Source organism: Phoca vitulina, unplaced genomic scaffold (genome assembly GCF_004348235.1).
Source record: "Phoca vitulina isolate PV1807 unplaced genomic scaffold, GSC_HSeal_1.0 scaffold17, whole genome shotgun sequence".
Classification (NCBI taxonomy): domain Eukaryota; kingdom Metazoa; phylum Chordata; class Mammalia; order Carnivora; family Phocidae; genus Phoca; species Phoca vitulina.
This window is the reverse complement of record NW_022589720.1, coordinates 7,525,066-7,597,154: the sequence shown is the minus strand read 5'-3', so window position 1 is coordinate 7,597,154 and position 72,089 is coordinate 7,525,066. Positions and strand designations below refer to the sequence as shown.

The 72,089-nt window shown below is 42.5% G+C and overlaps 1 pseudogene; it reads left to right on the top strand.

Moving 5' to 3' along the window:
• Window positions 1-25,179: 25,179 nt before the first annotated feature.
• LOC116639051 lies at window positions 25,180-46,981 on the top strand (annotated as a pseudogene).
• Window positions 46,982-72,089: the final 25,108 nt, after the last annotated feature.

Below are 72,089 nucleotides of genomic sequence, written 5' to 3'. Positions count from 1 at the left end.
CTGCGGGGAGCACCTTGGCTAGGAGTAGATGTTGGCAGAAATGGCCAGCCTTCCACTTTCTCAAGAGTTTTGCTTTTTGCCTCAATTCATGATTCGTCCTTTGAGTAAAGTTGCTAACATCAATACATAGCTGTTTCCAATCATGAGTCTAAGACCATGTTTCGGGACAAGCACAGTTATCCTTCAGATGAGTCACCTCCTGGATTCTGCCAAACCTTGTCTCTGCTCCTCTCCAGTATGTGAATAAGGAAGGTGTGAGTCTGTCCAAAAAAATAGGAGGGAAATGGTGCTCATGATCTTATTGAGAACCAGTCGACTGCAATTTATGCATATTTTCTTTATCCTTATGTTTCATAAATACATGAATGATGAGCATGAGACTCAGTGTAGGCTGCAGATCAGAGAGAGAGAGGGCGAGCCCAGCATGGGTGCACTGAGCGTGCTAACGGGTCATGTAGGCAAGAGAGTGAGGAGAGAAGCTGGCCACAGTGCTCACTGGCTCTGGGAAAATGTGAAAGGCACTTTGTTTTTCTCAGCCTCAAATTTTTTTTTCATAAAAAAAAATGTCAGAGTTAAACGGAAATAACTGTAAGAACTTCCTAGCATCTTAGAGAGCCTCTGAGCTCTCTCATATTACGCCAGAATTTTCTTTGGAAATTTCTTAAAGAAGGACCTAGAGACCTTTTCAGAGAAGGGTACCGAATGTAATTAAACAGTTGATTTGGTAAGACTGGGAGGAAAAGGTTTGAGGAGCAAGAATTATTTTGCCTCGGCAGAGGAAAGACGAGAGGTTGATAGTAATTTTAAGATAATAACAGTAATCGAAAAAAAAAATGAATCTAGTAAGAAGCCTAGCTGTTCTTTAAAGTTAATGTGTTGTGATTTTAAAAAACAAATGCAATATGCTCATTAGAGAGAACTATAAATTGCCAAAGAATTCACACACAAAGATAAAAACATAATTGTATCCCTCAAAATCACCTTTTAATCTTTCATTGGATTTTCTCTTAGGATTATTCTCTAGTTTAAGAAAGTCTAAACAATGTTGCGTGTTATACAATTCAGTATCTTGTTATTTTAAATTTATACTAAGATAAGCATTTCTAAATGTTATCACTTTTTGTAAACATTTTTATAGCTTCTTATTATTCTTTTGTGAGATTATTCCATAGCTTATACTTATAATCTTTTATATAATCTTTTGCTTCTAGTCATAACCCTGTAGAAAACATCTTACATAACACTTTGCTCTATATTTTCACTATTTCTCCGTAACAGAATATGATTCCTGAGTTTCCTGGGTCAATGGAAATGCACATGTTTGAGTTTGCCAACAATATTGTCTGATTGCTTTTCGAAAGAATTCTGTCTAGTTGTATTCCCAATGGCAGTATGCTTCCTGTCTCACCCATGTACTCCACAGCAGTTATAATTATATAATTTTATATTTTAATTATGTAATTATGTTATAATTACAGGCTAATTGATAGAGAAAACTATTACTTGCTTCAATTCTTTCTCTCTCACACACACACACACATGAATACTATTTCATGTGCTTGTTAATAATGTTTGTTTCTTCTTTTTGTAAATGTCTCTTCATGATCTTGGTCCATTTATTTGTGAAGTCTTAGTGATTTTGACCAATTACCAGATGAACTTAGATTTTTCCAAGGACGTGCAAGCGTGGCATGATTTTTTAAAAATCCACACGCATTGGAATGTGTTGGAAAGACTTATACCTCTGAGTGAATGCAGCCTCAGGGAAAATGCCACAGCTTGAGTGAGTCACTTTGCTTTTCTACATCTGTGTTGAACTCTGTTAAATAGGCATCAAATGAGATTATCTTTATGACCATGAAAATATGCTCTTGGAGAAGAAGGAGGCAAGAGATCTCAGAGCTAGTGCCCTGTTGGTCAGAGACATCAGAGCAATGACCCTTACTACGGTGTCAGATAGGCACCTCCAGATCCCTTCCAGCAAGTTTTCTGCAAAGGAATTTTCCAGCAAAAATTCAACAGTTTGATACTTATATGTGTGTCTTGCCTACCTCTATCATCTATCTATCTGTTTGTCTGTCTATCTATCATCTATTTATCTGTCTATCTGTCTATCATCTATCTATCTATCTATCATCTATCTATCATCATCCATCATCTGTCATCATCTATCCAATCTTGTCTTTGCTCAAGAATTCTTGGAGCAGACCTAAGGTGCACTTACCAGGTACTTCCCTCCACAGCCAAAACTGTAGGTGGTCTACATAACAGCCCTTGTGCCCTCACACCTGTTGCTCAGGTAAGCTCCCCTATCTCTGTCTCCTCTTCTGAGCCCCCTTTTCCCTTCTGGTGTGCTGCCTCTGGTTTTGACTTACACTTCAATGACACCTCTCTGTCCTGATCTCTGAAGAACATCTTGCCTGAGGTAGTTGGGCAATTCTGGAGGGGAAGGGACAGTTCTCTGTCACTCCGGGGCCCATGGCTTGCCCCCTCTGCTGCGATTTAGCAGAACTAGGTTTCTGTCTTCTCAGCAGGGCACTGAAGCAGAAATTACTAGTGGTCATTGTTCTCCCTTGCAATTGAAAGCAGAAGAAAAAAATATATCTGGGTTCTAATTGCAACAATCAGTGAAATTAATTGTTCACCAAAAGGAGATTTTTATTTTGAATCACAGAAATGATTTTGGAGGATAAGAACTTTCTTTGTCTGTGATTGCAAAGATAGGATAGTCTTGACGTCCTGAGATGTTCTCAAAAGAACAACCAGGTGGTGTCTCTGGGTCTCTTCCCCATTCCATAATTTTTATCTCTCTCTTACCCACTTGCCATGGCATGGTGAAGGTCTGGTATTTTTTGTTTTCAGAAAGAATTATTAGACTTCTGGATTAATAAAACAAGAGCTAGTGAGGTTAAAATTTTAATGTTTTTGATTATTCAAAAATTTCTATTTCACAGCTTTTGCAGAAATTTTAGCCTCTAGCTAAACAATCATTACTTCACAGTAATTTTTTTCCCCTGAAGTATATAGCCTTATATTCGCTGGCTTACCTTCCAACATAAATCCATTTATTTCAAGCTCTTCACACAGCTGAGGTTCTTTATCAATTGCTAATTATCACTCACACTATGCAGAAACACATTTCCTCTGTATTCATGACATAGCACTTCTATAATCTCAGCCCCACAGTGAATGTTCCAACAGAGAAAGGTCTGTGTACCAGGTAAATGTGGTAAAATCATTCTCCACCAGCCTAAAGTAAAATAAAAGGCTATACCTTATTTGGGGGTCTTGTTGTTATTAAGAATGATGTTTCAAGGCTGATACATCATCTCTCTGATTTACAGCAGCTTGGGAATATGAACATATGATAAAACATAATTTATAGCATTTAATTAAGAATGGACAGCTGTTTACAATAGTCTGGAATCCAACCATATCATTCCGAATGAGTTACCCCCACTTATCTCTATATGACTCTGCAAGTCAGGAAATCACATGTGTTTTAGCTTCAAGCACACAAGAATGAGGATATGAATCAAATTAAATGAAAAGTAGTTGATTAATCAAATGCAAAATAATCGATCTTAAGGATAAATTTTGTTTGGAGAATACCTGGTTACCCATGAACTACCTAAATAATATTAATAGCTAACAGTTATTAAGAGCTTACCTCATGTCAGTCCATCAACTTGGTACTTTGGGGGCATTTAACATTGTACTAACAATGCATAATTCCCAGGCCCCAGTTGTAGTAATTAGAATGAGACCTAAAGAATGCGTATGAGCCAAGCATTTGAGAGTGGGGGTAGAGGAGAAAAATTATACTCTAGGTAGAAGCAAGAGCAAAAATATAAAAGCACTAGAAAATATTTAGAATTATAGAAATGAAAGTTTATCAAAGCTGAATTTAGTAGAGGGACTATAATAACAAGGTTTCTAAGTAGATAAATTAGTTTGGGGTGTAAACAGGTAAAGTTAGGACTTTATTGTAAGGATAAGTTATTGGATCTTAATCAGAGAAATGCTGAGATTTGATTGGTGTGTTAAAATGATGATTCTGAGTATAGCGTGGAGACTGAGTCAGAGAGGATGAGAACTGGAGCCTGGGAGTCCAGTGAGGAGGTTTGGGGGGTGGTCCCAGACAAGAACTGATGCCCACCTGTCCCAGCAGAGGGGCTGGGTCAGGACGAATGGATGGGTTGGGATGCTGTGCAGCACGTGGGGCTGAGAGCATTTGGGATTGGCATACCCAGGAAGTGGGTAAGAGAGGTGACGGCAGAAGGGAAGGCTGATGCCTGGGCCATTAGATTGGCACCAGGTCTGACACCAAGAAGACTAAGGGACAGAGAGAGGGGGCAGGAGGATGAACTCAAACTGGTACATGCTGGATGTCCAGTGCCTGTGGATGTGGAATGGAGACAGCCTGTGAGCAGTTAGATACATGTGTCTGGGGCCCAAAAGTTAGGTCATGGATAAAGTTATAGAATTTAGATTCACTAATACATAGGTGGAGATTGAAACCAGGGGAGTGGATTAAATTGTCCAGGGAGGGATTGTAGAGAGAGAAGCACGGGGGATTATGAAGAGCACTGGTATTTAAGAGATGGTGAAAAGAGAGACTTCAAAGGAACCTGAGTATCAGGGGGCAGGAAAGTCAGGGGGTGTGTTCCATGGAAATGAAAACAAAAGTGTTTCCAAAAAGAGGAAAAAGCCAAATGTTGCCTAGAGGACACGCTAGGTTAGGGCTAACATCTGTCTCTTAATAAAATGAAATTTTAAGTACGTTTTAAGGTCAAAAGTAGTACATGATCACTAAAAAAACAAAACAAAACCCAAACTGATGCATATCTATAAAATAAGATACCTTGTATAGGTTTTAAAGAGATGCTAACTTATCTTTAATATATATTCAATGAAAATTCTGCTAACTAGTAAAGTTAACTTTGCCAGAATAAGTAAGAGATACTCTTATGTCTTATGTACATATTCATCAAAATAAACAGTGGAAGAATAAACAAGAAAAAACCATGAAATAGTTACCTATTGAGACATTTCAGTGTGTTCCTTTAGCATTGTTTTAACTTTTGACTCATAGAGGTATTAGTAATCTTAAAGCAAATTGAAACAGATAAAACTGTATGTCAAATCAGCAACATGATAGAAAGTGGATTATTTCAAGTGACTTTAATATATAGTACTAAATGTAAATCTTTAATATGATTTATCTAAAGAAAAAGAATTATAAAAATCATAAACTTCAATTACTGGTTTTATTATTAATATTAGTATTATTTAAAAATAATTTTATAAATATTGTAGAATAAAGCTAAGAATACTGTAATGGTTACATTAAATAGAAAGTATCTCACATCTTCATTATTTTATTTTATTATTTTTAAATTTATTATTGCAGTATGTTGACATACGGTGTATATTAGTTTTGCATGTATAACATAGTGGTTCGACAAATCTATTCCTTACGCAGTGCTCATCCTGGTAAGTGTCATCACTATCTGTCACTATACAATAATATTACAATATAATTGACTAAATTCCCTGTCCTGTACTTTCCATCTCCATTTTTAAAGTACATTTTTCCACTTCTGACCACTGAAATGGCCTAGAACAGAATCACCTCAGCAGCAACGAGCACCCCTCCCAACCAGCTCTTGGCCTTTAACACCACTCACCTTTGTAAGTAATCGTGGCTCCTTAGAGAAATGACTTCTTTCAGGCCAAGCTGAGGCTGGAACTGTTTGTGACTCTGGAAAGCGAGGAAGGGTTCTCAGATTAGGGGACCAAAAGGGCAGAGGATTAAGCTCAAAAGTGCTCCCCCCATTGGCCAAAGTCCTAACAGCTTGAGCATGAAAATGATTTTAGCTCATTTCTGCAGAACGCCTACGTGAAAATCCGTGAGTGTCTGATAACACTTGTGTGGGAATGGGGTGGGAGAAGCCTTGCCTCCGTCTGGAGTCCCGCCACGTACACATGTACGGTACCTAACGGTACTCAGCACACCTGGAGTTCTCAATTTCATGAGGAGGGGAGATTAGGGAGAAAAAAATGTCTAAAATGTCTAAAACGGCTCCCTGTGGGGATGATGATGAAAACAAGAAGGGACACGTTGGGAGGCCCTGTGACATACTCCCAAACTGCCTCCTCCAGGGAAACGTATGAAATTCTGCGCTCCCACCAACAGAGGGAGACTCCTTTCCTTTCCATTGGGTCCTCTAATCCAGAAAGATGGAAAATCTGTCCTGTTCACTTTTTTTTCTTTTTCTTTTCCTTGTGATGTTTTATCGTTATTTTTAAAATGCGCAAGTCCTGTACTGTCCCTGTTCTGTGTTTCCAAGTTTGGATCTTTGAGGGGTGGAGGGGGTGCTTTTATTTTGAGGGAGGAGTCTGGTTTGGGCGGACTCATTGCTGTGTGATTAGGTAGATGGTGTTTCCCTGCCTTGCAGTTTTAACTTTGCATAGAACCCCGAATCTCCTGCAATCCTACTCAACCATCTCCCGTTTATTATCAGGCTCTTGTTTTCTCATCTCAGATCAGTTTTGCCCTCTGGATATTCTGCAGGTGTTTCAAAATAGCCAAGCCTTCTTTCATTCTATGGAAGAATAATAACGGCAAGGTTTGTCTGCCTAATGCAGAAGATTTGTCAAAGATCTGTTCCTGTATTGATCTTTCTAGATTTGAAGTGGTTTTTTCATTAATACTTGTGATCAAACAAGGAAGCACCTGTTCCAATTCAGTGCTTGTGAAGAGAGAAGGCAAGATGGGGGTGGGGGTGGGGGTGGGAGGGTGTGCCTGAGACTTCTCTGCCCCCTTGTGAGATGAATGGCTCCCACCTCCAATCCACAGATGTGCAGGGGTCCCACTAGGATTCCCAGGCTCTAAGTCTTTCACCTAATATACATCTGTTCTCCCAGGAGACACCCTCCCTTGTTGTTTTCTTGTAGTCAGACCCAATGAAGTACATGAAAAATACAGTTCTTGGCCTGTGCATCTGTCGGGACCCCTGTCTCCACCTATAAAGCTTTAACCCGGAGACATCATCAGCCAGGAAGCACCAAGATTCTGCTAGCATCCCCTCCTCCTTACTTCCTGCCCAGTTGTTCCCTGAATTTGTATTTCTGTGTAGACACATGTTGACAATGGCAGGAGGGTGTAGTGATGTTGGCGGGAAAGAAAATCCGTTCATCTCCCAGGCTTCCAGAATGGGCTGGGATTACGGGCCCGAATGCTAATTAGTTCAGTGTTTTGGGACAGATGTTTGAAGGATGGAAAATGACTTCTTGTTTTGCTCTTTTGTTTTTATTTTTAGGAGAAATTCATTTCATAAAGTAGAGTTTGAATTTGACATGAACTTCAGCTTAGATGGATTTCTCTTAATCATTCTTTGGGCCACCTATGGTTATTTCCTTCAAGATTGAGGAATTGGTCTGTCTCTCAGTCTAAGTTCTTAGTGCTTTGAGTTTTTGTGCTTTGTGGGTATTTAAGAGAGAAGGTGGAAGAGGCTAGACACTGTCTCGAACTGAAAATGATTATGTAGTCTCAGTAACCACCCTTTCTGATGACTGTATATTACTTTATTAAATTGATGAACCATAATGACTTTCCTAGTGTTAACCATTTAATGTTTTTCCAAATACTTACTATTAAGTGACCTTTGAACAACACAGGTTTGAAGTACAGGGGTTTACTTATATATATATATATTTTTTTTTTATAAATACAGGACATTATTGTAAATATATTTTGTCTTATTTTCTCTTCCCTCACGTTGTTCAAGGGTGAATTGTATTATCAACAGTTGTACAATAAACACCTTTGTACATAAAACTTTTTCTAGGCTGTAAACACAGGTTCTGGTTATGGCAGAGATTTCTTGTCCTACAATTTCTATTTCTCCTTTTTCTATAGAAATTCAGCTCCCATGTCAGTCTAGAATAGAGATTATATCTACCAATCTTGCTTTCTAGTGACTTTCTTTCCGTGTGATTACGTTCTGGCCAACGGAATGTGAGCAGAAGTGTAGTGTGTCAACTTCATGAGATTTCTTGCAAGGGTGGAGCTATCTGCTTTTTCTTTTCCATTCCCCCAGTTTCTGTCTGGGCTGTGATGGCTGGAGCTCTAGCTCTACCCTTACCCCATGAGGTTTCATAACGGCAAAGTGGTGAGGTGGGAGAAGTGGGGTCCCTTATGGTTCCATGGAGCTCATTTGTCATGACAGTGCTGGGCTGCTTACATGAGAAAAAAGAACTTTCTGTCTCATGTAAGTATTCTGTTTTGTGGTTTTTGCAGCTGTATGCAATCCTACAGTACACTTAGGCTAACACGAAGGTCCTAGATTTTAATAAGTGATCAATAAATGGCAAAAGACTCAAAGTAGAGATCCTGGAAATTAAGGTAGGAATGTGCCCAATATATGCTTGCCTACTTCTGGTTTTTCCCTCTGTGATTGGCTGGGCTCAGGGGATCTGCTTAAATGCACCTTAGACCAACATGCTACATCCATCCATGTCTCCTGGGACAATCCTTCAAGCCAGATGGAGCAGATACAATTATCCCCATTTCTTACTTAATAGAACCCAACTCCCTCAAACAAACTGGGACACTTGCTAAAATTATAGATTTTCCCACAAAACCCCTGAACTTACTGAATCATGATGTCTGAGAGTGGAGCCCAAGACGTAGTATTTGTAATTAGTTTACTGAATGATTCTGATGTGCAGAAACACCCGGCAATTGGTCTTCTTTATTTCGAGATTATCATTTTGTTTTCCCAGTTATTTGCCCTCCCTCTATAAAATTAAGCAACATGAAATGGACCTGAGAAAACATACGACCTGAGCCGGTAGTCTCATCTTTGAAGGACAGAGAATGCAAGCACATAAATCGTTCTTTGCATGAAGAGCCATAAACCCAGCACTTTCCCTGGACTTGAACTCAGTGAATGTCTTCAAGGGTCTATTGACCATCTCCAGACCTCTCTCTCTCTGCAACCCTCATCTAAGATCATATAAGGACAGTCCCCTTTCTGTTGGATCAAACTCCCTTCTATCCACCTGAAACAGGAACTGAGGCGCTCTAAAGAGAAGTGGATGACACAGTGGTAAGGGACACAGATGCATTTCTGCTCACGTGGGGATGTTTTCTCTAGTGAAAACACTCTCTGTCTGAATCATACATGGCCCGGAAGTCATTAAATCATCATGGTCCTCATGTCCCTCTGGGAAAATTAGCTCTGTGAGTTGAGAGCCCTCGAATATTTATTTCCTTATGTTCACAATTTTGGAGTCTCTGTTGCTAGAGCTGTGGAGTAGGTTGTTCTTGACAAGTGACCACCATTATTCCCCTCCCTGTAGCCGACATCTTTCAGTGTGACTCCACAATTCCTCCCATGAGAGGTGGAGCCTGTTTCCCCACCCCTTGGGTTTGGGTGGGCCTTGGAACTCAATTTGAACAGGAGAATGTGGATGAAGTTCTCTCTTGTTCTCTCAGAAGCCTGCCCTGTGTGAACAAGCCTGAGCTAGCCCACTGGATGAAAAAGGACATGTGGCCCACTCACCCTGTCAGCCCAGCTTACAGCCAGCTAACTTACCTGACTGGCCACTGAACGTGGACACTGAATAAGTGCAGCTGAGCCTCAGCCCAAATGGCTGACTGTGGAATCATGAGCTACAGAAATGATTGTTGTTTTAAGTCACTACATTTGAGGATGGTTAATTATTCAGCAAAAGCCAGCTGATACAAGGCATCAATATGCCTACAGAGAGTGATGAAAGGCTTGGGGTGACCGTGCCTCAGGGGTAATTTCACAAACGTCTCCAGCTCCAAGCCAGTGAGGATGTTTCTTGTCTTGGTGAGGTAAGAAAATGTCTTCCCTGAGAGTCTCCCCTGAGTATTGGCCAAACGTGTCTCCCTGTACAATGCAATTTGATTAAAAGAAAAGTCCTACTCATGGGTAAGATGGCCTTAGGAAAACAGTGGTCTCTGCTGGTTGTTTCTAGCATCCTGTGTCTGTCCCTCATCTTCCACTTTTGGGCTGGGAAGAGACACAGTGGTTATAGGGGAACAGTTCTTGACAATTCAGCCCTAAATCAATGCTCCTTCCTCAGTGCTTTCTGGTTTGGTTTTGTTTCTGTTTATTTTTTGAGATACAATTCACATAGGATAAAATTCATAGTATATTCACAAGGTTGTGCAACCATCACCACTCTCTAATTCTAGAACATTCCCATCACTCCAAAAAGAAACCCCAATTCATTACCTCAGTGACTTGTTAAACTTTTTTTCAGTTCGCAGAGTTTGGAAGATTAATTTTTTTTCTGCATCAGTTCCCATTGTGCAATCGGAAAATGTGTGCATTTGTGAATCAGGTAGGATTTTCATTAAAAAGTCAAACTTTTTTAAGGAAAACAAGAAGCTTTTTTTTTTTTTTTAATAGAAGAAATACAGAAATAAAAGCAATGCAGAAATAAAAAAAAATAGGTATGTGTAAAGGAGAAAGTAAAATCCACTCTCCCATCTCCAGGGAGACAACTGCTGTTTTCAGTTTGGGGGATATTTTTCTAGGAGAAGAGGATGTTTTTACAGATATTAAAGCTCATCCACAGTGAGTTTTAATAGGATATGTTCCTTTGGCTTGAGACCTGTGGGTTGAAAGTAATTTTCATGATGTTCTGCTTGCTTTTGTAGACCTCAGAATCTTATTGAAGACTTTGACTCACATAGATAAAGTGCCACATTTAGGGCAACACTTTTCAGATAGTGAAAATGTTAGTAAGTTTGGAAAAATTAAATATGATGTTGAAATTTTTATTATAAAAATATTAACTGTAGATTATAGAGAATTTGGAAGCTCTGGAGAAAAAAATAAAAATGACCCTTAATCAGACCCATCCTAAGTTAACAACTGTTATTATCTTGGTGTATTTCAAGTTAAGCATTTATTGTGCATATTTTAATTTAAACTTCAACTTCAAGGATTATGATCGGTTTAGTAGAAAATTATATTTAAAATGTAGAAATTATCAATTATATTATTATTAAAATCATGAACCGCTTTGCTGTTTCTTGGTTCTCATGCATACTTGTGGATACCTTTTACTAAAAACTTCTCAACAGACCAAGAGAACTCGATTAGAATGCCTCTAGTTATATTGCTTTTCATCACCCGATAATGAAACGTTTCTCCCTGAGATGAATTATTTCCGACTATTTCTGATAAGCATCTCTCATGAATGGTAGTATGACACTATCTTGAGATATGTCTACAGAGAAAAGCAATAGATTTTTCAATTTATGCTTATTCGTGACTCAAGGCTGTTTTTATTACAGGGGTTTTATATTGTGCTTTAATTCTGCTCCATTCCTGATCATTGTTTCATGCTTATTTTGGTTTTTAAAACCTTGTTTTAACAATAGAATGGTTCAGATTCTTACTGTCTTTGTTTGAAAGACAATGAGCAAAAAAACCAATTGTAATTGATTATCCTGCATAGTAATGTGTTATTTCATGGGCAGATTAACATGGTATACTATCTTTTCAAAACTAATGTGCTTGAGGAAGACAACATATTCATAATTGATCATGTTGAGAGAGAAGAAAGCAAATAATCAAAACAGGGTTGAGGTGACAACTGATAAATTATAGATTACAAAATATTCACTCTACAGAAACTTATTATTTTGTTTTACAATAAAGACATATAATCCTTAAGAGAGGAAATTTACACCCTGATCAGTTCATCTCCATTGACACATAAGAGTTAATTTCATGATCAACTTAAAGTAAGATTCCTCTACTTTGCTTAGTTGGAGAATACATATATATATATATGATAAAAATGCCAGTTTCTATGATGGATAGACTTTAAGAACATTAATGACCCTAAGAGGGTTGACCACTTCTCATATGTATAATTTCAAAGAAAGTGGAATTATTGAGTCCTGGGAAATAAATATTGGTTTCCTTGAGCTTGAGCTTCACGAAGAGGAAACAATTTTGGAACAAACACAAAACATGTTCATTTTGTGGAGTTTAGTAACTAGTTTGCTAATGTAACCTGACAATAAGTTAACAATATATGTGGGATGTTGAGTATTCATATTTATGATTCTCCTTGTTCTACTAAGGTTCTTTTGTTTGTTTTTAGCAGGGAGCAATGAACAATACAGACTTCATGAGACATTTTTAATTGCTGTGGATCTTCTGTTATCCTTGCTAGCAGGCATGTGTGGCAGAGGAAATCTTTCCCTAGGGGTCTGCAGATGTGCACAGCTTTCTCTCTCCTTTTTGTGTGTGTGTGTTTTTAAGATTTTATTTTATTTTATTAGAGAGAGAGAGAGAGTACATGAGCAGGGGGAGGAGCAGAGGGAGAGGGAGAAAGAGAATCTCAAGCAGACCCCCCACTGAGCACAGAGCCTGACTGGGGGCTCGATCTCACAACCCTGAGATCATGATCTGAGCTGAAACCAAGAGTCAGACGCTTAACAGACTAAGCCACCCAGGTGCCCCGCTTTTTGTGGTTTTAAACTGACATCTTGGCCTTTTACCATTAAACAAAAAATAAGCTGCATGTACATTTAATTGTATGTGTGTGGAGAAGAGAGAGAGAGGGAAAGAGAAAGAGAAGTCACTTGTACCAATTGTCATCATATCTCAAGGCTTTGGACATGGAGTTTGTTTCTTGGTTGTTGACAAACATCTTATCCATACTTCTGGTGCTTCTTCTCCATCCTATAATGTCTTTGGATTACATCGCATTAACTCTTTGGTGGAATCCCAATGTGCCATTTGTCTCTAGCATCAAGGAATGTGATATACTACTTTGATCAGTTATAACCTCCTTTTCTATTCCTTCTTTAAGGGAAGTTTATTTGGAAGGCTTTTAGGAAGCTTAATTACCTTTCCTTTTTTCCATTTCAAAATAAATTAAAGACTGTTTCATTTACATCGCCCATGTGTTCCCCATTCTGCCTCGCTTCCTCCAACATGCCACGTAAAAGGGAGAAGGAAAAACACTGCATTAAGTTGTATATTTCATGCAGAAATTTCAAAATGTCCTGACAGATTGCAGAAATAAATACTAAACAATAACAGTGTTACACTCAGTAATGAGATAATTTATTAGTAAATTATGGGACTTTGCTTTCCCTGTTTTGCAAATGAGGAAGCAAAGTCACAGATAGGATATTTTCTTTTCCCAAGGTCACATGTTCTTTCTTGGACCAAAGCCAGGGAAAGAAGTATGATTTTTTCCCGTATTTTCTCTTCTGCTTAGTCCATTGATATGCTAAAATATTGCGAGCAAAAATGGATCATAGGGAAGGTAAGTTATGTCATGATTGAATGATTCAAATGTAACCACGTTACCCTTGATTCTAGAGTAAAACAGAATGTAGGACTGACTGATTAGTTTGCATTTGTAGACCAGTGCTTTGGTGAGTTTTAATTTTTATCTGGAATGTAGAACGGATCCTCTATTTGAACTTTTCGTAGGATATCTGCTTGAGAAAGAGTTCAGGAAGAATAGAATGGATCATAATAAAAACCCTGAAGCAACCCATGTTTGATGTTCAAAATGTCCACTCATGTATTCCAGCTTAGATAAGAAAATTCCTGCCATGGAGTTTCCTTAAATTGAGATAGAATTTAATCAGCATTTTGTACTATTGTTTTGTTTTTTGTTTTTTGCTTTTTTCTTTTACTCATATTGATTAAGAAAAATCATGCATATAGATATCAATTAACAATGGATCTGAATTTTAATGACAACCTTAAAAAAAGGCCAAAAATGTCTAGCTAAATCCCATTGTCTCTGAATCCTACCTCAGGAAGAAGTCCCTCCAGTTTGAAGGGGATCTTACTGTAAAGCAAAAGACACAAGAGTAGAGGTAGACAAGTGTTTCAGGAAAGCACTTACCTATAATGAGGATGGCTGAGTCACATCCAGCTGTGCCTGGGTTGAAAAGAAGAGAAAAATAGTGCAGTGGCAGGCTTGTGTTCCAGAAAGCACTTTGAACTTGAAAACCAGACTGGAGTGAAATAAAGGGAATATTATGGTTGAGGGATAAGAAGGAAGTATCTTGGAAGAGATGTTTTGAGTGGTCTGCAAATGGGAAGGGCAGTGCAGTTGACAATGAAAGCCAAGTCAGAGTTGATGAAATAACGAGCCTGGAGATTTAGGAGGCAGACAAGGATAGGACAGGATGCACTTTAAACTCCATAAATGTGTAATGTATAATAATGATGAGAGGTCAAGTGTAATTCACTTTTAAGCTTTCCTTGGCCATAGTGTGCGAGTCTGTTTACAGCTAGCCATGGCCTGCGTGCCAGATGTGTAAGTTAGGACATGGGTGAAGCTGCTGTAGCAAAGAGGCCCCGAACACGGGGGCTTGGAGGAGATAGATTCTCTTCTGGAACTGTCCAGAGGGTATCAGTCTTGGGTGCTCTGTCAACAGTGGCATGGCTCTGCCACATCAACATGTAGCTTCCAACTCTGGACCTGAGATAGCTGCTCCAAGTGGGCAGGAAAGGAAATGGGCCAGGAGGTTCACCCACATTCCTTTCTGGGGTCATAACCTGGAAGTGGTACTAAGTTTGCTAGAGCTGCTGTAACAAAGTGCCACAGAGTAGGTGGTTTAAGCTACAGAAGTTTATTCTTTCTCAGTTCTGGAGACCAGAAGTCCCAAATCAAGGCATTGGCATTGTTGGTTCCTTTGCAGGGCTGTGAGCAAGGGATCTGCTATAGAGCTCTCTCCTTGGCTTGTAGATGCACGTCTTCTCTAATAACACTTCATCATTTTCCCTCCATGCATCTATGTCCAAGTGTCCTCCTTTTATGAGACACCAGTCATATTGGATAAGGGCCTACCCTAATGACCTCATTTTAACTTGATTACCTCCATAAGGGCGCTGTCTCCAAATAAGTTCACATTCTGAGGTATGGGGGATTAGGACTTCAACATATGAATTTGGGAGTGACACAATTCAGCCTACAATAGCATTCCTCACTTCTGTTCTCATCTTATTAAAACTTAGCCCAGGTCCGCACCAAATTACAAAGGACATTAACACCTGTCCTAACTTGTGGCCCTTGACCTTATATATTTTGTCCCTCTTCCTTTTGATGTTTAGGAGGAGGACACCCACTTTGTGACCAGACCCCATGCTTTGAGTTTACAGGTGGGGCTTTTTAAAACATGGAGTCAGGGGATGGAAAACAGACACAGTCTTGGGGCATGACTGGGTGAGTCAGTGCATAGGGTGCTGGTGTGGACAGAGAGAAATTCTCTCTGGTGTGGGTATGGACAAATGGAAGATATCCATGTGCTGATAATGGAAAGTTCTCTATAGAAAGAAGTCTGGATGATTGTCAGGCAAGGTTCAGCTCTTGCTGATGCCGTGGGCACTCAAGCAATCCTCCTTGCTGTGCGCCTCTGATGGGTTTGTTCTCCCAATGCTGCCTGGATTCTGGCTTCTCCCCCTTCTCAGCAGTTCCCAGATATCAACTCCTCCCTACCGTGGGTCCCATCTGGTAGCAATCTCTCCATTGCTTCCTTACCTTTCCACCAGTTCCCTGTGCTTCCTCTCCCCCCACCCTCTTTACACCCCCTAACACCTGGAAACCTACTTTCTTCTTACTCTTCGTGGCCCATTAAACTCAGAGCCAGAGAAAATGAAGGTATGGATGATTTGCCTTTCCATGGAGAACACAGAAGCCAAGACTTCCAACCTCCCCAGGAAGTGAGGGGAAGCAATCGTATTTCCTTCCTTTCATGCAGCATAAAACAAACAGAAAAGAATGGTTCAGTTTCCATATTCATACAAGGCTGAAACTTTCATAACCTGCCACAGTGGACTCATAGCAGCTAAGGGAGCAGAATGTTTTCAGAGATGGGAATGTGTCAAATGGTAATGGGAGATCAAGTAATATTCTCACTCACTTCCTCTGGATTTGGCAGATGAAGGCTTTGGTGACCTTGTTGAGAGAAGTTTCTTTGGATGGTGGAAGCATAAGACAGATTGGGGTCCTTGGAAGATTGGTGGGAGTTTAGCTTCCTCTAGCACACATGCTAAAAGTGGGCTTGTTTTGTTGCAGAGGCCAAGGCAAAATCAACCTGTGGTCCATATGGGTTCCGCACACATGTGAATCAATAATAAAAATCGGGGATGAGTGAAGGAGAGGGTCCTTGGAAAGTTTCAGATCATGAATCAGACTGATTGTATATCCAGTAACTTTAGCTTTTCAATTGTGGGCATGCCAGATAGTTGACATCATCCAGGATTAAAATATATGTGTTTTTTAATCAAACCTTTTATTCTGAGATGATTATAGATTCACATACAGCTGTAGGAAGGAATACAAAGAGATCCTGTGTAAGGATGAAGGTCCTGATAGGCATTGGTAATGAAGGGAGAGAGAAGAAAAGACTGGAAGATGAGATCAAGGTAGTGATTTTTATTAGTGGATCAAGACTCTAAGCCAGACATGCAGAGAAGTGAGAAGTGTAGGTCAGTGAATGAAGTAGCATGAGAAAGACTGGATGCTTTGGTTCATCAAGAGTGCTGAGCAAATATTTTAGAAGCTGAAGAGGAGGAACTCAAATAATGGATGATTGAAATCAGGAGTTCTAATTGAAATTTCTGGCCATGACAAGGCAAGACTATTGTGTAGATGGCCGAGCTGGAGGGAAGAAAGGTCACTGGAGGTGAGGAGGTCAAGGGGCCAACAGGCCAGGAAGTCTTAAGAGTCATCCACAAGGAGCAGCAGTCATCCAAGCCAGAATTTTGGAGGTCATTCTAGAACCTTCCTTTTCTTTATTTCCTACATGCAAATTCAACAAAATTTTACCCTCCTGTTTCTTGTTTCTGAGCCATTCTCTCCATAACCACCACCTGTGACCAGTTTCTCTGTCCCTTAGAGAAACTGCACACCTGGTCTCCTTGGCTCCAAGGTTCCCCTTATATTTATTCTCCACCCAGGCATCAGGGTGATGACCTTTGACTCGCGACCCTCACAATGATGACCTGCTTGACAAAACCCAAGCTTGGCATCCATCCGAAGTACTTCAGGAGCTGGCCCGCCCTTCCCTGGCTTCCCACTTGGTAAGGCAGAGCTGCTTGGAGGTGCCCACGCATCTGCTGACCCCGTCCTCTTCTCCTATGTTTGGCCAGTTCTTACTCATCCACTGCAGGCCTAAATTCTCCAACAACAAATTCTTTATCCTTGCCCACCTCAAGTACATTCCCCCTTTTTCTTGACAAGATAGAGTCTCCAGTAGAGCGCTCCCTGTTTTGGAGAACACTTCTGTATTACACTGGAAATGTGTGTCTACGTGGCTGCCCTAAGTAGACCATAAGCTCAGCGCAAGCAGAAAACAGGTCTCATCTACAATGATCTGAACCTAGATCAAATCATCTTCTGTCTATACCGGGTCTTTCAGCCTCGATACAACTAACATTTGGGGCTGGATATTTCCATTGTTGGGGGGCTGTCCTGTGCGTTGTAGGATGTTCAACAGCATCCCTGGCCTCTACCTACTATATGCCTTTAGCATCCCCGGTTGGGACAACCAAAAATGTCTACAACCATTGCCAAATATCCTTTTGGGGACAGACCTGGTTCAAACCTCTGGTCTGTACTAGGCATATTCAGAAGGGAGCTCCCCAGAAGAGGAATGAAAGCAGGTCTGTTTGAAGGGTCCTAGCCGGGTTAGTGTGCGCATGCTCACCTGGGCAGTTTCTACCTTTCCCCGGGGGCTAAATCTCATCTGTCTCACTTAGGCCAACATGTATTCAAAACGCCTGTTGGATTTTTTTTATGATAACAATGTAATCTTAAAAAAAAAACAACAACATTTCCACTGAAATACTGTGTCGGGAAGTTTATAATATCCTCAAAATGCCACTGAGAGGAAAATGCGCTGGAGAACAAGCATCTGTTAGCTCGTTTGAAGTTGGGACGGCCCTCGGGATCTGGCACTCACCGTTGGGCAAGAACAGGTCTTCGGTTTCTTTAAAGTTTAGCAGAAGATGCCACAATATGTGTCTTTCTTTCTCCTCTTCTTTTTTGACTTAAATGCTTAATTGGGAGAATTATGCCCCCTGATTTAGTAATGCAGTGACAGTTCAAATTATTTCAGAGGAATCGTGAAATCACGTGGTATAAAAAGACCCAGCTGGATTGTTTTAGCAGAAGAAATAATTCATTGTTTCCGGACGGGTGCTTCGGAGTCTGTTGTTCTCATTGAAACAACACGCGCGCTACTAAACGTGGGCCACCTGCTGGTATAGAGGCTGAACCCTCTGGCTGATGACCCTTAGCTCATCCTCCCGATTCGGAGCAGCCTGGTCAAGTGTCTCTCCTTGCTAGGGAGCTCTCTGTGGAAGATAATTAGGTTAGACGAGTGGAGGGATGTGATGGTCACATCACATGCTTGCTTAAATAGTTTATGCTAAGTGTGATATGGGTGAAAATTTGGGAGTGGAAGTGACTGTATTTGGGAAAATATTTTGAGTGTGGGTGGCCCCCACTTTTTTTTAAGGATCTGAAAGAGGTAGGAAGGAAGACCAATGCTCTTCTCTCTATGTAGTGAGAAGGTACTTTTCAGTATGTTTGAAAAAATCAGATATACAGAGCTCTCCTGGCTGCTCATACGTGAGGGCCAGGAAAACAAAATTGGGTTTCCAAAATTTCTTATGGAAGGATTTCATCTTTGGCATCATTTGCAATCACTATAGAGATGCCCACCAAAAGTAACCTGAGTGTGGGGCACCTGGGTGGCACAGTTGGTTGAGGTCTGACTCTTGATTTTGGCTCAGGTCATGATCTCAGGGTTGTGGGATCGAGCCACGTGTGGGGCTCCCTGCTCAGGACGGAGTCTGCTTGTCCCTCTCCCTCCCCCTCTGCCCCCTCCCTTAAAATTTATAAATAAATAAATAAAATCTTTTTTAAAAAGTAACTGGACCTCAATGAGAAACACACGCATGGTGAAGGGAAGGCGAAAGCAGGCTTAGCAGGAAAGGCCCCTGTGTACACGGTTTGAGTGTGAAGGCCAGAACGGCCGAGGCATCGTCTGGGCAGGAAATGTGCATGAGTGGGTTTTGAAAAGCAAAGGGGGAGGGAAGCAAATTCTAGAGCATACTAGGGAGTCTAAAAGAGAGGTAGAATCAGACCTGCCACTGCCCTGAGTTCTGGGAGGCTTTGGTGAGTTCTTCTACTTCACAGGGAGCCTCAGTTTTCTCATCCGTGAAATCGGGAGAGTAAGATCTGTCCCATGAGGTCCTGCGAGGATCTCATGAATTGGTGATGTGTATCGAGGGCTGGTGAGGTGCCTTGCCCTCCAATCAAAAGGGAACCTGGTCTTGTGTCCCTCTGCGGTATGAGGGGATCTCCGCTGGACTAAGAGGCATGGTTTATCTGAAAACATTCACATGAGAATTTCTGTATTTGACTGCAGAAGAAAGAGGGTAGTTTGGAGCCATTCAGGTATGGGAGGGGAGGAGGTTGGGATGGGAACTGGATCAGCCAGGAGGTGTCTGGGCCCTGCTCAACCATCAATCCTGAGGCAGCCAGAGAGGAGACTTTGTGCAGAGGGAAGGAGCAGTTCTTCTTGAGGGTCCAGAGGACACTGGGGAGGGAAGGTCTGATGCCCCACAGATATAATGGTACAGCAATGTCCCGGGGTCCCCCTGGTCCATATAGTGCCTTTGTTCAAATTAGAAAAATGTTGCCCTCCTCTGCATGGCCATCATCCTACACTGAACTTAACAAGCAGAGCATGGAATGGAGCTCAGCTCCTACTTCCATCCCCTTGACTGGGTTTCCTTGTGCAGTCAACAACCTGTGCAGCTGCATATGGAAGCTCTAGTGTCCTAGCCCACCTGGTGAGACTTATTGGTGAGTGTGGGAACAGTGCTGTCTGAAGATTCCCCCAGATACGTGGTGTGGACATTTCCTGCATCCGCATTGAGCATATAGCTGCATTTCTTGATCCTTTGGAAAGGTAGGAGTTCTTGGAGAGACCCTGCCCTGGCCCTTCCCTGGTTGGTTGCAGACATCCTCTGCAATGCTGTGAGATACTGCTTGGAAGGAGAGCCCCTCCTGGCGGTTACCAGGGCGAACTTGGGAGAGAGAATATGTCAGCTATGCATGTGGTCCCGGACTTGACTTCTACTGGCCCAGTCACTCACTCTCTATAAGCCAAAGTGAACTTCAAACGTGATTTGATTATTATAAAGTAATGACGCAGGCCCACGAGTCAAGTTGTAGCTGTTTGCTCTTCTCTTGAAATACGAGTAGTCACTTAACCAAATCTCACAGCACGAGATACAGACAGACCTGAGGCCTCTCCATCACTTTACAGTTTGGGAAGCAGTCCAAGAGCATATCAGTGTCTTGTCTTCAGTAATGCAGGTAATTACAGGTAGAATCTGGACTGAGATATAATGTCCTCCCCCTGACCCTGCACCCAGGGAAGTGTTCTTTCTATAACATTCTCTACCAAATACCAGGAAAAAAATCCTCCCAGGTCTAATAGATTTTTTGGTGAGAGCTTTAGTGAGGTATAATTTACATACCATAAAATTCACCTGCTTTCAGTATACAACTCGAGTTTTAGTAAATTTACGGAGCTGGGCAGGTGTCCCCAAATCTGATTTTAGAACATTTCCATGACCCCAGAAAGACCCTGCATGCCCATTTGCAGTAAATCTCTGTTCTTGTTCCTTCTCTTAACTCTAGGCAACCTCTAATCTGCTATTTTTATAGATTTACCATTTGTTAAAAAAAAAAAAGACTTTTCATGTTCATCAAATCGTACAATATGTGGTCTTTTCTGTTCGGTTTTGTTCACTTAGAATGATGTTTGCAGGGTCCATCCCTGTTGTAGTCTGTGACAGTACTTTATCCCTTCTTATTACCAAATAGTAGTCCATTGTACGGAAAGACCACATTTTGTTTGTCCATTCATCAGGTGGTGGGCATTTGGATTGTTTCTACTTTTTGGCTATTATGAATAATAGTGCTATGAACATTTATGTACAGGTCATTGTGTGGATATATCGATAGATTTTTTTACGGTGAATTTGCAAAATGTTCCAAAAAGAGTTCAGGGGGTGCCTGGGTGGCTCAGTCGGTTAAGCGTCTGCCTTCGGCTCAGGTCATGATCCCAGGGTCCTGGGACTGAGCCCCGCGTCATGTTCCCTGCTCAGCGGGGAGTCTGCTTGAGGATTCTCTCTCTCTCCCTCTCCTGCTCATCCCCCTGCTCATGCTCTCTCTCCCTCTCTCTCAAATAAATACATAAAATCTTTAAAAACAAAACAAAACCAGAAAACCCAGAGTTAAGTATTGTGCTAAAAATTGTGCCCTGCACAACGTCCCTTTTGCTTCTCTTTTAGTCACGGGGTAACGTACAATTATGATAGAGGGACGGGTTGCAAAACCATCAGCGACATCGCTAACATCCTTAGTACCACTGTCAACAGCCTTTACTGGGCGCTAATTCTTTTTGGTACCTGGGATGGGCAAGAGATTTTTTTTCCTCCACGGACGAGAATGTTTTGCTTTTAAGTCCGACGCTCTTCTGTCTCTCTCTAAAGGAAGGTGGTTTTCTCAGCCTCAGAAACAGCAAGAATCTGGATCAGAGAATGTGATAAATGTGCAAGCTTTGGGCCATGTTGTCTTCCAATTCCCTTAAGGGCTAAAGGACCAGTCTCTGCGAATGCCTTCCTTACCTTCGGCACTACTGATACTGGATTCTTCCTTACGCGGGCCTGTCCTGGGCCTTGCAGGGTCTGTTGGCAGCATTCCTGACCCCCACCCACTAGGTGCCAGGAGCGAACCTCCTAGTGGTGACAGGAACGTCTCCCAGCATTGTCCCTGCGTGAGGGGGCCTGGCTGGAAGCACAGATGAAGGGGCAGGTGTGAAGCCCACTTGAACACTGCTCTTCATCTCGCAGGGCTGGGGAGTGTGAACCAGCCCGGCCTCTCTTGGTCCCGGAGGGGGACCCGGGGCTGCCGAAGTCTCCTAGATAAGATCTGTAAATGGAACCATGTTAGCCCGTGACCGTGGTAACATGAGCTTTACTTAAAATACAGCGTCTGCCAAAAGGAGAGTCTTGTGAAGGGACACATGTTTAGGCTGGGGGAGGTTGTTATGGGAAACAAGGGGATGAAAACATCACAGCCTGAAGGGGAAATAACTTCCTTTCACTGATCTGAAGTCAAATACCATTTGAGTCAAAAACAGCCACCCACCAGATGACCGAATCGGCCACCGAGCGAGGGTTGTTGCTGCGCACCCCAGGGGGAGGGATGCTTCCCTCTTCGGCGAGGAACGGTTTTCTGCACACAGATGTTTTTGTGTTTTCGAATGACACATTTTTCAAGGACTTCTGGGCCACTCCCTTCTTTTGGTAGAGGAGCTCTGAATACTCCCGCAGAAGATGGAAATTCGGGTCTTTTTATTTGTAGGGCAGACAACCCCCCGATTTTCAGGGTTTGAGAGGTGTCCCAGGATGCAGGACTTGTAGCACCAACCCCCACAAGTGGTCACCTTGCTCAGAAGAGACAGCATGCTTCATCAAGTCCTGCCCGTGAGCCTGCCTGGCCCTGTCTCCCTGAGGAGTCCCCTCCGTACCCCCAAAGCTGCAGGTTCCTCTCAGGGAGGGCGGGCATGGTGACACATCCTGGTGTCCCTGCTGGGGCGGGCATGGGGGCGGGCACGTGGGTGGGTGTGAGCAGTGAGTCCATACGGAAACGTGTTCCCACTGTGCCCAGGGTGGGTCCTCCAGTGGGGGAAGGCAGGTTATGCCTGAACCCCTAGAGCGGCTGCATCTTCTAAGTCCTGGGGATGCCGTCCAAAGTCCTCCTTGGGCTCCTGCCTCCCAGTCTCGGCCACGTGTTTTCTCTCGGAGGACTAAGGCAATGAAAGCTTAATGCTAGGGCACTAAGAATAGGGACCCATAGATGTGTACCTTGTGTACGCAGGGTGCTAAGCCCTTCTCATGTTAAAGAGCTTTTAGCTTTGAAGCCATTACTTTTCTCTCTAGCCCCAAGGGGAGAACTCTCCTAGAAATGGAGTGGTCTTAGCTGTCAAGTCCAAGGACACTTGACAATGATGTAAGTAAAGCGCCGAGCCTTCAGGTTTCAAGTGGACATAGAGAAGAGCCAGAGTATAAATTGCTTTTGGTTGCTGTGTAGAAAACACCGATTAGACATGCCAGTGGACGTGCTTTTAACAACCCAACTGCTAAAAGCATCATTATTGCATTATTATTGAGTGTAAGTTGGATGATTGCAACCTAGATGCTATCCTAGAAAAGACAGACTTCAGTGTGGTAGGGGCTTCCAAATTAGCTGCAATACTGCGATCATTCTTTTTCCCTTCAATGGGCTATTCAAGAAAATAAAACAACCCTACTTTTATTTCAAAGAGAAATGCGACACCTTTCTGAGTCTATTTGAGGTGTATAGTAATTTAGATTAAAAAAATTTTTAGTAAAGGTTTGTCTCAGGAAAGGCTACTTAGAATAACTTTTGTATAAATCAATGCTCAATTTTTAAAGTTGAAAATCAATTTTTTAAATATTTGTTTGATTAACTCGTAAGTTAAACAAACGAGATCACCTAAATAACCAACCAAACTTAGAAACTTACTTAGTTAAATTCTCTTAAGCATTTTAAAACTCTATTCTCAAAATTTAGTATGTCCATAGCACTTTATATTCCTGTCAGGACAGACTTACAAACCCAACAAGCAGATTCCTTCTAAGCACTTAGCTCTTATAAATGTGTAGGTGGATAAATCAGGTTCTCTTAAACTATCAAACACTCTTTCCCAACTTAATCAAATTCTCTTACTCCTTTCAAACTAAAACCACAAGTCTACCACCGACTGAAAATTTCAAATCATACCCCAGGGCCGATATGGCACATACTCCAATATGCTGAAATCCTGTGTATGTTTCTAGTGACTTATATGACACATAATCTTCTTTTAGACGATTATTACATAGTTGCAAATTCTACACCGAAGTATTAACACTGTGGGTTAGAGTTGCTCCATTATCTCTACATGTTTGTTTCGTGTTCCTGATTACAAAGTTGCTCAGTTGTCCAGGGGGAGCCAATCTGCATCTCAGGCTCAGTTTGGGGATGTGGCTCAAGATCCAGGTTATGTTCCCGGGGTGTGGACCCACTCACAGCATCTGGCCACCGCGTTTAGAATGATGTGCTCACAGGGTGATAGGATGTCTCCAAGCCTCACTTTTCATGCCTCCCTGATGTTTTATGCTGTCTCCCTACCCAGTTTTTACAAATAGCAACCTAATTATTCACAACCTTTAATTCCCTGACTTAAATTGATGAGCCCCTGCTCCCCTTCAGGCTTGCATCTGGTTTCTCTTCTCTCTGATCACATGGTGCTTCCGAGGCCAAAGAGCTCCTCCCCCAGACTGCAGTCTTGCTGACGTCCCGGATTGAGAACTGCAGGGGAGCGTCTACACCACAGGTGCATATATGGGATTTGGGCTCATTTTATTGTGTCTTCCAAGGGCTGTTTTCCTTGACTACTACATGCTCACAAGCTCCTACTCTCCTCCATCTGTCCTTAAGGTTTTCCCATTTGCCATATTTGGTTTCCTTTGAAGTGATCAAAGCTGAGTTTTCTCTTTGTTACTTGAGTTGAAAGAGCTACCTTTTACTGATTATCCCTTCATACCATAGATAGTATTGAGTTGTTTTGAAAACAAAGATTCCCTAACATGAATGTTTTATTCCCTTTTATCTTTACTTACCTTATGTAACTCTTAATTTCTACAATGTAGCTCAAGACAGGTCTCATCTCCCCTGAGCCCTCTCCTGCCACCCCACCAAAAAAAAAAAAAAAAAAACCTACAAAGGAAAAAAAATGCTTTCATTCCTATGATTAGTTCTACTTTCTGTTCTCTCTTTTCAGGATTTTCGTCTGCTGAGCGTGGTCCTCTGCGGAGTCTCTTGCTCACCTTCACGCTCCACCTGTAGAGAGGACAGAGGAAAGTGTGCTTCGAGAAGGGGCTCTCTCGCTCTGTGCCATCCCCACCAGCACAATGAAGAGGTCTGAGCTTCTCCTTTTAGCTCTGGGATTGTCTTTCACTTCCAAGAACATACAGTGGGATTGCAGGTAAAATGGCTGGTTTTGATCAGAATCTCACTAGTTTAAATGTGAAAAGTAGAACTGGGGGGAAGAAGAAAGATCTTAGAGGGGCCTTCATCTTCTTACTCACGGTGAGTCCTATTTTTCATCTCCCAAAGTAGAAGTCAAGATTCATGGACAGATGGGTTTTTTTCGTTGCACATACCACTTTCCCCCTGAGATGAATGATCGCTGCCATGCTTTCTCCCTCTGTTGTCGAGCAGGACTAATCATTTGGGAAGGTCCCCGAGATGTAGTACTAACACCTGAGCAAAGAAATATGGGTGAGCCAACATTCATCCTCCCTTTTGAATTTTTTATCCTTTTGGAAGAAATTTTGGATGAGTTTTTTATCCTGTTGTTAGTGGCTTCAGTGAAAGTGATTTTTTTCACTTCGAAAGCCTGGGTGATTGTTGCCAACATTTGTAACCCAACTTGAGATGGTTAGACATTTCAAAGGGAGAAGACATGAAGAAAGCCCACTTGTTCTAGTAATGATGCCATCCTCCCCGGTGTTTATATTGATGGGCACCCAGATAGGACAGGTGGGTTCATTCTATGTCCGTGACCTTGACAACTCAAGAGGCTTTGAAAAATGGCAGAGGTTCATCATCTCCTCAAAATTACTACTTGTGAATAGGAGTCTTCATGGGTATATACATATATCTCTATATACATATGCGTGTGTATACACACACATATATGAAACTCTTCAATTAGACGGCTTTAACTGCCTGCAAAAGCAAGTATTATCAATTATATAGTCCTTAAATGAACTTGGAGAAAAATGATAGTAATCCCCAAACAAATAACATTCCAAATATTCTGCCCATTGGAGGCAATATTTTTACTGCTTATTTTCTGATGTAATTTAAGGCTTCCCTTACAAAGGACCATGTATGTCACCATACGATGGAGACATAATTTGGAAGTTGAAGACAAAGTAAATTCAGATAATATATCCTCTCATAAGTTGGTTAAAGTGTGGAAATAAAAAAATCACCAAAAGAACAATGAAAACAGGGGCGCCTGGGTGGCTCAGTTGGTTAAGCGACTGCCTTCGGCTCAGGTCATGATCCTGGAGTCCCTGGATTGAGTCCCGCATCGGGCTCCCTGCTCGGCAGGGAGCCTGCTTCTCCCTCTGACCCTCTCCCCTCTCATGTGCTCTCTCTCTCTCTCATTCTGTCTCAAATAAATAAATAAAATCTTAAAAAAAAAAAAAAAAAAAGAACAATGAAAACAACAACAATGACAATAACAACCCTAGATGTACTTGAAAAATACTTTGTGGGACCCAAATTTAGTAAACCCCAGTCCCTCAAGGAATCCAGTTTGAAACTCCTAATTTTGGCTTGTTTACCTACATTCAAATGATCTAAGGTAAAGGGCAACCTCTTTTTTTTTTTTTTAAAGATTTTTATTTATTTGAGAGAGAGAGAACATGAGCAGGGGGAGCGGCAGGTAGAGGGAGTTTCATTTCATAAAGAGCGTCTCTGTAAACCCCAGAATCCCAGTGTGGAGGAAGGAGGCAGGCGGCAATTACTACTTCTAAGCCCATTTAACAGACCAGAGCACTGAGGCTTGGGGCGTTTAGCTGGTTTATTTAGGGCTAAAGAGGAGATGCTCCGGGTCTTTGGACTTGAAGTTACTGTGGTTTCCTCACATCAGGTGTGTGCGGGCTATTTACACATGAACTTGCAATCGAGTCAAATCCAGAGTCATTATGCTGCTCTGATCCTAACTCCTGTCAGCTCTAAACCCCATGCAACACATCTGTCTCTTTCCTGCCCCTAATTTGGGACCTATGTACACAGTGTCCCCGGTGAAGGTGAGGACTCAGGTGCTCACAAGAGAAGCTCGACAGCTCCACTCCCGGCGTACACACAGACCTTCCTTCTGTGCCCCGCTGCTCCCAGCCCTCTGACTGGGAAGCCCCACCCACGCTGCACCTTGAGTGCCCCAAACCAAATGAATCTCCGAGATCAAGGCCCAGGCTTCAGTATTTCTAAAAAAAGTATCCAAGTGATTTTCATGTGTGGCCAGGGTTGAGCTATCCAGTCTGTCCTTGTCACCACCCTCGTCTTGCTGAATGGGATAACCTCTGAAACTCTTTCCTCTTGCCCCATATGCTGGAGCCCCAGGATGCACGGAGGGGTGGGGACTGTCTCCATGATCTGTGTGCATGCATCTGTGTATGTGTGTGTTCACTCTGGTATGATGCACTTACCAGCTATGGCACCGATGTCATTTAGAATGCTACTTATCAGACTTAAATGGGCATGAGGATCATCTGCAGATTTTGTTAATGTTCCAAGTCAGTGGGTCTTGGCTGGGGTGTGCAATTTTGCATTCCTAACCAGCTCCCAGTGGGCATGAATAGCTTCGAACCACAGCCTACACTTGGAGGAGCAAAGATGCAGAACATTTAAGAACTGATCAGCCAGTCTCATTTTCCACACACATACCCACAAATATCATATTTCATTGATTTTAATATACCTTTTTTTCACATTTCAGCAAATGTGCAATTGGAACGCGTCTTCGAGACAATGATGTCTTATGCTTGCTGTTGACCAGGAAGCAGCCGACACCGTTCCCATTGCCTGTCTGTGAGTAGACTCTGTCTGGTTGTCACATTGATGGTGCTCCCGTGAGCCACGAGTGTGTTGGTAGCTACATGACTGAGTTTAACTGACACTTAAAAATCTCTCCAAAAATTACGTATAATTTTGCACTTAAAAGAAAAGTTGTTAAGTACACAGAAAGGCATGCAAACAAAGCAGCAGGGTATAAATGTGTTATTGGTAGAGCAAATATTGCTCTTTGGTAGAATGACCATATTCTCTAGTTTCTTGCAAAGTGACCACCAAAATATTCGTTCAGAATATTTGTTCAGAATATTCACTGCCCCTCCGCTGGACCTCTCTCCCCCTACAGGGCCCCTCCTTCCTGAATCCCCCTGTGGGAGGAGCGTACTCCACGCCAGTCGTGGGTGTGGCGCGTGAGTAGAGTGATGTCGGTACTTTTGAGCGGAAGCCACGGGAGCCATCACACCCACCTGCTCTTTGTCTTTCCCTCTGACCTGAGGTCGGTGTGCCTTGATAGGGGCTGTTCCCTCAGCCTGGACCCCGGATGAAGGCCTGGGGTGCAGAGCGGCAGCCAATCTGCAAAGCACATTTAACACAAGCGAGAACAAAACCTTTGCTGTGTTACGCCCCTGCCATTTAGGTGGTGTTTGTCAGCGCGGCACAATTTACTGAAAGCTGACTGATACAAGGACCTAAGAAAGAAGTAGGTGAGAAGGAATTAGTACTGAGATATATGCAGAAGGATTGCCTAGTGCGGGGCCACCAACGCAAGCAAAGACAGGAGCAACTGCCAAATCCCTGAGGAAAGAATAAGGTGCTCAGAGTAAGGAGAGACTGGTGTGATCATGTATTGATCAATACATGCTGTAGCTTCATTAACACATCAGTTTCCTTAGTCATTTGAAAACTAAAAGCGTGTCTTACCATCAGTATTGTCTGGGAATCATGACACAGTCACTGGGTTCCAGCAGGGGCGCCATATCGTATTTTGGTGTGTGGGGTCCTGTCCTGTTCACACGCTTATCACTTGTGACCGTTTCTCAAGCATTTCAATTTAAAGTCTGTCAAAGGATTTGTTCATATTTAATGAAGAAAAGGACTATGTGTAGGTGGATCCTCCAAATAAGGAATAAATCATGCCTTTTTTTAAAGCAAAAGTCAAACTCTTCCTGAAGGGGAAGATCTGAGGCCTGCCTGGTTGCCTTACTTTGAAAATTACTTTGTATCAAATGCCCCCCCCCCCCCCCCGCCACCAAGGAAGCTCCCCTGCCTCATGGGTCCATGCTCGTTTCTTATTTGGATGGCAACTCCTTTTTTTTTAAGTAACTAATTTTATTTTTAAAAAATTAATTATTTATTTAGTATTTATTTATTTTTATTATGTGTTTTTAAAGTTTTATTTAAATTCCAGTTAACATACAGTGTAATATTAGTTCTAGGTGTACGACAGAGTGATTCAACAATTTTATACAACACCCAGTGCTCATCACGCTAAGTGCCCTCCTTAATCCCCGTCTCCTATATCACCCGTCACCCAACCTCCCTCCCCTCTGATAACCATCAGTTTGCTCGCTCTACTTAAGAGCCTTTTTCTTGATTCGTCACTCTCTCTCTTTTTTTCCTTTGTTCATTTGTTTTGTTTCTTAAATTCCATGTATGAGTGAAATCATATGGTATTTTTCTTTCTCTGACTGACTTATTTTACTTAGCATAATACTCTCTAGCTCTGTCCCTGTTGTTGCAAATGACAAGATTTCATTCTTTTTTATGGCTAAATAATATTCCATTGTATATATACCATATCTTCTTTATCCATTCATCTACTGATGGACATCTGGGTTGCTTCCATAATTGGGCTATTTGTAAATAATGCTGCAGTAAACATCAGGGTACATGCATCCCTTTGAGCTAGTGTTTTTCTATTTTGGGGGTTAAATACCAGTAGTGCAATTACTGGATCACAGGGTCATTCTATTAACTTTTGGAGGAGCCTGCATACTGTTTTCCACAATGGCTGCACCAGTCTGCACTCCCACCAACAGTGCACAAGGGTTCCTTTTTCTCCACATCCTCACCAACACTTGTTATTTCTTGTGTTGTTGACTTTAGTCTTCCTGGTGTGAGCTGATATTTTATTGTAGTTTTGATTTGCATTTCCCTGGTGATGAGTGATGTTGAGCATCTTTTCATGTATCTGTTGGCCATCTTCATGTCTTCTTTGGGAAAATGTCTGTTCAAGACATGAACATAAAACTTTTTTTAAAACCTAGTTTTAATTGGGGATTATTTGTTTTTTGGGTGTTGAGTTGTAAAAGTTCTTTATTATTTTGGATACGAACACTTTATCGGATATGTCATTTGCAAATATCTTCTCCCATTCCCTAGGTTGCCTTTTAGTTTTGTTAATTGTTTCCTTCGCTGTGCAGAAGCTTTTTATTTTGATGAAGTCCCAATAGTTCATTTTTGCTTTTGTTTCCTTTGCCTCAGGAGACATATCTGGAAAGAAGTTGCTATAGCTGATGTCATAGAAATTGCTCTCTGCATTCTCTTCTAGGGTTTTTATGGTTTCAGGTCTCACATTTAGGTCTTTAATCTATTTTGAATTTATTTTTGTGTATGGTGTATGAAAGTGGTCTAGTTTCATTCTTTTGCATGTTGCTGTACAATTTCCCAACACCATTTGTTGAAGAGACAGTCTTTTTCTCATTGGATATTCTTGCCTCCTTTGTTGAAGATTAATTGACCGTGTAATTGTGGGTTTATTTCTGGATTTTCTCTTCTGTTCCATTGATCTATGAATCTGTTTTTGTGCCAGTACCATACTGTCTTGATGATTGCAGCTTTGTAATAGAGCTTGAAGTCCAGAATCATGATGCCCCCAGTTTTGCTTTTCTTTTTCAGGATTGCTCTGGCTATTTGGGGTCTTTTGTGGTTCCATACAAATTTTAGGATTGTTTATTATAGTTCTGTGAAAATGCTACTGGTATTTTGATAGGGATTGCATTAAATGTGTAGGTTGTTTGGGTAGTATAGATATTTTAACAGTATTTGTTATTCCAGTCCATGAGCATGGATGTTTTTCCATTTCTCTGTGTCATCTTCAACTTCTTTCATCAGTGTTTTGTAGTTTTCAGAGTATGGGTCTTTCACCACTTTTGTTAAACTTATTCTTAGATATTTTATTATTTTTGGTGCAATTGTAAATAGGATTGTTTTCTTAATTTCTTTCTGCTGCTTCATTATTGGTGTATAGAAATGCAACAGGTTTCTGTACATTGATCTTGTATCCTGTGACTTTACTGAATTCATTGATCAGTCCTAGCAGCTTTTTGGTGGAGTCCTTAGGGTTTTCTGAGAGCTTTTCCCCTAAGGTCAGGAACAGGACAGGGATGTCCACTCTCACCATTTTGCTCAATATAGTACTGGCAATCTTAGCCACAACAATCAGAGAGTAAAAAGAAATAAAAGACATCCAAATTGGTAAGGAAGAAGTCAAACTCTCACTATGTGCAGATGACATGATATTATACATCCATGATATATACGTGGATAGCAACTCTTTTTAGATGGTGGATGCATTATGGAGGGTGGGGAAAGTTAGGCAAGAGGGTAATGTCTACCAACGCATTTTTATTCTATTTCCTTAAGAGTAGAAAAAAACAGGTAGTATTGCTATGAAATCATGATACATATAAGACATTGAGATTTAGGGTACATAGGTGTGTGTCTAAATGCATGTGTTGTCCACACATGGCCCTTGTGTGTGGGTTGGGGAGTCAATCATTAATGAGACCACACTTCCATTTTTCTTTTCCTCTTTGTCTCTATTTGATGAAGAAAACTTACAAAGAAAATTTATTCTAGTTTTAGAACACAAAATATTTTTGTTTTTTACTTCAAATTTGCACTCTGTATTCTTCTCTAAAATACCCTAATAGCTTTGAATGAGTTGAGTGATGTTCAGCTGAAATTAAGCCACTACTCTGTAAGACTCACATTTCCCTCCGAGATGTAAGGCAAGACAAAGAGAACTATGATGATGTTTCCTTCTGGCTTCTATCTCCTCCTTTATTCCTATTTTTTAAAAAAGAGACGAAGATCTTAGTAGAAGTGCTTCTCTCACACACCTGTTGGAAACTCTTCAAATTCTAAGAACTGACTCTGGAGAATTTTTAGGTCAAAGATAAGGGTCGGCTAGACTTGGTGAGCCACAACAAAATAACTGGATACCGGCCGGGATTACTTTGTGGCTCTGAGCCGTATTAGGGATGCAGAGTGGGAGCAGCTGGATGTGGACCATTTGTACAGCTCCGACTGGACTTGCCCAAGTTGATATAGTCAGTCATCCTTAAGCTGCCTACAGGGTGAAGAGTCTAATGAGGTTCTGAAAATCAGCGGTGTGTTTGGACAGCACAAGTAGCCGATCTAGATGTGCAAGCAGAGGACTCCAGTTTAAGTCCCCACCTTTGGATTGGACATACATACGCTTATCCCTGTGATTCTTCAGCAAGAAACCATTATGCTGTGCGGTCATAGTTCCTCTGCAATCTGAAGAGGCTGAACTCGATGATCTCTCTGCTCCCTTTGAATGCTGACCGCCCCGCAATTCTGCTCCCTCCTCCCCCGGTGTGGCTGTCGACAGCCCTCAGCAGGCTTGCCACAAGCTTGGTAGAGCAGAATCGCCTGGAGGTTACCACATTAAACTTGACAGTGTACATAAAGCATCTGTCATCCAGGCACTCTTGGTCGAATGGCTGTCATCCTGCAAAGTCTAATTCAGAGTGCCACACGACTGCAAGAAAGCCCAGATGAGAACTCCATCTTGAACAGCGTATGCGGCACGTAGCAGGAGAAGTTTGTCCTCTGCTTTGGCACCAGCACCATTTGCTCCAGCGCAGACACTCTCCAGGGGCTTCTTTCAGACTTGATTGTTTGTAAGGAGTTCTGACAGTGTCTCTTGTGAAGTTGCTGGAAAAAGGAGCCCCAGGGTTGCTTAGCACACAGGAGATGCTAGGTCCTTAATTGTCTGGGAAGACAGTCAAGGAGGAAATTACCAGGTTCTGGTATTTCTGAAGTGTTACTGCCATTTGGTTATGGAGCTTGCGAGAAATTGATTAGGGTGGGCAGCAAACATTGGCAGCTACATGTTACAGGGCTTTGCAATCTCCCAAAGGGAAGGGGTTTCTTCCGTGGGACTGCTTGTGGAAACTAAGTATCTTGTCTTTCCATAAGGCTGGAAAAAAATAATGTGGGCTCCTGGGATACTTTATGTTACTTGGCTTCCTACAATAAGGACAAAGGGGAAAAATGCAAACAGATTTATAAACACAAGATGCAACTAACTCTACATTGCCACCTTTCCCCATAGTGTTCTCCTTTAAGCTTTTGGGTGCTATCATCAACAAAGCAAATTTTTTTCTTAAATGTGCATGCCTGCCAAGACTATACATTTCTCAGTATTCAACTAAATGATTAACTGATACATGTTTCCTACCCTTGTCCTGCCTCCTGGCTTCATCTGATACTCATTTCCTGATTGTCTGTGATCACCAGCCACTGGCCTAGGTGATGGGAACCCACAATGAATGGGCAGTCTCTTGGTTTTTTTTTTTTAAGATTTATTTGAGAGTGAGAGAGAGAGAGAGAGAGAGAGAGAGAGTGCATGCGCAAGACGGGGGAGGGGCCGAGGGAGAGGGAGAGAAAGAATTTCAAGTAGATTGCACGCTGAGTGCAGAGCCCAATGCAGGGCTCAATCCCAGGACCCTGAGATCATGACCTAAGCTGAAACCAAAAGTCAGCCCCTTAACCAACTGAGCCAACCAGGTGCCCTGCAGTCTCTGCTTTTATGGCGTTCTCTGAGGTCAAGTGGGGAAACAGGCACCAAAACAGATCATTAAAAGCAATCCAGTGGGTCCACACCTTAGGGGATCATAGGGATGCTTCACTGAGATGGACCTCTTAGGTTGAATTGCCAAGAATGAGCAGGAGTCATTTAGGGAGAGTTTCCTGGAAGAGAGAAGCATTAGCAAAGCAACAGAGGAGAAAAGTAGGGTGGTTTATGTAGAGAAAAGTTCACTTTCCCCGAAGCAAATAGAAGACTGTAGACTATAGAAGGCTGTGTTGCCACACGAAGGAAGTTATTTCTCATTCTCAACTTTATCTTGTTTCCCAGACAGCCCTTCTAATTTTTAGCAAATTTAATCCCTTCCAGTTGAATCTTCTAGGGACGTGGGTCTCAGCCTCTGCTGTACGGGAGAGTCACATGAAGAGCTTTAGAGATGCTCGATGCTCAAGTGCATCCAGTACCAATTAGTTGAGATGCAGGCGTCGGTGCTCTCAGAGCTTCGCAGGTGGTTACGATGCTTAGCCCAGGCTGAGAAGCACATCATTATTGTTCTTTAATGAAGGTAAGAAAGGTAAATTCTAGGCACCGCTTACTTTGCTTTGAAATTCACATCCCTTCCTTACGGTAATGTTCCGTGGTCACTCAGCATCTGTCACAGTCACCCATGAACTTATTGACAATTAAAGGAAACATGGACTGCAATGGAACTTTCATTGGGGTTTTTATCAAAGGCTCTCAATGATCTTTCTAGGAACCACACTCCTAGAAAGGGCGGGCACGCAGAGGGGGGTCTTGGTATAATTTCAGAGGTCACCGCTGTCCTCCCCCAGTTCAGTGCCTGACATCCCAGGCTTCTGTCCCTCTCACCACTTCCTGATGACTCGCTGCCCAGTCACATGTGAGCTGATGTTTCTCTTATGTCCTTAGAAAGTAGACGTTTATGCGTGACACATCGGACTCGAAAGTTAAGTCACCGATTTTAAATAAGCAAAGGAGAGTTACAGCAGATCTTTGCAGGATGGCTGGGGTCGTGGGTTGCTAAAATTCTTTAATTTTTTTGGTCTGCTTCATTGCTTTGTCTGTTTTCAATGGTCATGAAATTTTGGAGGGTGGATTCTGGGACAAGCGCATCTAGACTTTGCGAGCCAGTTCTAGCAAAGGAGATGCCGTTTCTCTTATGAAAGCAGATGTGGAGGAGAGAGATGGCCTGGGGGGGATAAGTGGATCAGGGTTTGAATCCTCAGTCTGACCAGCGAGCTGCACAGCTTAGTGCCCACCCTTCAGAGCCCCGTGCTTACCTGCAGGAGCATTTTAACGCCATCGGGCCCCTAAGGTGACGAAATGTGGTGGCTTATGTAGAACACTGAGCATTAGCCTCTGGGAGGCTAAAATGTCAGTGTCCTTTTTAAGCAGGAACAAGGATGCAGGTGGTACCAGTCCTACAGAGAGAGAGTTTGGAGAATGCGTCAGCTACAGGGCAGGGACACACATGCTGATGGAACAGCTGTCCTGGCTCAGGTTCTGTGCTTGCCTCACATGCACAAGGATGGTGGACGAGAGCCCCTGTCCCCAAGTGCCTTGAGATAATCACTGTTCATTTTCAGTGGATGCCCACACGGCAGAATATATTATATAATCATTGAAAATAGTGATTTAGAGGCTTATTAGTAGCTGGGATAACTTCTGCCAGATGTTATTGTGTGAGAAAAGCAGGATTCAGAAAAGGCACATAAAGTATTCTTTAAAAAAAAAAAAAAAACAGGGGCGCCTGGGTGGCTCAGATGGTTAAGCGTCTGCCTTCGGCTCAGGTCATGATCCCAGGGTCCTGGGATCGAGTCCCGCATCGGGCTCCCTGCTAGGCGGGGAGCCTGCTTCTCCCTCTGCCTCTGCCTCTCTCTCTCTCTCTCTCTCTCTCTCTCTGACTCTCATGAATAAATAAATAAAACATTTAAAAAAATAATAAAAAATAATAAAAAATAAAAAAAACAGTGACAAAACCCTCCCCCGGAGATGCATTTGCACATAATGAGTTTATGCTTACGAAGACGTGTGCGGGAGCCTCTGAGTAAATAGAGGCGGGTTGAAGGACACCCACATCCACGTGTCAGCATAGCTCACCCAGTGGGGGAGCAGGGGTGGGGGCAACGCGACAGCAGGTGTTAGTGCGAGTGACAAAGGTGTGGAGGATAAATTCTCATTCAGGACAAGGGTTGTGTGTGTGTGTATGTGTGTGTGTGTGTGTGTCAGAAAGAGATGCAATCATTTATTGTTGTTGAAAAAGATGTAGACTCTTTAACGCAGGAGACTGTCATGGGCTGAAATGTGTCTCCCAGAAAAGACACATTGAAGTCCTCACCGCCTGTACCCCTGATTGTGACCTTATTTGGAAATAGGGTCATCGCGGATGTCATCAGCTAAGGTGACTGGTGTCCCTCCATGAAGAGTGAAGGTGGCCCCGTGAGGACGCACGCTCACAGAGAGGCGCCACGTGAAGGCAGGCACTATGGAGAAGCTGGCCTCGAGGGAACGCCAGGTGCCGGCAGCCCCGGGAGCCCGCAGGGGCAAGAAGGACCCGGCCCTAGTGCCTGCAGAGGGAGCGCGGCCCTGCCGACACCTTGATTTTGGACTTCCGGCCCCTGGAACTGTGAGCAGATGAATTTCCATTGTCCTAAACCACAAAGTTTGTGGCCCTTTGTTACAGCAGCCTGGAGAAACTCACAGGGCCACCGTTCTTGATTCTGTTTTATAACCTGGCTTTTTTATTTAACAAACTATTGTGAACATCTTTCCGTGTCATTAAAGCTTCCGCTACAATAGTCAGGATTGAATTTTCTTTCTCCTCTGGAAGGATGAGTGCATTTTGTATCCTGTAAACTGACCTGACAGAGGAAACCCCACCCTGCTGCCTGGAGATTTGGAGTTGCGGCGTTTTCTCGGACACGTGAACCCGTGGCTGTGTTCTCATTTCTCCTTTGCCTGCGTAGTGCTGGCCGCTCCCCAGGCCTTGTGCGTGGTACTGGGGTTACCACACGTGCCACAGTGTCAGACGTGTGTCCTGGCATGTGGCCTGACCAGAGCCGCAGGCCCAAGCCAGCACAGGAGCCCTGGACCCGCAGCTCTTGGGGCGCAGCAGGGGTCTGTGTGGACAGACATGGACCCACGGACAGCCCAGCGGGTCAAGGGCTCTCCCTTCCCCAGAAGAACCCCTGAACACCAGAGCAAGTAAGTTTCCTGCTAGCCTGTTTGGAGAGATGCTCAGAATGAAAATCATATTTATTTATAGAAAATTAAGAACTAAGGGTGCCTGGGTGGCTCAGTTGGTTAAGCATCCAGCTCTTGATTTTCGGCTCAGGTCATGATCTCAGGGTCGTGGGATTGAGCCCCACGTTAGGCTCTGCGCTCTGCGTAGAGTCTGCCTCAGATTCTCTCTCCCTCACTCTCAAATAAATAAATGAAATCTTAAAAAAAAAAAAGGAAAATTAAGAACTAATGTTCATAGTAGACTTTTCTATGGCACAAAATGTTTAGTACTACCTATATTCTTACCTTTATTAACTTATTTAGCCTCGTGATACGCTAATGCCCTGCATACGGTTGTCATCCCCATTTCACAGCTGTAAAACTGAAACACAGTGAGGCTAAGCCACTTGCCCGAGGTCACTAAATTAACCAGAGGTAGAGCTAGGAATTTGAATGGAGGCAGTCTGGCTGCAGGGGCTAGGTTTGCAACCACGTGGCTATGCATACTTTTAACAGTATTCTGGGCTTTCTGATATGATAACATACAGTTTTGGTCTTCACGTTTTCAAGTGGTAAAAATAACCAAGAGGAAAATAAAAAGAAAAAAATGGAATAACCTTATTCCATTAAAAAGAACAAAATACTTTTACCCTAGAGGAAATCACCAAAATCTTGCTCGGTAATTTGAAATGCCTTCATGCAAAGGGGAGGGTATGGGCTTCAGGAGTTCAGGTCAGACACGAGGAAGGACTTCCCGGTGGGCTGGAGCCAAAGGTGATTAAGTAGAACCTGGGACCCCCCGGCTAAGCGCAGATGGACATGCTCGAGGCCATCTGGTTCTGGAAGGACGGGTCTGGCTGGGGTGTCCTCCAGCCTCCATGAAGCTGACCAGATGCTTTTAGGAGCAGCTCCCATTTCAAGAGCCAGTTCGGCCAATTGACATTATTGCCTCTCTTACTAGCTAAGAAGTTCAAGTAGCATCTTGGAGATGCCTCCCCAGCTGCCCTCGTTCTGAGATGTTCTCTAGTCTTTTACTGCAGCTTGTAAAATGCTAGCCCTTTTGCCCCATTAGTTTCCAGATAAGAATCTCTCCCTCTTTCCCCAAAGGATATTTTTTTTTTATAAGTAGGAGTCTTTTTTCCTTGACAACGCAACACTGAGTTCCAGCATTAGGAAGGAGAGAAAAAAGCTTATTGCCTTTCAGCCTGTTTGGAAGTCACGGATGAGGTGGGTGTGAATTCTGTTACACGTAACATTAGTCTCCGGTTCATGTGCGCGTTGGTGACGGAAAGCCAAGGTCCCGGTAATGGAGATGGAACAGCAGTGAGATCCACGGTTCCAGATGGACACCTGGTTGGCTCAGAGTGGCTTCTCTGATGTGCTCTGAGGCCTGAGTGTTCAGGTCGGTCTCAGCAAGATCAGGCATTACTGTGTGGGTGGGACCTCCTCCCACCCCCTCCAGGATGCCTGCCTGGGAGAAGTCAGCTTAATATGAGCAATCAGTTTTGAAGGGGAAAGGGCGGGGTGGGGGACGTCTGTAAACTGGTCACTGTGTTGTTAAAAACAGTTCTCATTTCAAAATCTTCCGGAAACTGGCCAAGCGCAGCCCCCACTGTGCCGGGGGTGGGTGGGCGGGAAGAGGGTGATAGGATAGTACAAGTGGCAGGAACCACCCCCCTTTCATCTCGGAAGACCCCCCCGCGATCAGAGAAGCTCTGCTGTGGGCATCCCCCCAGAATTCACCTATTGAAATCCTAGCCCCCAGAGGTGATGGTGTTAGGAAGTGGGGCCTTCGGAAGGTGCTTGAGTCACGAGAGGGGAGCCTCATGAATAGGATTAGTGACCTTATAAAAGAGGCTCCAGAGAGATCCCTCCCCTCTTCTGCCTGTGAGCACAAGGTGAGACATTTGCAACTCAGAGCAGGGTCCTTACCGGACTAGGCTGGCGCCCTGATCTCGGCCACCCAGACTCTGGAACTGTGCGTTGCTTATAAGCCGCGCAGTCTAGTATTTTGTTCTAGCGATGCGAATGCGCTAGGCCATGCAAAGACTGGCGCCTCCCTGTGTCAGGGCCTGTTTGAGGTGCCTGGATGAGAGAGACGGGTCCTAGTGCTCCTGGAGCTCACCCCCGAGTGCAAGGACGAGACCAGGAATAAGCACCCTGAGAAGACACATTCGCAGATGACTTGTCCATTCCACACACGTGCCAGGCGTCCTCCTCCACATCGGGGAGACACCTGTGTACAGAACAGAAAGATGACCGTCTACCTTCTCCGGGGAAGGGCTAAACAGTGCCTGCAATGAGCACACATCATGCCACGATAGGAGGCTGTGAACCCCAGGAAAAGTTAGAGCAGGATGAGCACGGTGGGGGGCTGTGCCCAAGTGCATGTGGGTGAAACTACACGCTCAGGACGCCTCGCTGGGATGAGACATTCAGGCAAAGACTTGAAGGAGGCAGGGAGTTAGCACGCGGGGATCTGCAGAATAATGTCCCTGGCAGAGGGAACATTCTGGGGTCCAGGCCCTGGAATGTGTCTGCTGTATTTAAGGAACACGAGGGCTCAGTGTAGTCAGAGGGGTCCACGCGGAGGGCAGAAGTCAGTGGGGTCAGGAGGAAAAGGGGACAGCTTTTCTAAGGCTGGAGGACCACGCTGAGGCCTTTGGCTCTTATTCTGGGTGCAACATGGAGATGCAGTGTGGTCCACGGCAAAGGAATGGCTTGGCCCCGGGTTGCGCATGCGGATGCTCACCGGCTGCTGGGTTGAGATGGGGAGCGAAGGTGGGAGCCCCCGATTCAGAAGCTATTGCAGCAATCTGGGGGAGAGGTGATGGGGCTGGGGGCAGAGGTGGAAGCTGAGGAGGGCAGAAGGAAGGGAGAGCCAACGGGACCTGATTGTGGGGTGCGAAAGAGAAGCGTTAAAGATGACTCAGAGGCTTTAAGAACAGGGGACTGGAAGGATGGAGTTGCCGCCAAATGACGTGGAGAAGTCTGCCAGGAAGATTCAGCCTTGAAGAGATCCTTCTGTTGGGTATCTGAGTGGAGATGCCAAGCAAGCAGGTGGATACACAAGTCTAGAGCTCAGAAGAGTGACCTGGATGAAAAATAGGAATGTGGGGGTCATGGAACATGGATGGTGTGATGGTTATGTTACACGTCACCTTGGCTACCCTGTAGGACCCAGTTATTTCATCAAACACTCACCAACTGTTGCTATGAAAGTATTTTGTAGATATAGTTAGATGTAGATGTGGTCAATTAAGCTCAAGGAAAGGAGATGACCCTTTATACTGTGGGGTGGGCCTTGTGTGATCAGTTGAAGGCCTTAAGAGCAAAAACTGAGGTTTTTCAGAGAAGCAATTCTGCCTCCAGACTGCAGCCTCAACTGCTGCCTGAAGGTCAATTGATTTTTCTTTTTTTTGGGGTAAGATGAGACGACTAACAGCAGGTTTCCATGCTGATGGGAATGAGCTCACAGAGACGGTGAAATTGCTACAGGAGACGAAGACGGCCTTGCTGGAGCAGGGCTCCAGAGGGGTGTAGGTTGGCCTTTGGTGGAAACGTGGATTTGTCTCCAGCAGGAGTTGTCAAGTTGGCAAGGGCATCAGAATTGACCCAAGGGCTTGTTAAAACCCAGAATTCTGGACTCCGCCCCAGAGGTTCCAGGCCTGCGATCTGACCTGTGAAGTTGCATTTCTTCCCAGTTCCCAGGGAACCCTGATGCTGCTGGTCCAGGACCACACTCTGAGAACCATGGACTTACAGTGAGTGGATGGGAGGCAGAATGTGTAAACACAGATGCTCGACAGACGAGAGGCGGGGTGGGGGCTAACATTTCCCTCGGGGTGCTTCCGATTTCCCAGTCAGGTAGAAAGCCAGGCCCCTTGCTGAAACGGGGGAGAGAAGAGAAGGCTGTGGGAACCTGAGGAGAGAGGAAAAGCTGGGGAAATAGTCATTGAGGAGAAATGGAAGAGAGTAAAGCAGAGCAGATACATAATAGGCTTGGCATCACTACAGTCCACTGGAGTGTCTCCAGCACGGATTTCAAGTGAGCTCAGGCAACCTGCTGTGCTTTTTTTCCCCCAGCTACATTCAATTGGCAGAGAGCTGGATTTCAGAGTAGTGGTTTTGCTGAGTGAGTGTGAGCAGCTATGACAAAGCAGGAGCGCAAGAGAGCTGAGGATATGGGCAAAGAAAAATGGCAGTGGGTGCCCAAGGAATGGGAGCTGAGTAAGGAGGAGAAAGAAGGGAGAGGGTTGCAGTGCAGGAGGAGAGGGAGGTGAGGACTGAGCCCGAGCAGCACCAACCTGAGCCCTCAACGAGAGGGGATTTCAGTCAAGGACAGTAAGGAGGGGTGGCCAGGCGGTGGGAAGAAACCAAGAGCGGGCTGTGTGAATTCCTGGCTCTGATCAGTCCACCCCACCCCACCGCTGGGGACTTGCTCGCTCCCCGTGTCCTGTGCTCTCACCTCTGCCCAGAGCGGGCCCCGAGCCGCCCGGCTGCTGCACGGCCTCTCTCTGGCTGTCGCCTGACTCCGGGTACAAACAGCAGGGACGATGGGTCCGAGTCTGTCCTGCAGGGTCAGCATTTGCCGGGACAGAAGGGCAAGCCAGGCTCACCCAGATGAAGGCGTCAACCACAATGTGCCAGGTCTAGCCCACGTGGGAGGGCCCCCCTGATTTTGTATTTAGCTGCCGGCTGTGTTACCAGGACGCCATAGGCTGCGGGATGGACACTGATCATGGATCATAGTCTTCTCAGGGGTCATGAGACCCATCCCACCACGGTGGATCCTGGTATCCTCTGGGGGATTCAGACCTGCCCGAAGCACATCTGTCTGAAAAAAAAATCCTACATCGTGGGCTGCCTCGTGTTTATTGTTCTGCCTCCTACCTTGTTTCAATGTCTCTGTTGTGTTTCCCATGAGGAAATCCCCAGCGAGGAGGGCCTCGAGTCTGCTTTCATCTTGATCCCCAGCCAGCTTCAAATATTCAACAATATTCTAGACCACTCGTTCCTACATGTGTTGGTGTCACATCGAAGCTTATTTTGGATTTAGAGGAAGCATTTGTGGACATTTATTTAACATCCTTTTGCGTTAAAAAATATTAAACACCTCCATAGTCAAGATTATCTAGGTTTGTTGAAGGTTTTCACTATAAAATTTAAGTATTCCATTATGTTGCTTTTCTGGATGGATGATAATGATTTACTCGAAAAAAATACAAGACAAGATCTTTGGCTTTTGTGCTGCATTCCTGCATAAAGCTTAACTATGTTATTTGGAAATGCCAAAGAATAAATCTGAAAGGCCAAGTAGCATTCTGGCTACGAATAGCTCAGCCCTGGGTGATCACAGAACCCCAGACAACAAGAAATGCATTCAGATAAAATATTAATAGAATGAAGTGAAAACATATTTCTCCTTGCCTTAGGCCACCTCTATGTGCATTTGACACATGGGTGCTTCTGTCTGAGGGTAACCTAGTCTGTGTCCTTGTGGGACATGAAACCAGTTGTAATGATATGCTCTAAATTTATTCCAGAGGCACTGATGTGATCATTTGCTATTGAATGAGGTGCTGGATCGTTTATTCCTGTGTTAGGTCTTCCATTATTTTCCTGTCTGTCTGTCTTGCTGTCATGTTTCTGCTCCCACCATGAAGGATCTCATCAATGCTCTCCATGCCACTAGGAACCAACCAAAAGGAGGGCTGTTTCCTGCATTTGGAAGCACCTTCCAGAAGGAGGGGATACCACAGATCAAACGTGTGGGTGTGATATTCCCATGCCGGTGAAGAAGCGGCAACTCAAATACTTATCTGGAATGGGCTATTTTTTTTTTTTTTTGACTACTTCCATTGTAAGTATTTAGATTTGGCTAGCATGTATTCACACCTACTTTGTGCTAGAGTTTTATTTGGCACTTAAGATATGTCATTTTAATTGAATTATTCCATGTAATCTCATCCCAACCCAGGGGGCGTATATTCTTGTCTGAGATGCAGAGAAGAGTGATGAACTTGTCTCTGTCGATACAGGAATACGTGATGGGCTCAGTCCAAGTTCAGTGTTGTTCAAAGCCTCATAATGGGCACTTCATTTATGTTTTATTTAAATAATTGAATACTGTTTTTATCATTATAAAAGCTACTACATATGCTCATTATAGAGAAATTATAATGGTATAAAGAATAAAATTAAAGTTGTATTTCTGCCACCCAGAGACAACCAGTGCTAACTCATTTATGTGTTGACTCTCAGGCTTTTTCTAGAGGTGTGTGTGTGTGTGTGATTTTAACATATTTGAGTTCATACCATAAATAAATTTTATATTCTCCTTTTTAATCACTTGATAGTGTATGGTGAGCATGTTTTCCTGTTGTTAAATTTTTCCAAAACATGACAGTTACAAGTAATTTCATGGCTGTATCATGATTTATTTAACATTTCCCTTGCTGGTGGTTGTCAGTTTCTTTTTTGATTTTGACTAAGTTCTATAAGCATATCTACCCATAAATCTTGGTTGAAATCTCTGGTTCCTTCTCTAGGCATGGTTTCTAAAACTGGGATTACTGGATCCTGTGCTACATGCTCTTGTTTGAGACATGTAGAAAAATTGTTTGTCATACAAGATACTTCTCTGAGTTAGGACAGAAGGGGTGTGAATGATCCGGTGTTTTCCCATTGACAATGTTTGCATGTATGTTTATACATGTAGGGGACATACATGTTGGTGAACAATGGTAATTCTTCTCAGATTTGCCTTTTTCTTAGCAGAAGTTCTTCCTAGACCCAAGTCATAAGTTGACTGTGAGTCTTACTTTTGTTGGAAATGCAAGTTTTGTCTCTATAGATGGTCTTCATAGGTATTTTCGTAAGATGTCGAGAGCAGCTCAAAAATGCTAGCCAGAAATTATTTGAATCTTGAAAACCCCAATCCTACCAGGGCACTTTAATCTGAAAGATACTTTCGAAGGTGATCTTTGAAGCTTCAATAGAACTAAGGATTTTCCTCAAAAGCAAAGAAAACATGTGACAAAAATGAGAAGTCCTGTAGGGGGACAGAAAAGCGACTGCCACATTGACACACTTTTGTGAAGATTTCCGATACATGAGTGATTTATAATCCTTCTGGAATTAGGGGAAAACATGATGAATTTTTCAAAACCTAACTTGGTCTTCCGTTCATTTTCTCCCCTCCCTCTGTTCCCAAGGTCCCTTGTTATCCTTCCTGTCTGACTGGTTAAACACACAACCTTTTAATTTATTTTTGAATAGCATCCTTATGGAAATCTAGGGAGGAGAAAGGCTAGGAGGTCATTTCAATTTTCTCTTCAATCTTTGGTGCCTTCCCTTTTATCCTCCCTAAATTGTAAAGTAATTAGATTCTTGCATTATTTTGCTTTTTGAACTTCTACAAACATTCACTTTTATTTTCCATATTGTTTTACTAGCTACACAATGCTCCTCTCGATTGGTTAGGAGCGCACAGCAATTCGTGTGAAAATGGTCTGTTTTATGTTTATTTCCTCCTCCTTTTTTCCTTGCAGAGTCTAATGCCCCATCACTGTGGTTTTCATGGCTTTCATTCTTTGTCGTCTGCTGGGGTTCACTGTACTTTGCTCTTCCCCATGCTTTGCTTTGTTCTGATTCTCGCCTCTGCTTCTCTTCCCCCTCTGCCCCTTGGCAGAACAGGTTCTCAGACGTTGTTGCACATCTGGTCCATTTATAGACAATAACTTCCGACTGTTTGTTTCCTTTCCTCGGTTTCCGTTGGGATTCATGGAGTCATAGAGTGAATGCTGGCGTTGCGGTTTTCCCTCATGCATAATTTTTCTCACACCACTTTTTTTGTGATTTTCCTGATTCTACTTCTTTGGTTTCATTTTAAGTCCCACAAAACGAATCCTCCAAAGGGTAAGCTTAAGCAAGATTTCGATATGGGCTTTACTTAGGGAGACCAAAGTGAATTTATACTTGCACCTTAGTGGTTACCTTCTGTTTTTTACAAGTTCATATATTTTTTTCCCTATGATTTAGCTATGTATAAAGAAGCTTCCTGGAATATTCTCTTTTGTTATCTTGGTGTGCATCTCCACAAGAGTATTCCAGTGAGAAAAGGCAACAGGACATATTTTTTTCTTTCTTTCTGATAGGAAATCCCTGAAGAGAATTTTTTCTGTTTCCAATTCAGACAAAGCTTCTCATCCCTGAGGAAATAGTTCCCGTGTAAGGTTAGAGACAAGGAACTCTCACAAATTGCAAATCATTCTCCATTCCCAGAAGGGTGTTTTTTTTTGAAAGAGATCCTCTCCCGGAGTGGTGTGAAGTTTGTCACTCTTTCTTTTCTGGATTCCAACAAGTAGGTGTCAAGCCCAGATTTGTTAGCAGCTTTTGTGCTATCTTTTAAAAAGGAGGGATGGAAGGAAAAGATTCAGATCATCGCAAACTTTCACCCAGAAACCCATTATGGAAAAATGAAGGTTTTCAGGACAACTTACGGTTCTGTGTTGCGATGTACTCAGGCCTCACCCACGTACTCACACGAATGGTATCTTTGTTCTGGTTGGGAAAAGATGCATCACCAGCAATATAGTTTAGCCTGAAATGCCATGAACTCTAATATTTTTTTCCCCTGGGAAGCTGGTGATCTGAACCAAGTTTTAGTAATATTAATAACCCAAGATTGGGGTCCTTTGACTCTCCTGAAAGATATAAAAGGTACAGTATCCTGTTTTGTGCCTTTATATGCAGAAATTCATTTTGTATTTTGTATTTTGTTTCTTAGGGTTCTTTTATTTGGGGGGTCGTGTCGGTGGGTACGAGAACAGTGAACAGAGTGTTGGACAGGCTGAAGACCCACCTCTGGCAGGTTCAGCGTGCTCAGTGAGGGCAGAAGGATTTGAGACAGAATATTCTATTATTGTCAAGGTGGGGCTGGGGAAAGGATCTCTGCATTCTCATAATACAAGAGCAGGATGTGGTGCTCTGCTATACACTTTTCATTTGTCAAGGGCTCTGAGCATCCAGGAAAATGATGGTGGATGGTACAAGGCTCAAGGGGACCCATATGAACCAGCCCAAAGACAGTGTCACTTAAAGTCATCCAGGTTCCCATTGCTGTATCTCTCCAGAGGAGCACATGGGACTAGCCCCAGGATTTGGAAATGTTGTCAGATTTCAGGGTTCTGGAAGACGGTTCAGTAGAGCTGCATGAAAAGCTGGGTAAAGTGGTCTTCATTAACGGAAACTGTCTGGAGCCAGAACAAGGTGCTGTCTGAACATTTATGCCTCGTTTTATTGCAGCAATTACTGGCTGTCCAGGAACAGGGTAGTAATTACTATTGCAACCCTTGCAACCCTTGTGTTTGATGACACACACACATCGTCAGAGAGCAGGCACAGAGAATCACAGCCCACTGGATAACAGACAAAAGGCATTAAAAGGCTGCATAAAAATATTTCAAAGAGCAGAAGGAGTTTAGGGAAAATGAGGAACGGTTCTTCTTTGAAGTGAATACATAGGAAGCCTATCTATGAAAAAGATAAGCATTGCCACAAGGAATATAGGCAGGTGGACAGAACTGAGATTTGAATGGCTAGCAAGAGGAGCCAGCAATTTCTCCATACCCTGCGGAACCCAAATTGGCATTTGTCATCAGGACCGGAGGTATTAATGCCGTGAGCCCAAGCGCTCGACAGGTATTGGAACTTCTTCACCTTCACTGGATCTTCAATGGCACCTTCGTTAAGCTCAACAAGGTTTCAGTTAACATGCTAAGGATTGTGGAACCTATATAGCATGGGGGGACCCAAACCTGAAGTCAGAGTGGATTGATCTATAAGCGTGGTTATGGCAAAATCAACAAGAAGCCGATGGCCCTGACAGATAACACATTGATCACTCGATCTCTTAGTACATAGGGTGTCATCTGCAGAGAGGATCTGATTCCCGAGATTTCTCCATTGGAAAACATTTCAAAGAAGCAAATTTTTATGGACCTTCAATTATCTTCTCCACGAGGGGGAATGAAGTAAAAGGCCACCCATTTGGTAGAAGGTGGGGATGCTGGCCACAGGGAAGACCAGATCGATAGGCTTATTAGAAGGATGAACTAAGGTATCTACCAGGATTATTTTTGTAATCTGGTCAGTTAATAAATGGCCACTTTCAAATTGAAAAAAAAAAAAAAAAAGATAAAGTGAATACATAGGAACGAAGAAAATTACCAAAGTTATTTTGCAAAGGTATTAACACAATTTCCTCTACCCTGAAATTTTAAAGTGGCATAGATATTTAAGTCTTCCATTTGTATAAAGGAAGGATAAGTTCCTATTTTCCTACATCAAAGTGTTTTTTTTCTTATACTAATGTGTAACCATTAAGACCATCACTTGCAGTTAGCCCATTTTCCCTTTGAATCTGACTCTTAGCCAGCATCCTTCCTTTCATCCAATTCCAAAAAAAAAAATCTAAAATGAGGAATATAAAAAGAAAGAGCAAATGTTGTGCCACTTCTTTCAGAGGATTATTAATTTGTCAGTGTATTTTCTCCTCAATTTGGCCACAACCTTCTCAGAGTTTGGACTAACATTTGGATTAACATTTTGTTTGGATTAACATTTTTCCACAATGAAAGAGAAACCATTTAAAAGAAAGCAATTGCCTTTTGTGTATTAACCTTCTGTCCTATGACCTTGTTATCTTCTCTTATTAGTTCCAGGAGTTATTTTGTACATCCTTTGGAATTTCCTACATAGACGATCACACCGTCTGTGAATAAAGACAATTTTATTTCTTCCTTTCCAATATATATAACTTTTATTTCTTTTTCTTGTCTTATTGCACTATTAGGATTTCTAGTATAATGTTGAATAGGAATGGTGCAAAAGAACATCTTAGCATTTCCCTGATCTTAAGGGAAAAGCATCCAGTCTCTCACCATTAAGTATGATGTTACCTACTGGTTTGTTGTTGTTGTTTTGGAAATGTTCTAAAATAAAGTTGAGGAAGTTGCGCTTTCTTTTCAGTGTGCTGAGTTTTTATCATGACTGGATGTTGAATTTTGTCACATGCTTTTTCTGTATCAACTGACATGATTTTTCTTCTTTAACCTGTCAATGTGGCGGATTACAATGATTGCTTTTTTAATGTTGAAAGAGCATTGCATACCTGAAATATTTCCACTTGGTTGTAGAGTATAATTCTTTTTACACAATTTTGGATATTATTTGCTAATAATTTGTTGAGGATTTTTCAGTCTGTGTTCATGAGAGTTATTGGTCTGCAGTATTCTTTTCTTGTAATGTCTTTGTCTGGCTTTGCTACTCTGATAATGCTGACCTCATAGCATGAGTTAAGAAGTATTCCCTCTACTTCTATCTTCTGGAGGAGTTTTCAGAGAATTAGTATTATTTCTTCATTAGGTGCTTGGTATAATTCACCAGTGAACCAATCTAGATCTGGTGCTTTCTCTTTTGGAAGGTTATTAATTATTAATTTAACTTTTAAGACTAAATATATGCTTATTCGAACTACTTCTCATATAAGTGTTGGTAGTTTGTGTTTTTTAAGGAATTGCTCCATTTCATCTAAGTTATAAAATATGTGGGCATACAATTATTCATAGTATTATTTTATTTGCCTTTTAATGTCCATGGGATCAGTAGTGATGGCCCCTCTTTCATTTCTGATATAGGTAATTTATGTCTTCTCTTTGAGTTGGTTAGTGTGGTGAGGGGCTTATCACATATATTGGTCTTTTCAAAGAAACAACCCTTGTTTTTATTTATTGTCTTTAAATGATTTATAAGAAAGAAGGAAGTAAAAGGCAATGTGGATGAGCAAAGGGAACTGTACATTTATTCACAGCTGTTCTTTAGCGAGCTGAGCATATAGTCCAAATCTTATGCCAGGTATAATGAGCCATATATCATAGGAAACTACCATTTTTATTTATTTTTATTTTTAATTAATTAATTAATTAATTAATTAATTAATTTTTAAGAGAGAGAGAGAGAGTGTGAGCATGAGTTGGAGGGGAGGGACAGAGGGAGGGAGAGAATCTTAAGCAGGCTCCATGCTCAGCACAGAGCCTGATACGGGCTTGATCTCATGACCCTGAGATCATGACCTGAGCCAAAATCAAGAGTCTGACGCTTAAACAATTGAGCCACCCAGGTGCCCCCCAAATTACCACTTTTAAAATAGTGACAACCTGGTTTCTTCTCAACATTATTTCAGACAAATTTCAGTGTGGATGACCTTTGCTTTGAAGGCAGTGAGTAGTGTACCATTTGCCAGAACAATTCAGTAACTATTTTTTAGTCCTGTTTTCTTCCCAGGAAAAAAACTCATACACTAAAGATTTTCAAACTTCAGTTGTATAAGAATAATGTGGAGATTATTTAAAATGCAGATTCCTGGTTCCCACCCAAATTCTGTTTGGTGTGTCTGTGGAGGAGGCCAGAAATTTATTAATTGTATAGGCACCCAGGTGAATACAATGTAGTTGCCTGATGACCTTTCACTGACAACATTGCCATTGACCTTGGAGCCAGAAAGGCCCTCAGAGGCCATCCATCCTGACCCTTCATTTTATGAGTGAGATACTGGACCCCTAGAGTTGGCCATGCAGAGTTGGTCAGTGTCAGTGCTGGAAACTGAGCCCATGATTTCAGCCTCCCAGTATAGTGACCCATTACTGCAGAACACTGGTGATGATGGTTCAGCTTGATCATTCAACTTATTTAGTCAAACTTTGAATGTATTTTGACAATTATAAAAATCAAATTTTATATAATGAATGTTTTTAATGACTGTTGAAATTGCAAAGAGCGTGTGATAGATATGATGTTTCATCGGTAGGATAAGGGAATGGGGTCACCACTGTCTGCTTTGACATCTCCATTCCCAGTAGCTACAACTAGACGAAGCTGTGCAAAATTTTGTGGCTCATCAATCTGGCTGAACATTCTAGGCGTAGGTGCTTAACTATCAGAGTTCCCTCATTAATTGATGAGAAAAACCAACTCTTTCACACCTGTTTATATTTGTCTGAGAGTCATGATTTTACCATTTGGATTATTCTTCACTCGTTTGGAGGTGCCATTTAGATATGAAGATTTATCTGACAAACTGTTGCTGGAGTGGTACACGTCATGGACTGTTCAAGCCTGTATGGGTTTTTTCTTCGTTTCCCATCTGAGTTCAAAGTGACTTAAACTTTACCATTGTGGATACTCTGTTTTATTTTATTCCTTTCCCCTGATTCAGTGTTTTGTTTTTGTTTCTGGTTCACACAGATAGTCCACATGGGGTGCTAACTTACTCCCCACTGGAGATAGCAGTGATTGGAAATTTGGTTCTACCATCTACAGTTTGTTGATTTCTACAGGTGGAGGATAGTGATCTATTCTCTCTTGGGTGACAGACAACAGAGAATTTCGTTTTTTCACCCTTTGTGTTTGTCTATTCCGCGCTCTAATTAATTAAGACTTTCTGGGAAGGAGAACAACTCTTTGAGATCGAGGCCACGGAGTTTTTGTGTGGCTATGTTTATTTTAGACCTGAGGTTGATATTGTAGAACTGAAGCTACACATTCTCAATGTTTCTTCATGTCCATGTGTCCAAGTATGTAATTGAGAAAGGGTTCTTCCTCTCGTGTTAGTAGAATTCCCCCCCCCCCCAGAGGATATTAACAAATTAGGTTGTTACAAGTCTTAAAGTAAAAGAGCTCTCTTCTGATCATTTATTGAAATAAATATATACTTATATAAATAAAATATTTCTGAATCTTCCCCCAAAGTAATGAAATTGAATTTCTAATAATTTAAGAGAGTTATAGCTAAAATGATTATTCTGCTGGATCAGAAACATTTTAAGAACTCAAGTTTACATAAGTAAGATAAAGCTTTGGTGAATTGGACTGGTTTACTTGTTATGGTTTTCAAAAATAAATCTATGTTTTGTCTGATTTGTCAGTATTAAGTGTATATAAGCACACATTATTTTACTTTGTTGATTTTCTTGTTCATGAGGAGAATAGTCAGTCTGAACTTCCTAAAATTCTGAAGGTTTCATGATCAAATAAGCTAATAATACTCCTACACATTGTTAAGATTACAAAAGGTAATTTGTGCTCAACTAAATTGAGTCATTATTCTAACAAACTTTTTATAACAATAGTAATTATGTTTTGTAGTGTGTCAGCTTAAACATAATTTCCAAGGTCTTTTAGTAATTTTAAGTCTTAAACTAATATTAAATTGAGCTAATTAATGGATAATTCTTGGATACCTCGATATTTTCTATGTAATATGGAATCCTGAAATATTAATGTCTAAGCATAATTTTAAGCTTCATATTTCTATATGTTATCTTTGGGTCATGTTATTGAACAGGTTCACTTTTGCCACTTTAAGAAGGTAGAAAAGGGATGGGTGTGGGTGTGGAAAGTGTGTTAAACATACTCACAAGCTGTGTTATTCTGCTTCAACACTGCAAAATGACAGACAGTTCTCAATCATATACCCTCTAATTTTCTCTGTGAAATAGGAAATTTTCACGTTGGTCCAAGTTATAATTAATATACATGGTTGAGACTATAATACAAGCAATAATGATAGAGAAATGCACATGGCACAAAGCACATGTGGCTTTGTTTTATAAGAAAAAAATAATTTTGTTCTACTATAAGAGCCTGTTTGTTCCAGAATACGGAAGAGCTTCTTGGAAGACAAAACCTGGAAAATAAATTTTATTTGCCTTGATTTATAACAGCTGAATCTGAAAAGAAGGCTTAAAATAAGTTAAAATTTTTGTTAAGTTGGCTCATTTTTGATGGGTTTGTTTCACTGGTTTGCTAATTAATACCATTATTTACAAGATGAAAGAGTATTCTTTACTTTCTGTACAATCAGTTTACGTAGCAGAGAACCTGGGCCTACTAGAACGATTTCTGTGCTTTATGTTGACTTTATTATGTCCTTGATTGTTTAAAAGAAAAATCCAAAGAACAAAGTTCTCTTACTTGTGAAAGAGCTAAGGTTCTTTATGAGTGTATTTCCTTTTATGTGTATTTCAAAATATTTTGTTGTCACTTTGATTAAATAGGTCACCGTGCAGTTGGTTCTCAGGCACCTATGATCCAACCAAAATCAAGTGCCCCAGCTCTCCTCTGACAACTCTTTTGACTTTGCTGCACCAAGCCTGGATCCTATATTTAGAAAAAAATAAAAGAAAAATTTCAGGATATCTTTTACACCTAAAACTATCTTTGAGATTTCCCAAAGGCCCAGGGCCATCACAAAGATTTAGTTTTTACCATATAAAAAGAGAAATACTAGAAATAATTAAGTTTGTTTAATGTGTTAGGTATCTCTTAAATTAGTTCTGCGCTATTGCAAGAGCTACAGGGAAAAAGTCATCAAATTAGAAGAGATGCTAGCCTTTGCTTGCATTTGTTGATGTGCAACGTTATTAATATAAATATTTCAGAAAGTCTGTGCCTTATGAGAAGACTCTGGGGGTTGGTTTTAGTCTCAGGGGACACATTGATCGAACCCTTCTGAACTAATTACGCATCGTACTCCGATAGGGAGTTTATCCTGCCACATTCTGGTATTATTGATGACAGTAATAAATTAACCACAATCATTAAGTATTTGTCATCTGCAGATAATTTTTGTTTTATTCCAGTGCTTGCCTGCCTGCCTGAAGACCTTCTCATAAGGTAAAGGACTATAGTAGGTACTTTGAACTACTGACGCTTCTAAGTAGAGACACTTGGGAACAGGTTTCTAACCAGACATCGTTTAGATACCGTCAAACTGTACCACCTGATTGAGGCAGGGTCTCCTGGTTTCTTCCTGAAAACAGGCTGGAGACCCATGACTCACAGAACAAGAGGACGAAAGAACCGATGACAAAAATTTTGTTGTGATGAGTTGCTCGGAATTTTGTTGACATTTTGTTAATGCTCCATATTTTTATGTATATATTAAGAAACACTTTTTCTTTCTTTCTGAATCATTCCTAAGGACATTCAGCTAAGTACACTCTTCTTTTGTAAAGGGAAGTGAAACATTTTTAAATGATATCTGATTCCCACTGATCCCCCCAAATTCACCAACTCTTATCAACTCCCTTTACGTCTCATGGAAAAATAGTTATTTAGCTAAGTTTAATATAAATCTCCCCACTGTTTGACCAGAATATAATTGAACTGGGCAACCAAGGCCATTGAAGGAGTGTCATGTTTGAAAAGAATTCTTGTTTAATCAGGAATAACAACCAATTTTCAAGAAAAAAGGGTATCTTTTAGAGTTAACGTGGCTTAGGGTCCAGGCCTCCCAGATGGTGAGGAAGGTCACTATCTGGCAGGCCAAGAACCCTGGCAAGTTTGAGGGACCCTGAAGGGCAGGAATCACCCAAGTTTGCAGGTGCTGTAAGTGACATCTGGTGGACAGTTTCTTGGACCTGGTTTCCTAGCATCAGGATAGCAAATGGCACTGGCTTTAAAAGATAAAATTCCATCTCCTTATGAAAACTTCACACAGGATTTAATTCTGTGGCCTTGGTAATAACTCAGAACAGCATGGTTCTCAATTTACAAAGCAAATATATGGTTAATTAGCATTCCCACAACAGCCATGGAAATAAGCAGGCCAAACCCAATGAGACCAGCATTTTTGTGATCGAGCGTAATTCTAGGAGACAGTGTTTATGATCTCCAGGGCAAGCTTATTGGGAAAAATTTTAAAAGCCTTTGAAATGGGCAGCAGATTACAGATTATCATCTTTTTTTTTTTAACTTTTTTTTTTTAAGGTTTTACTTATTTGCGAGAGAGAGAATGAGAGACAGAGAGCATGAGAGGGAGGAGGGTCAGAGGGAGAAGCAGACTCCCTGCCGAGCAGGGAGCCCGATGCGGGACTCGATCCCGGGACTCCAGGATCATGACCTGAGCCGAAGGCAGTCGCTTAACCAACTGAGCCACCCAGGCGCCCTACAGATTGTCATTTTAACAGAATTCTGGAAATTGTCTAGCAGATCCTCCAGGGTTATCTCATTCTATAGGGGGCTGTGCCTTTGATTGTCTTTGACTGGGCTATATTGTGGCTCTGTCAATTGTACAAAACTAGTAGGAATGCAAATTAATTTTGTCTGGTGGTGAGACAATTGTTTTCTACCCTGCACAAAGAAATGATCCAAGCATCATTACAGAGATTACATTTTGTGCCTAGTTTTGCATCTATCAGAAATTCATTTCAATATTTTTGATGTTTTAGATAGATCTGTTTTTCACATTCTTCTTTGAGTCAGTTAAATATGTCCATTTAATTTTTTTTTAAAGATTTTATTTATTTATTTGAGAGAGAGCACGAGAGCAGGGTGAGAGGCAGAGGGAGAAGCAGATCCCCCACTGAGCAGGGAGCCTGATGCGGGGCTCGATCCCAGGACTCCAAGATCATGACCTGAGCCGAAGGCAGACACTTAACTGAATGAGCCACCCAGGCGCGCCCTGTCCATTTAATATTTGTGCAACAGTTATGACTGTAAATTTGAAAGTGATCCTTTTGAAAAATCATCCTTTAACCCTTTATAAGTAAACAGGGGCCTACAGGTAATGGGCTGGTTGTACAGGGAATCAGAGGCCAGGCTGGAGCACTCTGGTGTCCTAAATCATAATCTGGTGATTCTGTCTTGTTTGTCTTGTTCATATCGCTCACCCAGTGCCAACCAGCTCACTGAATTTACATGTTAGCCCATGCTTTGAGCACTCTTTCCATAATTCTGGTATTAGTAAGGCATTCAGAATTGGGGTAAGGAATCATCAACTTTGGAATTAACCCACCTGACCAATCCGATGGCTCATCCAAACAACTTTAAAACGTAATGTGAAAATTATGGGAAGACAATACTGGACAACATTTTATAGATACTATTTTAACTATGAATCCCCAAGTGGGAGTTCTGTGTTCAAGGAAAAAAAAAAAAAATGTGTGTTAAGTGAAAGGCTTCAAGCTGTGACATGAAGGCCAACATTCACGTGGCAAGTAGGAAAACAGGGAAGAGGAAAACCAGGCCAGGAAGAAGAGAGTGTAAAGGAAAAGCATTTTCAGTCTCGAATGTATGCCTGTGGGTCCTGATCCTGTGTTTGAGTCACTTTAAACCTTATCCTCTTTCCTTTGTTTCCACGGGAAACTACCAACCATAGTATTCTGACATCTTAAGCTTTCCCAGATTTAAGTTGGGACGAATGAAGGCTTTGTAAGATTGTCTGCAGTGTTCTGCCAAGTATTTAATGCACAATTAGTCAAGGATCCAATTAGAATGCAAGCAAAACTGAACCTATGGTTAATTAAAGCAACTGGACAGTGACGCTGAGAGCTGGTAGGTTAGGTACCTCAGGACATTGAAGTTAGAAAATTTGGTCCATTAAGAGTTGCTCATAACCATTTTAAAGTTTGTTCTTTGGGGAAGAGTTTGTGCAGAACAATGACTAGTTATTAAAATAGGCGTTTTAGGATCTTGGCTCAAAGTTGAGTTGCTTAACTAAAATGTGTCCTCTACCTTCATGTATAGGAGATTACTGTGAACTTCTTATTCTGTATAGAGTCATGGGGGGTAAAATGGAAATGTGCAATGTAGAGCAAGTGAGGGGCTTATTATTGAGTAAATAATTGAAAAAACCCAGAAAAGATCATTTATATCGGATGTTTCTATAACCTTCTAAAATGACATATTCAAAAATTAGGAAAAACGAGATCCAGATTCAGATTTATGCACCTTTATTGAGGACCAACTGTATGCTGAGTCTCCATACTAAGACAATTTCATTGTTTTATGAGAATATATTATGTGTTCTCATCAGACCAATATATTGACCAGAAATGACCATAAGGTCACCAAATGTTGGATCTGGAGGAATCATTGGAAACCATCTAGCCCACTTTGTAAGCTTTTTCTTGAGGGGAGAAGTAAGGGATGTTTTGGTGTCTTATGAAACCTGTGACTCTTTTATGTTAAAAAAATACATATGCAAACATATTCCAAAATTTGCCAAGTTTTACCGGAACTCATGAGATATATTCATAGATCTCAGGTTAAAAAGCCCTTGATCCAGTTGCCTCAACTTATATGTAAGAAACCAGGCTCAACGTGGCCCAGGGCACCCAGCCAGTTACTGGGGAGCATGGACTGGGATCCAGAGTCCAGCACAACTCTTGTCACCCTGCACGCCCTTGGCATTTCTGGACCGTTTGGTGTTGGGTGTTACTCTTACTACTGTTGGGTTGTTTTAATCAATCAGCAGACAAAATATTTTAAAGGTAGCATTGTATTTCTGCCCTTCTGTGACAGTTGTATAATAGCTCACTGAAAGCTACTCTATAGCATTTTGTGTGGGAGGACACATCCAATCAATATTGCATAAGGCCTGTGACTTGCCCTGCTTATTCTTCTAAAGAGCTAATGGGCAATCTTCTCTAACCTGAGAGGAAACAGCTATCTCAATCTGATTGCCAATCGGGGGGGTTAATTTGGTAATTTTGTATTTGATCACTGCTTTTGGAAGTGCTCCAACTGTCTGCAGCCACACCAAAAAGGAATTATGATGAGTTATGTGCTGTTTCTAATGATGAAAGTGGCAAAGTGACCATTTTCTCTCTAATTATCACGTAAATCCTGTTACATTTATTGCTGGGCCTCTGTGATAGAGACTTCTAGTCTTGACCAATACTGTGTTCCTTTTTCTCTTGGGTAATTGAGAGGATGAAACGTCCCAGTCCCACAGGGGTTAAGCAGTACATGTCTGGTCCATGATTTCAAGTGAAAGTGACGAGGGTCATTTTCAGAACAAAGCATTTAAAATCTGGGTAATGGAAAAGAGTTTCATAAAGGGTGGCCTGGATTTTAAGTTTGCAACGGTGTTTGCAAAGGTGCGGGCTGGGTTTTAAGAAATCAACAAGGGATGGTGTTACACTCTGGGTCTGGCAACGTTGGGGAGGTGTTATAGCATCTAGGCTTTAAGAGGCAAGAGAAGGGGGCAGTTACCAGAACATAGAGAGAGAGGAAGAGAGAGCAAGCTCTGGTGCTCAGAAGAGGGATGCAGCAGGCTACCATGACCCCATGGAGAGTGAGATCTGAAGTCACTCAAGTTCTGCCCTTGGATATCCTGCTGGCATTCCCCATTGGTCAAGTTCAGTGAGGACACGATCACGCAGAGCAGACTTCTGTGACTCAGAACAGGCTAGAGCGTGCTGGTAAAGGGCTCTGGAAGGGCAAAGGGAGATGCCCAGCACAGAAACCCTTTGTGCTCTCTTCCCCTGCAGCAGCCATTATGGAGACTCAGGTTCACAGGAGCTGGAATGCTGAGCCCCCACGTGGAGGGCAGGGGTCCTGAAGGATTGTTGGATCCACCAATAACCTTGCATGAGCAGGAAATGCTCTTGTTGTGTTAAGCCAGTGAGATTTTGTTGTTATTTGCACTTGACTGATAAGCCAACCTCTCCGAATTGGCAGTTCTCTGGGGAGGAGTTTTGATGTTCTTCTTGTTAATATGGAAAGACAAGAATTCCTTCAATGCCTGGGTGGAGGAGTGAAATGCATCTCCTTGTTTGTGGATTTTCTAAAGCTTCATTAGCCCCCACGGGGATTTTGTTACTGGCTCAACGTCACCTCAAGTCTCAATGAGTCATGTGGTCAATATTCTCATTCATGCCTTTTGGAACCTTTCAGTACCCGGAGATTTAACGCTAAAATATGCATATTCCGTGCACGAATAATAATTCAAATTTTGTCCAGTGTCAGCCACAGCACTGTGCCATGGTCAATTTTTCAGAGTTATTGACCATCCTTTTATCCACTTAACCCCTGTCCTTCTTTGGAGGCAGCCATCAGCACTGGGGTCTACACTCTAGTGGGAATGACTGTGCTGGGCCATTCTCCAACGTTGACATCACATTTTACAAAAGCAGCTCTTGTTGTATTGATGAGATGGCTGTGCCACAACTTAATAATGTGTGAGTTCTTTCTCCCTGTTCATTCTTTTTGCATTCCTATCCTAGTCTTCCCGGAAAAGTTCTATAACTGTCAGACCTGTTCCTGAACCTTCCGTGATACAGATCTTGGAATCTGGAGAATGGATAGAGAGAAGAAAGCTTGAAAAGTAAGAGAGAAAGATTTCATTCAAGAGCTTCAGTTTATCTTCATAATAGAAAGCTGAAGAGCAGGAAATGGGAGGAGGGTAAGGAAGGTGGCCCCAGGCTGGATTAGGGGAGGCATTTTAAGTGTCTGATATTTGGGAAGCTCTGGAGAAGCTATGGGCCTGAGAGATCTACAGAGGAGTAGAGGAGTTTGAGAATTCTGAGTATTATGAATGAGCTCTTCCATAATGCTGAGCCTCCCATATGTTTGGAATCCCCTTTGAAACTACGTCAAACCACTGGATTATGGTTTTGAAAATTCAAACCTGTGCTGAGATGGTATCACCTGAGAACCTTGAATTTATTTGCTTTAAAAATTTGGTTTCTGGGGCGCCTGGGTGGCTCAGTTGGTTAAATGACTGCCTTCGGCTCAGGTCATGATCCCAGGGTCCTGGGATCGAGCCCCACATCGGGTTCCCTGCTCGGCAGGAAGCCTGCTTCTCCCTCTCCCACTCCCCCTGCTTGTGTTCCCTCTCTCGCTGTGTGTCTCTCTCTCTGTCAATTAAATAAATAAATAAAATCTTTAAAAAAAATAAAAAAATAAAAATTTGGTTTCTTTGCTGGGACACCTGTCTTTTCAAAATTAAGCATTTAGATAACTTCATCATCTACTTAACAGAAGAATAAAAAGCCGGTAGATAGCAACTGCCTCCATTTTCCTCCATCAAACCTAGAAACTCACCTGCAACTGCCTATATCCATCCTTTCCTCCCTCCCTCCTGTTAGTGGAGACTGGACATGTGTTAGTGGAACACATGTCTTGTACCGCCATTCATAGCACGTCTCTCCATCTCTGTTCTGGATTCATGCCAGCTCCTTAAGGATCTTATGACACTTGTTGTCTCCTTGATAATCTGAATGGTCAACTTTGTCCTCTCTACTGGCTTCTTCAGATCAACACTTTCCTCTCTTCAAAACAAATTTTCTTAAGATTCCTTACCATCCCATTTCATGCTTCTCTTTTTTAGTCCAGCTTCTTGAGAGAGGTGTCTCACTTGTTTTCCCTACTTCCTCACCTTACACTCACTCCTCCTTAACACACTTTGGGCTGACTTCTGTCCCCACTATTCTACTGAACATATTCTCATTCAGGTCCCCAGTGGTATCTGTTTTGCAAAATCCACTGCTCATGCTTCTACCTTGCTCCACCTCTCAGCAGCCTTTGGCACTTTGGATTACACCCACCATCTTGAAATCTTCTCTGTTAGCTATCATAACACTGAATTCTCCTGGTTTTCTTTCTCGCTGGCTATGGACTTAGTCTCCTGTGTAGATTCCTCTGCATCCTGCTCCTTAAAAATAGTGTCCTTGGAGTTCTTCCCTAAATTCTCAATCTATACACTTACCTTGGGTGCTGTCATACTCACCGACCTCCATCTGCATTCATATATTGATGACTTCCAAATCTTTGTTGCCAACAAAATATCTCCCTTGAGATGCAGACTGATATATCCAGTTACTTATTATTATCTACAACAATCACCTCCCCATTACAAATACAACATGCCCAAATCAGGACTCATTTTATATGCCCACCTGTAACATATCTCATACTCAACCACGATATCTCATACTCCACACTTCGCTGAATGGAGGTCATCCTCCTGGTTGTCCAAAGCCATTGTGATTCCCATTGACTGTTTCTCTCACTCATCTAGTTGCCAACTCCTGTCAATACCACCTTCTAATCTTTCCTAGAGTTCACCCACTTTTCTCCATGCCCATGGTCACGATCCAAGGCCAGGTCACTGCCTCTCTCACCAGAGTTCCTACCTGGTCCACCCACAGCCTTTTTCAACCAAATCATTCTCTGTACTGTATCTGGAAGGAGTTTCCACTAACACCAATGTGATCGTGTCCATTGCTTGGTGTCGCTTCAAACCTTGTAAGATAAAATTCCCTGTAAGATGAAGTTTGAAGCTTCTATCATTCTGGTCTCATCTCTTGGACAGAAATCTATATTTTGAACTTTGAACAAGTGGATTTATCCTTTATCTAGTGCAGACACAGACTTCAAAGTTTCTCTGAAACTTCACCATGACAGTTTGAGTCAAAAATGGAGAATTTAAACATGATAAGCACTGAATGTTGAGATGGGGGTAAAACTTGTGTTTGGGTTTCATTTTTGCATAGCATGTAACCTAACCCAGTCACAGGATCCAGGGAGTAGAACGTGGACATCTTTGGGCATCATTGTTCTGCCTACCATAGCTATGAACAATCAGACAAAACTGTCTTCCCTGATGGAGCTGATAATCTAGTGATACCATGTGAGATTCAGCTGCTCCTCAATGTACACCCAAGCTTATAATAAATAATCTCCTTGATTAAGAAGGTATTTCCCCACCCCCATTGGCAAGTTTCAGTGAACACACTATGTTTTATGTGTGTGTGTGTGTGTGTGAATGTATCTGGTTTCCAGGGTTGTGATCCCACCCTGCTGAAAAGAATACCTAGGCTTTATCCAATATTTTTCTAGTCCCATTTTATTTTCTATAGAAACTAAAGGACTTGGCATTTAATTTAATAATTTGCCTTACACATATTAAAGGAGTGTCTCTGACCTCTGAGCCCCATTTTGGACACTGAAAGGAGAGGGTCTGCGGAAGTATGGAAATTGCAAAGGTGCAATTTATACAGACAAAACCAGTCTAATGGTCATATGTTAGAGAATCTAAAAAGTGCCAAAGTGTGTGGTTTCCAGGATCCAGGCTGACAAAGTTCAAAGATGGGAGAAAGCAGTGTGGCTTGAGCTGGTCTTGGGAGAACAGGAAGAAGGAAGACCATCATGGGTGGAGGAATTAAGGCAACCGGGTTGCAGGGTGTCTGGTCTAACATTTTTGTCAAAGTATTCAAACATGAATGATCCAGAATAGTAGGTGATAACAAATTAGATGCATTTGGCTTTAAACTCTGTTATTTTAAAAATACTTTCTTTTGAAATTATATTCCATTTAGGAAAATATAAAAACGAAATTGCATGTTCTCAACATAAAAAGGTGCTAACAATTTTATGTATTTTAAAATCAGTTCCAAAGAGAATATTCTCCCCCGCCCCTCCTCACCTGCCTTCTAGTAACATCCACCTGGGATATCTCTCTAGATCCCTAAACTGACGGGGTTTCCTTAGTCTAGAGGAAAGATCTTAGGACCTTCTGGAAGGAAGTGCCAATTCCATGTCATTTACAATTTGTGACATGGCTTAGGTCACATAAAATATTCATATTTATTCAATTTTGTGCTGTATAATCCACACTCGTTTATATTTCCATGACTTACTGGTAATGACACTAATTATGCAGTTGGCAGAGAGGCGTGAAGTGACAGTTATGATGATTTTGTCAACGGTGGGGTGTTTGACTGTAAACTGTTCCCGTCAAGAAATCCTCCACGTTAATTTGTTTTCTCCTTATTGCCAGTAGTAAAGTCTCAATGGAGACTGTGAAACTTAAAATCTCTGACTTCATTAGCATCCAGAGGGGAAATCCAGGGAGAGGGGAGAAGAGGGGATAAAAGGGAGTTGCTTCTGGCACTAATTAATGGTAAAGACGAACAACATAGTTGGTAAAGTTAATCTGGAACTTTTTTGCAAGTATAGTCTCTTTTGTGGATCGTCTGGTTGGAGAAAATGGAAAAGGAATGAGCTCAGGTGTTGCTCTGCATTACCTGTTGTCTCCACGCATCAGCGAATGCAGGTCTCCCTTCTGACTGGTCCCTGCCAGGATCCTGTTTTTGCTAATCATGTCACCCAGGCCATGCCCACAGTTGAATGAACTCTTCCCCCTCTCTCTCTGACTCTACCTCACCGACTTCTTCTTTTCAGGTCTAATCTAGACATGGATCTTTCATTCCTCTTCTGGGTTTTCTCCTCCTCTGCCGTTTAGAGCTTCAGGCAGAAAAAGCATTTTAGGCTCTTCTCTGAATGACATCCGGTGAGAGTCAGCCAAGTTTCCTTTTCAAATCTTCTCAGCCCACAAGGTTATTAATGTGGCACAGCAGGAATCTGAGTTAAAACAAAGTCCATCTATGGAAAATAGAACAACCCAAGTATTTTTGTTTTTGTTGTTGTTGTTAATCAACCCTAAACCTCGTGTTGTTTTTCTTAGCTATAGAAATGAGAAAGACTAGGAACTTAGGGTCAAATTCAAAGATATTTGTCCCTTCTGAAATATCTGCCCCCTCCCCAAACTTGGAGTTTTCTTCTGTGTTAGCATGTGGCTGATAGAGCAGGCAAATGTCCCATTAGGGAGACTGAAGTTAAGTGTACCAGTATTTCTGGGGGAGTACAATTGTTTGGCGAAGGACTCAGAGCCTGTGTTTTGCATGCTTCAGGAGTAGGCATGCAGGTAGGAGTTTATCTCTGTGGCACCTGGCTAAAATTTCGGGAGGGTGATTCTCAGCCAGCGAGGGAGGCAGGCGAGTCGTCCCCCAACCCCCTTCCAGGCCTATTCATCAGGGATCGTGTGTTAGCAAAACACTGAGAAATTAACAGGAAATCTTTTCACTTGTTTGTGCCACCATATGGTATGTGACACAGGGGAGAAAGCCTCATTAATGATGACATTTGCTCTGTGGAGAAATCCCGCCTACAAGAGGGAGGGCATCTGAAGACCGAGAAGAGCGCTTGCAGCCAGAGGAGCTCTCAGGGGTGGATTGGCTCGTTTCCTCCCTGCCCCGCTGCATTCAAGTCAGAAACTGGTTGGCCTGTTTCACAGACATGGGACGGAGACCCCAACAGGTGTGGCATTCACTGGGTATCCTGGACCGGGTAAGGAGAGATGGCAGCACAGGTCTCCTGTCTGCCCCAGGTGCCAGTCAACTCATAGATCTCTTTTCCAATGTGCACAAAATAAAATCACTACTTTTTTCATGTAAATCTTCCTTTTGGTAATTTTCTAAGGTCCCACAAATATCCTCATTTTAATGCATGTATGTCAACATTCAACGTTAATAACATCTGTCATTCTGGGGAAAGAGTGAGTGTATTGCAGTAGATCAGCAACTTAGAGTGGCCCGAATCCACTGGCAACTTCCCGGCACTGGTTTCAGTGAGACACTTCGGAGGGTTGTGGGCTGAAAAATTCACTGGAGCAAGAGATGGAAAGTGTGGGTCACACTGACCATCTGTGGGCCTTTGGGGAATCTCTTAATTTACTTGGATTTCTGTCTCTCATGAGTAAAACGAGGAGATGAAAGTAGATGATCCCCGAGATTTCCTCCCGATTGTAAAGTTCTGGGAGTCCGTGGATGCGGAAGGAGTGTGTAGTTGACTTCTGGCCCCCCTCTGGGACTCTGCATTAGCAGTGATTTGTGGTATTTTAGTGGAGGAAAAGATATAATGATCCTACCCAAGTGGCAGGGGCTGGCTGATGAAGAATGGCATGGGAAGAGACAAATACCTAATTCCTGTTCAGGATTTAATGAGAGGTTTGCTTTGGGGCTAAGCTCTGTTTATAGTAAGTCCCACCTGGGACTGATTGTATTGTTAATAAATGTCTTTGAGTTCCTCTGCTGCCACCAGGATGCATCACAAGAACTAATTACTCAGATTTTTGTTTAATGGTGCTTATCTAAATAACTTAGGAGCTTTTGAGCGAAAACAATAAAAATGCAAATGATTATGATGCCGTGCAGTGTAATAAGGATATTTTCATAATCAGAAGTGAAGGGAGTCCCAAAGCCAGCATCAGTAACCCGCTGGTGGGTATTACTTCTCAAAAGTTCTGCCGAATTCAAGGCACTTGGGACCCGTAGTAATGGGAGGTGTCTCTAACTGTCTCTTAGCTTCTGTCCCTTAACCGCCACCTGCTCCGAAAAGAGTGGATGCTCCGCAAGCTGCTCTTGGGTCTTGGAAGGCAACGGGGTGACACATTCCATGGATATCACATGCACTAGAAAATTCCACAACTTAAGTGGTGGTTGATCTCCAGTTGTAAATTTGTCTTTAACTAAGTTCCATTAACTTGTTAGTTTTGAGATTCTTGGAAAAGTGCATTAGGAAAGAGACATCTCTACCATGGTGACTTCCTAGTTTCACTGAAAAACGATGCATGAAATAGTGTGTTAATGAGGCGCTGGTGCCACAGTGGGGAGGCCCCCGCTGCATTGCTGGCTTCATTGATTCTTTACTGGGTCTTTGGGGCAAATGGCATCATCTCTCAGGGCTTTGTTTTCTCAGCATTTCTATTCACCTTCAAATTGGTCCAGGAAAAAGGCTTCGTGGTAGGGAAATCTTGAAGGGGAGAACACCGCGTTGACAAACACCTCATTTATTTCAGTATATCAAAGTGACTGAGAAAACTTTGATACATTTCCCAAACTGAGTAAACCTTGGGACCTCTCTGAGCAACACGAGCTGGATGACCTCTCCAATCCCTCTCAACGCCATGGGTGGGTCCCCAAGGTGCGATTTCTGCACATTTTGAGAAAAGCTACTGAGAGATGAATGAAATTCAATACCAAAGTTAACCTGCTTTAAAAAAGACCTTGAATTCTGGAAGGACTCATTGAGTTGCTGTATTTCATAGAATCTAAAATGCCACTGGTTATAAAAGGCACCATTATTTTATGTACTTCTAAGGAAAAAAAAATGCTGCTAGTTAAACTGTGACATGGCTTTGGTTATAAGACTCGTCCTGATTTAGAGATATCTCAAAGTCCCTGAATTCAAGGAGTGCTCGTGGATTCAGAGTCCGGTAAGCTGCTGCCACCAGGCTTGAACAGAGCAGCACACAGAGGGCGTTGGAGGGATTCAAGCACTGGAAGACCTTTATGCTCTCATCTCCTACATAAAATTTTTTCATGAATAAATTTTACCACAACTCTAAGGAATTGCTGGGCATCTTCCTGGCCTTTTAGGGATGAAGCCACTAGGATAGAACAAGGTTGTGTAGCACCAAGGGTGACAGAGTGAATTCCATTGGTTTTTTGGATGCTGATATGCGTTGACATGCCTCTTTACAGTCGTAACTACTTTAAAAATATTATTTATTGGGGCGCCTGGGTGGCTCGATCAGTTGAATGTCGGACTCTTGATTTCAGCTCAGGTCGTGATCTCAGCGTCGTGAGATCGAGCCCTGCATCGGACTCTGACCTCAGTGTGGAGTCTTGCTTGGATTCTCTTTCTCCCTCTCCCTCTGCCCCTCCCCCTGCTCACTCTCACATGCTCTCTCTCAAATAAATAAATACAATCTTAAAATATGTATTTTTAAGTATTAGTCCTTAATTTTACTAATTACATCTTTAAGTGAGGAATCTGGACTCTAGTTTGGATTCCCCATTATCCAATAAATTGTCCCTCCTAGGGCAGGTTAGGGAATGCCCCTCCCAGGGAATATTAGCCACCCAACCTGGAGAGGGCGTCTGGGATCAGACGGGCCAGGAAGCTGCTCACTGTTTTCTGGGAGAGCTACCAGTTCAGCAGGAAAAAGCACCAGAAGAAACACAGCTGGATCTGAACACGTTAGGGACAAGGGGGTGTGTGCTCTACAAATAAGGGGGTATCGGTCAGTCTCTTGGGAAAAGAAGAATATGGAAGTGACCAAGCTTCATTACTGAAGCAGCTAAAGGCAGTCTTCTGCTGTTTCTAATTTCTAACTTTTTCTAGAAATAGGTGTTGAAGAAAATTTGGGTTTTTTTTTTTTCCTGAACTGAGTTAAAATAGAAAAATATGACAATGTAGATTGGCTTTTTCCAGCAGCTTGACATGGGATTACTGCTGGAACTTATCTCTATAGAGCGAGAAAAAAAAAAAATTAAACACAAACCTTGGCGTATGTGCACAGAGGGAGCGAGGTTCCTAGTGGAATATTTGAGAGTCTAAAGACCCATCTGCACTGAAACTCGTTCTCTGTGGACCTGCTGCCGCTAGCATTTGGTTCGTTTGTCATTCCTTTGAATCAGGACATGAGATTTTAAGGCAACGTTGGTACCGCAAGGAGTAGTGCATTAAGTATAACTCCCCATTGCTATCTTAGCTTGAATTGGTCACCTGCTAGTGCCCTGAAGAAACAGAAATGAATGATAAGTTTGAAGAATATAATAATCTTTGCTAGATGGGCTAGTGAGAGAAGCCATTCTCAATGGGACAAAACAAATGTGATATTATTACAATAGTTGTGGATTCCATATGGGGACCCAAAGGAAGAATTGTGCTTTGGCTTCAGGAAAGCTTGGAGCCAGGGCCTGGAATGGTGGGGGGTGTTCCTTCCCCTGATCTCCTCTCTCCCGTCTGCCGCCTCCACTTCTCTGGTTCATTTATCAGGGAACAAGGCAGCCGCCGGGGGCCGAGGGCTACCTGCCCCAGCCCAGGGCACACAGAGACTGGCTTCTCACTCCCAGCCGCTCCTCCTGCCTGGCCCTGCTTGGATCAGGTTCTCACCCTCTGACAAGGGGAAAGGGGGTAACTCCTGGAAAAGCAGTCATTTCCTGGGAAGCAAAAAAAATGGACTGCTCAAACCAGTTGCCGAAGAGAAAAACCCTCGAATCTTGCAGAAGGAGAGACAGAAAAGAGGAGAAAGGCAGAGTTGTGGGATGATTGGTGTTCTTTAAACCACAAGAATGAGGGCAGCGGGAGCATGGTGGGTCTGCCGCCGGGTGGGGAGATCGGGGTGAAGATTGCACTGTGCACATGTCTCTCTGTGCCGTCCTGGGCTCTGTGTAGTGGTCGGGGTGTGGGCTGGGGAGTAGGTGGGCCAGGCTTCCTTCCAGTCCTGGTTGCCTTGGCTTCCCATCTACAAACCCGAGATAAAATTGTATGTCCCCCTGGGATTCGGGTAGGGAGCATCGGGCGGGGATTTTGTGTGCTGGATACCCAGCACAGCACTTGGTCGATCATAAGGGCACCACACATGGTTGATAAATCAGCAAAGTTAATTGTATTTGAACAAGCATTGTGGGGGGTTTTGTCTTTTAGAACAATTACTTTTATTTTATCCCTTTTCTGTGTTGTCACTGTATTTCCTTACACCCTGGTGATAAAAAATATCATATCAACTTTCCTTTCAGTCGGTACTTACAGAAGTTCTCAAACACTATTTTGGTTCAGATACAAGGTAATGAATTGAGATGTTAAAGTCAGTTCGTTTCAGTGAAATTTATTCCAAACAAAGAAACGTGTGGGGGGGGGGGGCAGTTTCCATTGATATGACAAAATGTTTCAAGATATCAAGTGGTAGAGGAAACATAGGAATAATTATGTGGCAAAACTACTTCATTAAAGTTTAAAGCTTCATAATACGCTCTTGCCAGAAAAAAAGGCAATGCAAATTTTTTAAAGATTTTATTTATTTATTTGTCAGAGAGAGCGAGAACAAGCAGGGGGAACCTCAGGCAGAGGGAGAAGCAGGCTCCCCACCAAGCAAGGAGCCCGATGCGGGTCTTGATCCCAGGACTCCAGAATCATGACCTGAGCCAAAGGCAGATGCTTAATGGACTGACCCACCCAGGCGTCCTGCAATGCAATTTTTTAAAATGTTTTTTTTAGCAATGCAATCTTTTAAAGATAATTTTCTCCCCTTTATGGAGGTGATGATAAGCTGCTTAAAAATGGGGTGAAAACCTGAGTCCGATCGCTACTTGCAAGAGTAAGCAGGTGGCTGTGGCCATTTGTGTGCACGTGCAGATCCTTCCTGTGAGATTTGTTAGGGGTCACGTTCATGTGCCAGAGCCCCAAGCTTCAGCTTTTGAGCAGCAAGCTAACAGTTGCCCGAGGGTAAGCTGCTTTGAAGCCAAATGCAGATGTTTTGGGTTTCTTCTCCCTGAAGAATATTCTTTTAAAGTTTTCCCAGATCTCCGCCGGGTTCAGATCTGCTAACTACTTTTTTTTTTAAAGTAGGCTCCATGCCCAGTGCTGAGCCAGATGCGGGGCTCGAACTCATGACCCCAAGATCAAGACATGAGCCAAGATCAAGAGTCCGATGCTTAACCAACTGAGCCACAGAGGTGCCCCAGACCTGCTAACAATTTTGAATCCTGAATCTTTTCCACTGAACCCCTCAGTTGCCTTGGTAGGGTAACTCCACAAACTTTTTCTGTAAAAGGGCCAGAGAGTAAATATTTTTGCTTTGTGGGCCTCATTTGGTCACTGTCACCACTACTCAGCAATGCCGTGGTCACACAAAAGACACCCGTAGACAATGCCCAGGTGAATGGGCGTGGTTGTGTTCCAGAAAATTCCATTTACAGCCATAGGCGGTGGGCGGGATTTGGCCCACTGGCTGTAGTTTGCTGGCCTTTGAGTTACACTGTTGGTAAAATGTAATGGTTTCTATCACACAATTACTTGGAGCTGTGGATGCAAAATGAAAAACCTCTCAGAATTTCTAAAAAGTGGAAGAGAGTTTTATTCAAGCCCGAGTGAGGACAGCTGCTCGGGACACACAATCTTCACAAAGGAGAGCGAGCCCCAGAGAAGGAATGCTTAATGTGGGTTATGCATGTTTTTGTTACATCAGAAGCTACAAATCATCATGATGAAGGACATTCCAGAAAATGACAAACTTTATCTTATGCTTCTAGTATGTGCAAGGTTACAGGTTTCGGAGGTATGGCAATGGAACCCAGGGAGATTTTCACTCTTATCTTTAGTTTGAAATGTTTCTTTTAGGTTATTTGCTAACCAAGCAGATGTACAATGCGTGCTTGGCAGAAATAGAGCCCATGCTTCGAAGTGCTTTGGTTAAGTCGCTCTGACCTTGGTCAATGTTGACTTGTAGCTTCCCTGGGAGCCCAGGAGCAAGGCCCACACACATAAAAAGTTGAAAATTTCCTTTATCATTTCCCTCTTTTGATCAGTAGTCTTTCCTCAGAAAGCATTGATGATCAACCTTAATTTTTTATGTCCCTCAGTGCCAGGGTGACCAGTCTGGGCCTGTCAAGTCCCTTGTTGCTAGGGTTCACCATTGAGGGGAAAGTAACATAAATGGCAAGAAGCTTAAAAAATGATACATCTTTTTCTATTAAGTCCAGTTGACAGACAAACACAGTACATGTGCTTGGTTTAGATTGTCTACTTTTACATTTGCTATAAAATTTATAATAAAGATACACGAACAGTAAAAGAATTCCAGTAAGTACAATTTCAAGGAACCAATGTGATGTTGGAGTTTCCTTTATCAGCTGTGATGGTTATTTTTAGGGGTCAACCTGGCTCGGCTATTGTACCCAGTTATTTAATCAAGCCCTCGTTAAGTTTTGCTGGGAAGGGCATTTTGTCTGTCTGATGTGATTAACTTCTATGATCAGTTAATTGCTAGTAAAGGAAATTACCTTCACTAATGTGGGTGGGCCTCATTTAATCAGTTGAAGGTTTTAAGAAGAAGAAGGGGAAAAAAACAAAACAAAACCCTGAGGCCCCTCTAGGAAGAAGAATTTTGCTTCAACACTGCAATATCTGCCTGAGTTTCTAGCTGCTGGCCCGCCCTACAGATGTCCAGCTTGTCAGCCTCCACAGTCATGTGAGCTAATTCATAGATACACCTCCTACTGATTTCTTTCTCTGGAGAGTCCTGCCTGATATAGAAGAAATATGCCTAATGTATTATTTCTTACCCTGAAGACTCATTCTCCTTTACTGCGTTATTATCCTTACATATTTATTTGTTTATTCATCCAGCCACCCTTCCATTCTTTTAACAATCTTTTCCATCTCAGTAAATGGTACCACTGTGCACAAGTTATTAAAACCGAAGTCCTCGAAGGTACCCCAGCCTCCTGTCTTTGCCTCTGAAGCGTATTTCCTTCCCACCGTCACCCCATTTCCATGGCGCCGCCCTATTCCGAGCCCCCTCTGTGGTCTGCACCTCATCCGTTTATCTGCACAGGTGCGGTGCACCTGCCTCAATTTGCGGCTTTGTAGCTATGTGTAAAAACACATTTGATCCCAGGCCTTGTGCTTTCCTTCCAAAAGGTCATCTTGTGGAGATGGGGCTTTTGTCTTAATTTCCCTTTATGCAAAGCCAAGGTATAAATATCTTCCCTGGGCCTCCTTGCCAAACTCGCTATGAGAGTCAAAGACAGGGCAATGGTAGAGTGACCAAACCTTGGATAAAAGAACCTAAGGTAGAATTTTTCTCTGGGTTCTTTCTGAGCCTCTTCTTCATGTTGCCATGACATATGGAATCCATATGCATTGAAATCATCCTTCCATCTTTTGCAAAATCAATATCTAAAGACATACGTAGAAGAATAGCAATCGTTACCACTGTAAGCTACGATCTGATATTGGTATATTACATAGTATGCCTTTTTAAAAAAATAAAAAGGAGTTGGTATTTATATCTTTATACTCTAAATTTCCTCTCCTAGGATTTCCTCTTCTGCATTCCTGCCTCCTTTATCTACCTGTCCACCATTAGAACACTTGGCACAATTTCATTACACAAAATTATAAGACAAGGTCCATGGGTGTCACCAAGAAAAGAGAGATTTAAAAAGGGGGAAGAAAAGAAGCTTAACTCTGCTCAATAAACTGTAACTTAAAACATGATACACTTTCCACTTTTCAGCAGAGGGGTCACTGAGTCAGGCCACATATTGGCAGGTCATCTTGCTCTTTCTGTCAAGTGAGTTGTTGAGGATGGAAGGGTCAGTGTTGCTTTAAAATAACAGGCAACCATCACTCACTTTTAAAAAGAACTGCTAGGGAAGCTAGACTTTTCAAAAAACACTGGAAACAATGTGTGTGCCTACTTGCTAAGTACTGTCTCTGGCTTTATTTACCCTGATTCTAACCTACTTGTCTCCATTCCAGTGAAGGAAGGGCCTTTTGGTGATTTTCGGTTTCTAGAATCTTCTTCACAACGTCCCAGACATTCTCAGCAAGGAGGACTGTGGTGCATGTCACCTGGGGCCATGCCTAGGAATAAACAAGGGTCCCCTATTCAGGGCAAAGTGGGGTCACATGTGGTCAGAAAGGCAGAAATTAAAGCTGGCCCTGGGCATCACTTTGTCCAAACGGGTGTGTGGTCCGAAGACAGAGGCCAGGCCGCTCTGCCTGCCAGCACCACCCTTGGGACAGACCCTCACTCTTGAGTCCCTGTGATGTCGGAGACCATGGGCCTGTCGCTGAGGGAGGCTGCCCCTCGGGCAAAGGGATGAGTTCCTTCTTTATTAGACCTTCTGTTACAGTGTCCGTTGGCTCCCACCGCCAGCCAAATGCACACATTCGTGGTGAGCCTGGTCAGTGGGGGGTTCAGGACTGGGTCCACCGTGGCTTCACCTCTCGTGTGAGTTTTTGTAAGGTGGGATGAAAAGGCGAGGGTCAGAGGGTCAGAGAGGTGGAGAGCCCTCTGTGGCACAGATGGATGCTTGGTTTTCTCCTCCTCGCGCCTGAAGGGAGCCCTGGTCTGGTCTCATTGGCCAGACTGCTCTGCCTCCTACTCATGTTAGGGGAGCTCCCCTCAGTATAGATGGGAGCAGATCACAATGTCCCTCAGGGCCTCAGTTTCTCTGCTGGACTCTTCCTTCTCTGGGTTCCAGGAAGCCCCTCCAAGAAACGAGTGTGTTGAGTCTTTCAAACTCCAAGCTCCTGGATCTTCCACTCAGGGCTGGGAAGAGCACAAGAAGAGGACGCAGCTCTATTTTCAGATGCACCCCTCTCTCCTTTGATTCCACTTCTTGGCCTGGGCCCAGCTGGGAAGAGGCTTCTCTAGTCCTCATCCCCCTCCCCCCAGCAGCACCCACTCCTTTTCACTCTTCCATTCGCACAGAATGGGCCACATGGTTAGCGCAAGCTTCCGTAAATCTGAGTAAATGAGTTTTGTGCAAACTGGACTTCTACCAGACTTCTTAAAGAGTCCTGGTGTTTTCTCTCCCCTGAATATTTGAAAACACAAGACACACAATGGCATTCTTGGGCAGTGACAGTATAGGGAAAATTTTGTTTACAAGTTCTTGAATTTCAGGTAGTGAAAATACTACATAAACAGAACGCTGTATTAGAACTTTGTTCATTTTTCCTCGTATTTTTTTTTTAAAGATTTTATTTATTTATTTGACAGAGAGATAGAGAGAGAGAA